The sequence below is a fragment of the Pinus tabuliformis genome, chromosome 9 (genome assembly GCF_031772625.1).
Source record: "Pinus tabuliformis cultivar Carrire ecotype Pingquan chromosome 9, CPIR1, whole genome shotgun sequence".
NCBI lineage: Eukaryota > Viridiplantae > Streptophyta > Pinopsida > Pinales > Pinaceae > Pinus > Pinus tabuliformis.
The window spans coordinates 1,889,846,299-1,889,918,387 of NC_142307.1; the positions used below are offsets into that span (position 1 = coordinate 1,889,846,299).

Below are 72,089 nucleotides of genomic sequence, written 5' to 3' on the forward strand. Positions count from 1 at the left end.
CGGGAGTTCCAGACTCATCAAGCATAGCACGAGCCATTTGTTGAACCGTTCTGTTCATCCGTTCCACTACTCCATTTTGCTGAGGAGTCCTAGCTGTAGAGAATTCCCTTCTTGTTCCATGTTCTTCACGGAAGTCAAAAAATTCATTTGAGGTATACTCCCCACCTCTATCAGACCTGAGGCATTTGATTTTGTGATCTGATTCATTCTCCACCAAGGCTTTGAATGAGTTGAACTTTTCAAAGGCTTCATCTTTGTGCTTCATAAGTCCTATCCAACACATCCTGGAAAAGTCATCAATGAATAATATGAAATATTCTTCTCCTCGAGGTGACCTTTTCCTAGATGGGCCACATACATCAGTATGGACAATTTCAAGAGGCCTGCTAGCTGATCCTTCCTTCTCGGGGAAGTTAGTTCTGGTTTGCTTACCAAACTGACATGATTTTCATATTGTGTTGTCTGGAATTCTGATGTCTGGAAGACCACGAACTACTTGGTACTTGCATGCTTTCCTTATCTGTGAAAATCTTAGATGCCCCAACCTCCGGTGCCATAACCTGTGCTCATCATTTTTTCTCAAATAGCATTGTTGTTGTCCTTCTTCAAATATGTATAAATTATTTGGAGTTCTTATGCCTTTGATCATTGTTTTTCCTGTATCAAGATCACGAACACTACATCCATTTGATCGAAATATTACCTCAGTTCCTTGATCACACATCTAACTGACACTCAGTAGATTATGCTTCAAGCCATCAACATACAAAACATTTCCAGCTTTGACTTTTTCTTTCAACTGAACAGTACCTTTTCCTTTTATGACTGCAGGGGTATCATTTCCAAAAGAAACTTTCTTTCCCTTTTCTAAGGCATTATATGATTGAAGTTTTTCTTTATCACCTATCATACGCTTTGAACATCCACTGTCGATGTACCATTGATTTTCTTGTCCTTCTGCATATAAAGCTATCCCACATCTTTCTGGTTGCGGTTCCTTCATTCTCCATGTTCTGGCATTTGAGGTTTGTTCCTTCTAAGTTGTCTTCCGAAACCTGCTCCTGCATTCAGAATCTTCATGACCGAAGTTATTACAAATAGAGAATTCAATTTCACTTTCAAGGGCGGAAAAGTTGTTATAGGTCATTTTCGTGATTCCAGTCATACTTCTTTGTTTTTGAGCTTCTCTAGTCATGATTGTCTTATAAGCAACACATTGAGCTGCTTTGTGACCAAAGTTATGGCAGGAGAAACAATGGCCATTGAAAAAACTCCTACGATTATCAAATCTATCAACCAACCAATTGTAGTTTCTACTGACATCCATTCTTGAGGCAAATTGGGAAGCTTTTACATGTGGCTGGTTGTGGCTTCTGTTTGTCCTTAAGGTAGATTGCCCCTAATTTTCTTGATAGTCTTTGTTCATTCTTGAGGTAAACTGTCCTTGATGATTTCTATTAGGCCTTTGCTCGCTCCTTCTTGCTGCATCAAGATAGCTTTTGGAGGTGGATGCTTGAGATGCTTCTCCATTATATCCCAGACCTGTCTTGATTAGTGGAGAACGCTGCACATTGATAATCTCATCCAGAGTTTCAGATCCTTTAACAAATTTAAGATTAAGAGCTTTTGTTTTCTCAATCTCTTTTCTAAGACCAACAATTTTACATTCCAATTTTTCATGATGTTTTTCCCTTTCAGCCAGTTGACATTGTAGAGAATCAATAATCACATTTTTCTCTTCTAAACAAATTTTGAGTTTAGAAATCTCTTCATAAAGACCTTCTTCATCTATAGCATCCATGTAATCATCATCTTCAAAAGCCATTAAAAGTTTATAATTATTACCTCGTTCATCTTCGTCACTATTTGAAAGTCCATCACTATCTTCATGAGTGTAATAGCTTTTCTTATTTGCATTCTGTTTCTTGTTCCATCTAACAGGTTCCTTCCCCTTGTCAATCTTATCCTTATGAGGACATTTGGCAGCATAGTGACCGACTCTTCCACAAGCAAAGCATTTGAAAGGTAACTTACCTCGGAATCGTCCAGCACCCCGTTGAAGGTTTTTGACAAAATTTGATTCTTCTTCTTCTTCTGACACGTATCCTGACTCATAGTAATCTCCTTTGCCTGAAGCCTTGAAGGTAGCTTCTCTCCTGTCTGATGGTCCTCCTTTCCTCATTTCATAAGCAGTCAGAATTCCGTGCAGCTGTGACATGGTAAGGTTTCGTAGATTCTCTTTCTCTTCTATTGCAGAAACTTTAGATTCAAACCTAGGGGACAAAGATCTTAGAACCTTTTCAACCACAACAGCCTCTTTTATTTCTTCACCCAAATTTTTCATACAATTAACAATCTCATCTACACGAAGGAAATAGTTAGCCACACTTTCATCATTGTGCATTCTGAGATTTTCATATTGAATTCTGAGGGTTTGAAGTTTTGCCCGTTTTACCTGTTCATCTCCTTCATAGCTCAGAACAATCTTGTCCCATATCTCTTTTGCGGATTTATACTGCATAACCTTCACGAATTCTGATTGAGATAGACATCCTAATAGAGTATTGACAGCCTTTGCATTTGTTTCATATTTCTTCTTCTCAGCCGGATCTGTAGGAGTTTGTTGGGTCCCTATAATACTAGTGATTACCCCATTACTATTGTAGTTATACCCCTTATTTATATTGTTTTGCCCCTATTACCCCCATGTTGTTATTTCTGTGCCCCATAGAATCCCTCTATTGTTATTTTTGTGGCTTTATATTATTATTTTTAGGTCGGCTAGATTATATTGTGACCCCTTACACTCCTATATATAGAAAGGAGGTTTTTTCATTTGTATCATCCAAGAATTGTTCATTTATGTAATGTAAAGGAGGTTGCCCCCTCGAAGAGGCTGAATTCTAAGGCGTTGATCTATCTTTTCTATCTTTTCTTGAGTTGGTTTCATAACATTTGGTATCAGAGCTTTGGATTCTAGGGTTTCGCTGCTCCAAACAGGTCATCGTGGCGTTTTTGCTATAACTTTTGTTCTGTGACGTTTCAGAAGTCGCAAAAAAACCCATTTGAGAAGAAATCACACTGAACCTTGGGTCCAAATTTCAGAGCTTTTCGCGCGATATTTGCGGAGATATGATCTGAGGAAGTTGGTCTTTTTGCAGACTCCTGAATTACATTCAAAACATGTGACCTGGGGAAAATCGTTATAACTTTCTCTATGGGGATTGGATTGAAATTTCGTAAGAAGGTACAGAAAGAGTACGGACTGTATTTTCTTGTGTGCGAGTTTTAGATCCAAAGGTTGAAACAGTGACTCGTGGCACGTCGTACAAGTTCGCTCTACTGAACTAGTCTAAAAGCAAGTCACTGTGGGAGATTTCACATAACTCTTCCTTGGAGAATCCAATTTGGGTCAGACTTGTGGCATTGGAAAGAGGAAACGGAAGACTACTACAGGTTGCAACTTCAGAATTGGATGATCCGAAATTACAGAGATACATCAGATTCAATATCAGGCTTCTATAAAGTGAAAAAAGGTGTGTAGTTTTTTTTTTTTTAATTTTTGTGTAAGCTTGGTTTAACGGAATTCAAAGGGCATAGTAAAGCATTATTATCGGTAACTGATGCCCCGAGGAAAGAAAATGCAAACACCTAGTAAGGAACCTGAAAGCTCTAGCATGACTCATGAAGAAGAGGAAGAAATGCTACATGATATATCAAAATTACAAGAACAAGTGCAACAAATGTCACGCTCACAAAAGCTAACAAAAGCTAAGATAAATGGCATGGAATCTAAGATAAATGGCATGGAGTCTAAGATAAAGGGCATGGAAGCTAAGATGGATGATTTGAAGACAAACATGGCAGATTTGAAGACAGATTTGAAGACAAATTTGAAGACAGACATGGCAGATTTGAAGACAGATTTGACAAATTTTCTACAAGAAATACTTACTAATGGTGAAAAGGTTGTAAAGGAAACTCATGATGTGAACAAAAGTAATGTTAATCATGATTCCATAGACTCTAATGTTGGATCGAAGACCCACCATATTCCAAAAATCGATATGAGGAAGTTTGATGGCAAGGATCCCGCCACATGGATATTACAGATGGAGCAGTTCTTCGATCTCAATAATGTGCAAAACACAAAAAAGGTACGTATGGCAACTATATATTTGGAACCAAATCAGTTTGTATGGTATCAATGGCTTTTCTCTCGTAAAAAATTTATCACTTGGGCAATTTTTACGGAAGAATTGATAGCACATTATGAAGATACAAAAAGCAACACTTTTTTTAGCCAATTGATAAGTCTCAAACAAAAGGGTTCAGTAATGGAGCACATTGAGGAGTTCCAAAAATTGAACATAAGGGTAAAAGATATTCCAGAGGAGCATAGGATTGATGTGTTCATAGGGTCTTTAAAGGATAATATCCAACATGATGTTCACCTTTGGGAACCTGATTCATTAGAGAAGGCATTCAGGTTAGCAAGAAAAATGGAAAGCAAAATTATGGCAACTAGGAAGCATACCACTCACAACTATAAAGACGGAAGTGTTATTGCCCCTAGTCTTCCACAACCTATAAGGTTGACACCACAACAATTGGAAGAAAAAAGAGCAAAAGGGCTTTGTTACAGTTGTGATAGCAAATACACTAAAGGTCATAAGTGTGCTGAGAAGAAATTATTCTACATAGATTGTGAAGAGGAAGAAGAAAAGGAGCAAGAAAGGTCAAAAGAAGAAGATATACTCCAGAAACAAAGCCTAGATGAAGAACAAATAAATCCAACCATATCTTGTAATGCATTGGCGGGAATTACCACTCCTCAAACCATCAAGATAGAAGGACAAATCAAGAAGAAAAAGGTAATAGTGTTGATTGATTCAGGAAGCACCCACAATTTTATTCATTGTAGGGTAGCAAAAGAATTGAATTGCTTCCTATATCCAGCACCAGAGTGTCAAGTGATGATTGCAAATGGAGGAACAATAAATTGCTCTAGAAGGTGCCATAATATCAAGCTATCCATGGGAGAATATGTATTGACTAGCCCAATGCTTTCCATTCCAATGGGAGGTGCTGATGTTGTACTAGGAGTCCAATGGCTACAATCCTTGGGTACAATAGCTTTTAATTTTCAAGAACTTTTCATCAAATTTTCTACAGAAGGAAAGGAAGTTGAATTAAGGGGTATTGCAGGGAAACCAGGAAAGATAATCAGCTCTAATGGTATGACAAAGCTTCTAAAAAAGGAGCAAAGAGGTGTAATTGCACAATTATGTTCGCTAGATGTTTCCACATTGGAATCATCTATTTTTCCAGATCTCCAAAAAGTCCTGGACAATCATTCCAAGGTATTTGAGACTCCCAAAGGTCTCCCACCTATGCGTGATCATGATCATGCTATTCATCTGATTCCAGGAAGTGTTCCTCCAAACATCTGGCCGTACAGATATCCCTATGTCCAAAAAAGTGAAATTGAACGTATGGTTGCAGAAATGCTAGAGGCGGGTATAATTCAACCAAGTCAAAGTTCTTTCTCTGCTCCAGTAGTATTGGTGCACAAGAAGGATGGATCATGGCACATGTGTCCGGATTATAGGGAGCTCAACAAGCTCACTATTAAAGATAAGTTCCCCATTCCTGTCATTGATGAATTACTGGATGAATTGCATGGATCAATTTACTTCACCAAGTTGGATCTTCGTTCGGGATATCATCAAATCAGAATGAAGATTGAAGACATTCCGAAAACGGAATTTAGAACTCATGAGGGTCATTATGAATTTTTGGTCATGCCTTTTGGCCTTACTAATGCACCTTCAACATTTCAAGGTTTGATGAATTCAATTTTCAAACCATTCCTTAGAAAATTTGTGTTAGTATTTTTTGATGATATACTAATCTATAGCAAGTCTTGGAAGGATCATGTTGAACATGTTGACAGGGTGCTACAACTATTGGAGGAGAAACAATTATATGAAAAAAGATCCAAATGTTTCTTTGGAGTCCAGGAGGTGGAATATTTGGGTCATATTGTATCTCATGAAGGAGTTAAGGTAGACCCTAGCAAAATTAAAGCCATTAAGGAATGGAAAATCCCCACATCCATAAAGCATCTGCGAGGATTTCTTGGGTTGACAGGGTATTATCGCAAGTTTGTTAAGAATTATGGGAGAATAGCAGCACCACTAACAACATTATTGAAGAAAGATGCATTTTCATGGACTCTGCAAGCAACAAAGGCCTTTGAACATCTTAAAGAGGCAATGTGCCAAGCACCGGTCTTAGCTACACCGGACTTCACAAAAACCTTTATTGTGGAATGTGATGCTTCAGGAAATGGAATTGGTGTTGTTCTAATGCAAAATGAAAGACCCATTGCTTTTGAAAGTCGTCCAATCAAGGGAATGTTTTTAAGCAACGCTATTTATGAGAAGGAAATGTTGGCAATACTCCATGCACTTAAGAAATGGCGACCCTACCTAATGGGAAGACACTTCAGAAGGACTTGCTCTGATACCAATTGTTGGAAATAATATTGAGAGTAGTATTATCAAATTCTTTTCAATATATCTTCCAGATTTATATTTTAATTTATTCTTTAGATATTGATTATTAATTTTTATGTCAGTACCATATAATAATGAGCAAGAACAAGAAAAACAGATAGTCACACCAAAGAACACCAGATATAAGGTGGAAACCCAATGTGGGTGAAAACCACCTGCTGCAATATGTCTCTATCTTCTTTCAATTAGAAACTTCTTTTACAATGATTTTGTATTGGTGCAGTCCTTTACCAGTACGCAGGCTGCAACCTGCTGAGAGCTACAACCCTCTCTTGTTTTCCAGTCTCTCCTGGAAGGGAGCTACAACCCCCTTAGCTCTTTTACTAGCTGATCTACTAGTACGTAGGTGCTGACCTACTTCTTTTCTTCCAAGGACCACTTTTCATAAATTTTCAAACTGGATCCATAAACATCAAATAATCATCAAGTACATGTGAATCAACCAATCTCCTTTTACAATCACCCAATGAATCAACCAATAAGTTCTCAGAATGCAGTAACTAGAAAAGCTATACCAGTAATCTAAACCCAGAACTCTGCAGCAATAGATAAAAGGCAGCCAACAAATATTTTAAGAAAAGTTCGCAACTTCACCAATAGAAACCTGCGAATATCCGCAGTTTTTCTGTGTCTGGACTGTGCAGCTCCGCACCTGCACTGTCTACCCGATAGCGTACCTCCACACCTGTGCCTTCTGCTGCTCTACGTACCTCCACACCTGTGCCTTCTGCTGCGCTGCAGACCCCTGCAACTGCGCCTTCTGCTGCGTTGCAGACCCCCGCACCTGCGCCTTCTGCTGGCTGCGGACCCCCGCACCTGCGCCTTCTGCTAGGTTGCGGACCCCCGCACCTGCGCCTTCTGCTGGGCTGCGGACCCCCGCACCTGCGCCTTCTGCTGCACTGCGTACCCCCGCACCTGCGTTGTGGATCGCCTGCGGACCTCCGAATAGAGCCAAATTAACAGTCCTCCAATGTGCCACAGACAGTCAGATCCACAGATCTGATCATGCGCCAGAGAGATCACGACTTATCAATAGATCCACCTTACAATTTATAGATTACACCTTGATTTAGATCTAGCATTTCAAACCGATCACCCAAAATTTCAGATCTTAAGATATTCAAATTTCACAAGTGACTAGCCAAATGATCTCCTTTCCTTTTTATAGGCAACCCCTTACTCAAACCATGGAACAAAATCATCGAAAATCAATACAAGGGATCCAAAAACCGGGGTTCAATAATTTAGATCCTATACCACGGACCAAAACCATAGGATCATGTACGTCGGACTAAATACCATGGACCAAACATAAAAATTCCCACGTGTGCGCTTCTCTGCATTGAAGTGAGTGAACTGGAGTCCCACACCTTCTGTTCGGATAACCTGCGGATATGACCGCACTTTGTGAATGGTGTGCCTGCGGGCCCGCACCTTTTGAACGGTGTACCTGCGAACCCCTTATTTTATATCATTTTGAGAGCCTGGACAGAGATTTGCCACTAGAGTGGGTTTCCATCAAGTACAACACATGTGCCATAGCGCCAAACCTGAATCATAATGCCAACACATTCCACCTATACCTTGAATGGATTATCCTCTGTTTCTTGCATCTGCAAGTTTTGCTACACATCACCTCTGTGTGCCTACATTCTATCAGATTAGAATCTGATCCTTCCTTGCCTACATAAACATCTTAAAACATAACTTTGTTCTCAATTATTTCACATAGAATTTCTTTGTTCTATTTTAACAGCAGTTGTTTCAATTACAATTCCGCTCTGATACCAAATGATGTAGTGTTACCCCCGCTTACACCCATAATATGCATGTAAAATGCATAGTCACATTTGCCTTGCACCAGGAATTCCATTTCCCCGCCTAGTCAAACCTTCATAAATTAAGGTTTAAGGCTTTTTAATTAATACTTCATTGCAGAAACATTCATTTGACTCTACATATAGTCTGACCCTCTTTAACCTTTAATTAGGACTTAATTCAACCTACTTTAACTGGTGATTAATCCTTACCCGTGCATATTAACCATACCCACTCTTAATTTTGGTTATGCGTAAAATTAACCCATAAACCTTTATCCCCTTTAATTCCATTATAACCCTCGTATAATGGGAATATACACAAACACACGGAAACTTACATTTTCCACTTTTCCATAGCCTTGGTGCATTTATCGATGCTTACCTTTATCAGGCTCATTCTCCATTGTAGATTTCCCACCATCAGATTTGATGGTTGATGGCTTTTCCCGATCAATCAAACTTGCTCGATAGTCCTCCGTCGTTGATCTACACTCAATGGATCTGATGATTCACAACGATATCGGGTGAGTCACAAGCACAGAGAATGCCCAACTGATAAAGCAGTTTTCTCTCTCCACCCTCATGCTACGTGTCAATCGATAAGTGGAATTGGATGACTACCCTTTAATACCACTTACCACTTTTTCTCCACCCAATAATCCACTTATAATTTTAAATCTGCCTTCCTTTGTTAACTAACACCCGAGCTTGTTAGCACTCAATGACCATAGATCTGCTACCATCGACGGCTACGACGGCTCCTCCAGATTCCTCTTCCGCTAGCTCTTAAGTTAATCTCTGTCGTTCATTTCTTGATTCCCTTCTGCACGATTTAATCATGATCATTCATTTCCTTCGACCTCACCCATTGATCTCCAAGATCCAATGACTCCTATGCACCGACAACTCGCCTCTTCTTCGTCCCTTTGCTTTGACTTTAATTCATTTTTTCAGTGTTTTTCCCGTGGTTTTGGGTTTTCTTTAGGGTTTCACCTTTCTCTCATCTGCTACTCAATTCACTCCCGAGTTTGACTTCTGCAAATTCATATATCGTCGTCTCTCTCAAAGCTTCACTCTGATCTTTCAATTGGATTCAATGATCCATTATGATTCCTCTTAATCATTCTCCTCCTTTGTGTATTTCTACAAAACTCTGTCTGCAACCTTTGTTACAAAATACACAACTTACACTTAATTCAATCATTCAATATTCATTTCACACATTTATACAATTATGGAATAAACCTCTGTATATATAAATATAAACAACTGATTACATATCGAGACTCTCTGTCTCTCAGGCCTGATCTTCAATATCAGTGGCCTCTCTTCTCTTGCCTGTAGGCTTATAGTCAAACCTATCTAACCCCTGTTTATTCCTTTTAGGCTTACATTTATACCAGAAAGGTTCTGTTGAACTAATTATGGTTCAGATCCTTAATATACTGAACCGATCCCTAAATGTCCTCTAATTCCACTTCTAACTCCAGCTAATCCCGAAGAATCCTCTCTAGTTCCTCGAATCGTGAAACTACCTTAAGAGTTATAATTGACTTCTAACTCTCTCATCATTATTAACCACTCATGTTCTCCTTCATTCGAGAGCATTTACAAACATCCTCACAACATCTAATTAACTCCTATTCTAATCACTTAAACATTAATGATTACATACATAGGAATCCAACTTCCTTGAAAATACAAGACCCCCTATGTCTACTAGAATACAATTAAATTGTTGAGCTGAATTCTCTTGCATCACTTTGGAAAATGAGAATATAGTCCTTCGAGTTTCAAAGGCAAATCTTTATTTATGATTTAGCTTTGTTTTACTGAAACTATTAGGCTATCTATTAAGTTCAGGTTTGGTTTTTTTGTGTTGTTGGGTTGAAACTGGGAAGAAAGAAAATTGGGAAAATGGAGTCACAGGTTTGTGGTGATCAAATACAGTGTTTTCACGCTAAACTGACATAGAAGGTTAGGAAAATTCACTAGATCCTTTATGATATATGGTGTGAATGAACGGAAAAGATTTAGAGATCTAACTAAAAACAGAGCAATTAAGGATTCTGATTTTAATCTTCAGGGGATAACATAAAAATTATTCTTAAGCTAGAGACAGAGTGTACATTCAAAAAAATTATGTTCTTTATCTTCTTAGAACAATTTAGATTTTAGAATCATATATGAGAATAAAAGGAAAACAAATTGACAAAGAAAGATGCACTTCACCAATAAAAGTGACACAAGAATCCTGTAATGATTGCACTATATTACTAAAAATATGATCAATGGTGGCTCTGTGAACTGCTTTACAATACAAGTCATTTTCTTCAAAAAATTTCCAACACCTATTAATTTAATTGATGAAGTATTGATACAAATTCTCCACAAAATATATTGATAAAAAATACCAATATTTATTACAAATATCTTAAAACTATGTCACAAAAATATGACTAAAATATAGGACATTCGAAACTAATGAATCTTCTTGGCACCATCTTTGAGGATTGTTGGTGATAAGGAACAACAATTTAAATTTGATAGAAAGTCTTATTTGATGAGGAGACATCCAAGTCACTAACTACCCATGAGCTTTTTCCACACGAAATACTAAAAAATAGGGTCCAGGGATCGCTTTGAATATCTCAACCCATGAGAGCGGCACAAAAACTGAGAGAGGTTTTCGTAGACGATGATGTTATCAACAAAAAAATATTTCGGTTGTTGCTTTATCTCTCTATATCAAATCTAAACATATACAAATTCTCTCCATCTCTCCCACATCACTCCATCTCTCTCTCTCTACTTTTCTCTCTCTATGTCTTTCTTCTTCTCTCCCCCACTCCCCTTCCAACTCAAACTCTTTGTCCCTCCCTCTCTCCTCCTCTCTCTACACCCCTCTCTCCTCCCTCTCTCCTCCTCTCTCTAAAGTCCTCTCTCTCCCTTTCTCTCCTACCTCCTTCTCTTGCCCCCCATCTCTCTCTCTCTCTCTCTCTTTGTTAGGTCCCTATAATACTATTGATTCCCCCATTACTGTTGTCGTATCCCTTATTATTATTGTTGTTCCCCTAATTTCCCCATATTGTTATTATTGTTCCCATAGAATCCCACTGTTGTTATTTTTGTGCCTTTATATTATTATTGTTAGGTTGGCTTTGGTTATATTGTGACCCCTTAGACTCCTATATATAGAAAGGAGGTTTTGTCATTTGAATCATCCAAGAATTGTTCATTTGTGTAATGTAAAGGATGTTTCCCCCTCGAAGAGGCTTATTTCTAAGGCATTCATCTATCTTTTCTATCTTTTTGTGAGCTAGTTTCATAACACTTGGTATCAGAGCTCTGGATTCTAGGGTTTCGCTGCTCCAAACAAGTCATCGTGGAATTGTCGCTATAACTTCTTTTCTTTGACATTTCAGAGGCTAAAAAAAAAACCATTTGAGATGAAATATCGCTGCACCTCGGGCCCGAATTGTAGATCTTGTATTGCTATATTTTCGGGGATATAATTTGGGGAACTTAGGTTTTTACAAACCCCCAAATTACATTCCAAACAGGTGACCATGGGAAAACCGTCATAACTTTCGCTCTGAGCATCAGATTGAATTTTCGTAAGAAGTTACAGAAAGAGGACGGATTGTGGTTGTTTTGGGTATAAATTTTAGAACGTAAGGTTGAAATAGTGACCCACGGCATGCCATACAAGTTCTATCTACTGAACCAGTATATACTCAGGTCATCGTGGGCAATTTGGCATAACTCTTCATTGGAGAAACCAATCTTCATTAGACTTGTGAGGTTAGAAAGATTACTTAGAGAGTTACCGGAGGAAGAAATTTCAGACCTTGGAGATCCAAAATCATAGAGACACATCAAATTCAATATTGAGCTCCTACAAAGTGAAAAAAGGTGTGTAGTTTTTTAAAATGTTTGCATAGGATTGGTTTGAAAAATTAGTTTGAAGGAATTCAAAGGGCATAGTGAAGCATTATTATCGGTAATTATACCCCAAAGAAATAAAATGGAAACACCTAGTAAGCAACATGAAATCTCTAGCATGACTCATGAAGAAGAGGCAGAAATTCAACATGATATATCAAAATTAGGAGACCAAGTGAAACAAATTTCACTAGCACAAAAAGTAACAGAAGCTAAGATGGATGGTTTAAAGAAAGACGTAGAAGCTAAGATGTATGGTGTGGAAGCTAAGATGGATGGTTTAAAAAAAGGCGTAGAAGCTAAGATGAATGATGTGGAAGCTAAGATGGAAGCTAAGATGGATGGCGTGGAAGCTAAGATGGATGATTTAAAGAAAGGCATGGAAGATTTGAAGACAGATTTGAAGACAAATTTGACAAAGTTTCTACAAGAAATTCTTACTAATGGCAAAAGGGTGGTAAAGGAAACACATGATGAGAACAAAATAAATGTTAATCATGATTTCATAGACTCTAACGTTGGATTGAAGAACCACCATGTTCCAAAGATCGATATGAGGAAGTTTTATGGCAAGGATCCCGGAACATGGATACTACAGATGGAGCAATTTTTCGATCTACATAATGTGAAAACCACACAAAAGGTACGCATTGCAACTTTATATTTGGAACCAAATCAGTTTTTATGGTATCGATGGCTTTGCTCTCGTAAAAAAATTGTCACTTGGGCTATTTTTATGGATGAAATGATAGCACATTATGAGGATACAAAAAGAAACACTTTTTTAGCCAATTGATAAATCTGAAACAAAAGGGTTCCATGATGGAGCACATTGAGGACTTCCAAAAATTGAATATAAGGGTAAAAGATATTCGAAAGGAGCATATGATTGATGTGTTTAGAGGGACTTTAAAAGATAACATCAAACATGAGGTTTGCCTTTGGGAACCATATTCATTAGAGAAGACATTCAGGTTGGCAAGAGAAATGGAAAGAAAAATTATAGCAAGAAGGAAGCCTACCAGTCACGATCATAAAGATGGATGTGTTGTTGCCCCTAGTCATCCACAACCTACAAGGTTGACACCACAACAATTGGAAGAAAAAAGAGTAAAAGGGCTTTGTTACAGTTATGATAACAAATACACTAAAGGTCATAAGTGTGCCAAGAAGAAATTATTTTACATAGATTGTGAAGAAGAGGGAGAAAAAGAACAAGAAATGTCAAAAGAAGAGGATATACACCATGTAAAATCCCTAGAAAAAAAAGAAATGAATTCGACCATATCTTGTATTGCATTGGCTGGAATTACCACTCCTCAAACTATCAAGATAGAAGGGCATATCAAGAAGAAAAAGGTAATAGTGTTGATTGATTCGGGAACTACCTATAATTTTATTCATTGTAAGATAGCTAAGGAATTGAATTGCTTCCTATATCCAGCACCAAAGTGTCAAGTGATGGTTGCAAGTGGAGGAACCATAAATTGCTCAAGAAAGTGCCATAATATCAAGCTATCCATGGGCGAATATGTATTTGCTAGCCCAATGCTTTCCATTCCAATGGGTGGTGTTGATGTTGTACTAGGAGTCCAATGGCTACAATCCTTGGGTACAATAGATTTTACCTTTCAAGAACATTTCATGAAATTATCTTCAGAAGGAAAGGAAGTTGAATTAATGGGTGTCGCAAGGAAACCGGGAAAGATAATTAGCTCTAACGGAATGACAAAGCTTCTAAAGAAAGAACAATGAGGCATAATTGCACAATTATGTTCACTAGAGGTTCCCACATTGAAATAATCCATTTCTCTAAATCTCCAAAAATTCTTGGACAATCATCCAAGGTATTTGAGACTCCCAAAGGCCTCCCACCTATTCGTGATCATGATCATGCTATTAATTTGATTCCAGGAAGTGTTCCTCCAAACATGAGGCCTTACAGATATCCCTATGTCCAAAAGAGTGAAATTGAATGTATGGTTGCATAAATGTTAGAGGCTGGTATAATTCAACCTAGTCAAAGTCCTTTCTCTGCTCCATGAAATTAATTTTGGCAACAGCTAAATCTTACCCCTTTATGGAGCACTAATAAGTTATTTTAAGTGGCGTTGTTTTTCTTGAATAATGCTGATGACTTGATATAAATTCACTTATAGTAGCTAATAATAATTGTCCTTGCTATTGATTTGACAAGTAAATTATGATAATAATAATAAAAAATTATACAACAAAACCATTATCTTATTATCTACTTTAATTAATCTATTTTTATTGCTTTTAAATTATTTTAGCATTTCTTCAATTTAATTATTTTTTAGAATAAATTAAAATAAAATCAATAATACATTTACATTTATAAAATTAATGATATATGACAATAAAATTATATAAGTAAATCTACTTATTTCTTTTAACATTTTATTAATGGTTTTCAAGCATGGGAGGGAGAACATGAAACAAGTGAAAGACCTTTAAGATATTCATTATATCCCTATCAAGTTCCTTTCTCTATTTAGTTTGTTTATCCATGACGTTCCTTTTGGGGATTGGTTTGTTGAGTATTGGAATGATTGTCGCTACTTTTAGAAATTATTGATGTTAAAATAGTTTAAATGACGTTTAGATGTGAAAAATTACAATGAGATTCAATTATTGATTAATTGAGCCATATTTTTATAAAACATGGGTGTTACTGCTTGAAAGTGGAGATATGCACCATGAAATATATTTATTTTGAATAACAAACAAATCTTAAATTTCATAAAATTATTATAATATTATTGAGCAAATTTTATATTTTAATTTATTAATAAGTAAAAATGAATATGTTTATGATAAAGCCTACTTTTTTTTCCAAAGAAAAAAATCGAACTTTTTATTAAAATAAAAAGTTACATAGTATATGCATTAAGCATTCAAATTGACTATATGAAAGTAGATCATACAGCCCGCAGGATACAGTCCTGCCTAAAAGCAGAAAAAGAAAGTGTCGCTCCTATTATCCGGAGTGCAGCCCACAAAAAAACCAGCTGGCCTAAGTCTTCCTGCCCTTCTTCTTCTCCACTTTTCGCCAACCATCCATGTTGGGAGTGGGGTCAATAATGGCAAGCTGGTTTTCCATTGTGCTCATTGGTTGCTCCTTATCTGAATCCGATCCTTCGGGACTGTGACTTCGTTTATTACCACTTATTTCCAGCTGGAGCTCTTGATCCTTTTCCTCATTAATCTCCTTATCCTTATTGTCCTGATCTTTTTCCTTTACTGAATTTTGTTCTTTCTTTGCTGTAGTTGTCTTCTTGTATGCTACATCTATGTTCTGCCATCCTTTCGACTTCCTTTGTTGTTGCTTGCTCTTGTTGAGGTTTGGACATGCATTGTACAGATGACCTGTTTGTTGACATCCCCGGCATCTGAAAGTTGTATTCTCATAGTCCAAAGGTTGTTTCCACTGTGTATTATTGAAGTTCAGGATGATGCTTTCAGGTAGTCCTCGGCTGAGATCTACCTCGACACATATTCTGGCAAAAGTAAATATTCCTTTTATGTGTCTCTCTCCGTCTATCTTTAACATTCTCCCCAAGGTATTTCCAATTGCTATTAGAGCCTTTGAATGCCAAAAATGTAAAGGAAGATTATGCATCCTAACCCATACTAGCATCCTTGATACCACCATGGTGTTGGCATCAAAATCAGGAAACCAAGGGGTAATAAAAAGTCCAACACTACCCCAGAACCATGGCCCTTGGTTGAGAACTGTTTCCTTTTCTTCTTCTGTGTGAAAACATACTATAAAGAACCCCTTAGGGTATAGGTAGATTTGGCAATTTTTTGTCCAAACCGAGTGGATCCATTGATACAATGCATCAGTTCTAGGCCAAAAGCCATTAAATCTACAAATGACTGCATTTTTTTGTAGCTCTGAATATATATCATTTACCTCTGGTATTTCGATGGCGATAGATGGGCTCTCTGGCATTTGATCTACAATGTACTGCCCCGGAGGTTCAGTGACAGCTGTGGGGTTTTTCCCTTTGCCCTTCACTGCTTCCTTAAAAGACCCTTTGCTTTGCGAGCTAGGTCCAGCGCTTTCGGCTCCTCCTCGTAATCTCATATTGAGAATGATTGTAGAGCCTGGCTTGATGTTGTATTCTTGCATGGTTCTGCATTCCTGCAGCGATCTGCCCTCATTTAACAGGTGTTGTTTCTCAGCCGGGTAGCCAATCTGATTGGCAATATTGTTCTTCAAATCTGAAACCCTGTCGCTGTCATAAGTCCAGATCACGATTGTGTTTCCTTTTGGCGTCTTTACAAAGATTTGGAAACCGGACCTGGCAATCTGGGGTGGCTCGATTCGTGTCAGATCTGATCCATCCAACTCCGTATCCGATCTGTTTAAAAACTTCATTTCCTGAGCATAACTTTGGATCTCACTTGCCTTGCAGAGATCCTCTGCGCTTGAAAAGGGATTCGTGGTAAAATTATTTGATTTGTTCCCAGATCCATACTTTGGTTCTGCACGAGTCCCAAAATAAACCTGCAGTAGCTTCTGATAATCCAAAATACCGGCGGCTTCATCTTCGTTTGCTGTTGCCGCTGAGCAGACAGTCAATCGCCCGATCCGCAGATCCTTCTTTTGCCGAACCGCTTCATTTACTCCAATCGATGCTCGTCCATTGCAGGGTTCCAATTTTGGAAGATCGGCATGCAGAGGACATTTTTGCAGCTCCAAATTCATCAATCGGTTCGGCAACCCCGCTCTTGACTGTGCTTCTGGGCTTCGTGCGAGATTAGGCATGGATTCACCGAGGTTTCGAGAGACGCAGAGGGCCATCGCGTCTGGTTAGGGTTCCAGCCGCAGAGCTTCGTCTCTCACAATCATCTATGATAAAGCCTATTTATGAATCATATGTTTTATATACTCAAAATATTAATAAAAGTAAGGTATTTCTATTAGATATATTTTCTAAGTTTTATAAAAATATTCTAAATATAATGTTTTATGGTATTTATATTTTGGAATCACTTTCTATTGGTATCTTTTATTTTTAAATAGATACACTAAATAAAGGTATTTTAAATATTATATGTTATGGTTTTTATATTTTCTAATAAATGGGTACATATTTTCGAAATGGTTAAAATTATATATTTAATTATAATAATAGAATTGAAGAATTTAATAAAAACTTATTAATTTACATAAATGTTATATTGTAAGTAGATCTATTAATTTCCGCAGCCCCAAATTTCAGAACTTCAGAATGTCGAAGAGTTAGAATTTTGGGACCTTGGAGGGTCAAAATATCGGGATGTATAAAGGCTGAAATATCAGAGGTTCATTTAAAAGAAACTTGAGATAGCATGGAACTAGGGAAGCAAGACAAATTTCAAAACTTCAGAACTTGAGAACCTCATAACTTCTTATCTCGGGACGTCGAAAGGCCAATTTTGTAACTTATTATTAATGAATCCTTTTTAAAAGCTACGAGGGTTGCGGTGAGCACGCATTTACAAAGGAATTTGTTGGCAAAACCAAAGTATTATGACACCCTTTCTCTATCCCCGTACATGACACATGGTAGCAGTTGACCGACCCTCAGGAGCTTACGGTGGCAAATAACATCAGCATGACATTGTTGTATGGAGGACACATGGCAGTCAATTTTAGCATTATTGAGTGGCCTAATGGAGAAAATGCAGGTGACATGTGTCACTACTAAGGAGATGCCACGTGGGGTTGATGACACAAGTTTGATGTCACCCTAGAAGTATATTTCAGAGGTCAGAGATTTTGTAACTCGTCTCTAATTGAAATTTGAGAAAGCTCTGGTACAGGGAGCATCTGATGTTGTTAGAACTTGGTTGTGGAGCCCAAAGAACCAAGGGCATAGAGAAAGAACACAAGGAGATAGGCCCCAAGCAAGATATGCAGGGGCTTAGCATCTACGTGCTATGGAGGCACCACATAGGTATTTTGAAGGTCAGAGATTTTGTAACTCCTCCCTAATTGAAATTTTAGAAAGGTATGATACAAGGAGCTTTTGATGTTGTTGGAACTTGGTTGTGGAGCCCAAAGAACCAAGGGCATAGAGAAAAAACACAAGGAGATAGGCCCCCAACAGGATCCTGAAGGGCTTAGTACCTAGGTACTATTTCACCGGTTAGAGCACCCAGTCCTATGGTGGAAAAACTATAAGAGGCGAAGAAAAAGGGCTAAAGCCTAGGCTTGGAATTTCATGATCTCGTAATATTCTGGAAGCTAAGAGTAAATGAATTGGCAGCTAAGATTAAATGCTCACAAAAGAGTTGTTCATTGGAATAAATATCCACTGTCAATATCGTTGAGTCATGGACGACGAGGACCACAATTGCACAAATGATTTAATGGAGTCAATGGTGACTTTCGTAGGCAGGAGACAAAGACAAAGAGGACCATGATTTGCAGAAGTAGCAGTTGACTCCATAAAAACCATGCTTGAGATTTCTTGCACACTACAAGGAATCAATTGAAAATATGGCTGGGTGTAGAAGAGCTTATTGATGAGACAACATTTCATGAGCATTGTATTCCAAATTAGCCATCGTCGTAGTAGGAATAAGCAAGGCTAGTGTAGCTAAGTAAATGTGCATAGTACGGTTGGTGTCACATGAGTAATGACAACTGTAGAGATCATTGATTCAAGGCCGCAAGGACCATGATTGCGCAGCATAATTTAAAGGATTTTGTCATGAGCTGAGACAAGCCATCCCTGATCTTGCTTCTGTGCTATGAGAAATTGAATGAAGATCAGAGCCTCAGGTATAGGATATTTTTTCATAGAAATAACAAGAGCCTTATTGGAGTGTGCAGGATTGACTGAGGGTTTATGTCTCAGCGTGGGAACACTCACATGCCCAACCTCATGTTTCAAGCAGAAACAATGGGTGAGAGAAAGAAGCCCATTCTTAGTGGTTAATGAAGCTGCAATGCTTATGAATTCGATGAAACAACAGGATGGAGAAGTTATGCAAAGGTACACTCGAGCAGAGTGAATCTAGGAGAAATGATGGTTGATAGAGACAACATTGATCGCAGTGTAGGAGAGGAACAAAACCTGTGATTGGAAAAGATCAAATTGGGGAAACAACATTATGGCTAGTGATATGTGTGGAGAGCTCTATGTGTGAGTGAATACGTAAGGAGAGGACAATTGTGCATTTTCAATAGAAAGAGGTTGTGTGTGCCCACGTTGCAGAGAGAAGGGGCTAAGAGATCATGTGATGTTGCATGAGAGGCCGAGAGAGACAGTGTTGTTGTGTGAGGGAAAGAGGGCCTATGGAATAGAAGATGGACAAGATCAGAGTATATGATATTGAGTGTGAGCTGTTTGGATAACTCTGAGTGTGAGTGCACTACTAAGATGAGTCCATGTGTGCATAAGCAGAATGAGAAGGTCAAGAGAAAGGATCTTGGGTGAGTATGTTGCTGCAGAGTTGTGTGTTAGTGTAGACTGTAGAGAAGAACAATGGGTTGCTACAGATTTTGTAGAGGACAAAGTGCTTCATGGGCCAAAAGGTTTCTTAGGAAAACATAGATGAAAACAGGCAGAGAGGCTGCTAATTACAGTGTGCATCAAGTTTTCTTTTGAGTGTGGCTTGGAGCCTGCATACAGGAAGTTGGTGCTTCCATCTCTAGTGGGTGTCTGAGAAGGCTTGGGGGTTGGTGCCTCCTGCAAGTTGGTGCTTGCATAAATCCAAGGAGATGCAAGTTGGTTGTTGCAACAAATCCATGAATTTGGTTCTTTAGAGGGTGGTTCTAGTAGGATGATTAGGTGTGTGAAAAAGGAGGGAGTTGGTTCTTCCTACTAGTGGGTACTAGCAAACAATCAAAGGGAGTTGGTGCTTCTTGTGAGTGATGGCTCACTAACAGATTGATGTAATAGAGTAGGTGCTCTCATTTTTACTCCAATAACAACAAAAATCTTTGGTGGTTTTTTCCCGGAAGGGTTTCCACGTTAAACATTCGTGTCTCATTTTTTCGCTTCTCGTGATGTGCATGCTTGTATTCATTGACATAGTCGTTTTTATGGTTTGTTAATAGTTTATCTCTTATAATGGATGCCAAGTTTCAATGAGTAAAGATAAATTGGCATAAAATTTTAAATTAGTCTTAATATTGATTCACCCCCCTAGTATTAACATTGTTTCTAGCAATTGGTATTAGAGCCAAGTTCCTTCATTGATAACTTAATCACTAGAAGGTATACCAAATGGAAGTAATGGCTAATCAAGTTTGGCTAACATCAGAAGTAGTTCCATTTTTAAATGGATCAGACGATGAGTCTCGGAAGATTAGAATGCAGCTTATTTAATGGTAATCAATGAATACATTTAGTTGTCTGTGATATATGGAGAGAGGAATTAGTTCAATACATAAGCCAAGGAAATCATCATGAAAGGGTCTTCTAAGCCAAATGCTGATAAAGTGAGGCATACTGAGTCAGGAAGGAAAATACTAGACAAATTGCAATGTCTATATGGAGGAGAAACTTATGCAGCAACTGAGGAGGTCGGTGAACCCTTTTGCTCAAGCAATGAACTTGAATCTATGAAGGCTGCTGATAATGAGAAAAGAACAAAGAAAAAGGCAAAGGCATCTCAAAGGAAAGATACTCAAATTATTGAAAATCCTTCTTCTAATAAGGAAGTTTCTTCCCATCACTCTTGAGTTGATGAGGATGAATAATCAGATGAATGGCCATGTTGCTCAGGAGGTAAGTTATTGCTTTGAGATAAATGTAAGGAAATAGGTCACTCATTATGTAGATGTTCATGTGAATAACTTGGATATAGAGATAGTCATGCATCTAGTAGTAGTAATGAAGATAGACCCACTTTAGTAGCAATAGAATATGAGGGATCCTCTAAAGAAGAAGAGAGTATATCTTGTGGAGAGAATTTGGATATTAGTAGAGGTGATGACAATGTAATACTCCTAAGGCCTGTGGAATATTCCTTGGAGACAAGATGGGTTTAGATCTTTGTGGTGGCTCAGCTAGCACCTCTAGTTTTTTTAACAAGAATAAAATAAAATTTCTTCACATGGTTGATTAATGAATCGCGCACCGTGCATGAATGAAGAAGAAACTGAAACTTACATATTCGCTTGAACCTATCCTTGAGCTCTGTGTTATGCTCATTACCGGTGAATCGAAAGTAGTAATCTGGATATGTGCTTTGATCCACTACATTGGGTGGATTGGCAGTGCCAATAGCAAGAATTGAAGCGAAGCCATCTTCCCTCTTCCACTTCCTGAAAGATTCCAAATCAACGCCCATATTTTCTATGCTATGAGGGAAATATTCCACTCCCATCTCTTCTATTCTATGCTATGCTATGAGGAGGTTAAGCGTAGTACCAAACCCTCAACAACAAATCTCAATATTTGCTTTGTTGGTGGAATAGCTATAAGAATCTCTAAATCTATAGCTATCTTATACACTTTGATATGAAATAAATATGACTATAACTCATTATTATGTTGTTATAATATAATGCATCAATATAATACAATAGACCATTATTAGTCTAGTTCCATGGATTCTATAGTTTAATACCATGGTTTATTAATATCATAGTCTAATATGATGGCTTATCGTAACAATGCTTTGTTTGAATTTCTTGGGTCAACACCAACCATACCATTTAAAATGGATCTCTCTCATGTTTTCTCTTATTTTCACTTGAGACACTTCACTTATTCCTTTATCTATAAATTATTTCACAATAGAATTGTTATAAATCAAAATGTTCAATTTCAAGAGGATATAAATTACTTTTATTTTTTGAAACAAAAATCATTTTTGCAAGAGCTAAATCCTACCCCTTTATGGAGTACTAATAAGTTATCCTAAGTGGCATTGTTTTACTTGAATAATGGTCATTCCTTGATATGAATTTACTTATAGTAGCCAATGATAATTGTCTTGGCTATTGATTTGACAAGTAACTTATTATAAAACTTTTCATTGTTTTAAGAAATACAATAAAACAATTATCTTATTATCTATTTTAATTAATTTATCTTTATTGTTTTTAAATTATTTTATCATTTCTTAAATTTAATTATTTTTTAAATCAATTATATAAAATAGATCATACAGTTAAATCTATAAAATTAATGATATATGACAATAAAATTATATAATTAAATCTACTTATTTCTTTTAACATTCTATTAATGGTTTTCAGGCATGGGTGGGAGAACATGAAACATGTGAAAAAGCCTTTAGGATATTCATTATACCTTTATGAAGTTCTTTTCTTTTCTGTATTTAGTTTGTTTATCCACGAAGTTCATTTTGGGCATTGGTCTCTTGAGTATTGGAATGGTTGAACCTCCTTTTAGAAATTGTTGACATTAAAATAGTTTAAATGATGTTTATATGTGAAAAATTACAATGCTATTCAATTATTGACTAGTTGAGTGACAATTTTAAAAAACATGTCAAACTACTCATTCAAAGCGGAAATATGCACCATGATATATATTTATTATGAACAATAAAATAATCGTAAATTTTATAAAAAATTATAATATTATTGAACAATATTTATATTTTAATTTATTGATAAGTAAAAATGAAAGTAGGCTTGGGGGTTGGTGCCTCCTGCAAGTTGGTGTTTTCATAAATCCAAGGAGATGCAAGTTGGTTGTTGCAACAAATCCATGAATCTGGTTTTTTATAGGGTGGCTCTTGTAGGATGATTAGGTGTGTGAAAAAGGAGGGAGTTGGTTCTTCCCACTAGTGGGTACTAGCAAACAGTCAAAGGGATTTGGAGCTTCTTGTGAGTGAGTAGGTGCTCTCATTTTTACTCCAATAACAACAACAAGCTTTGGTGGTTTTTTCCCACAAGGGTTTCCATGTTAAATCTTCGTGTCTCATTTGTTTGCTTCTCGTGATGTGCATGCTTGTATTCATTGACTTAGTTTTGTTATGGTTTGTTAATAGTTTCTCTCTTATAATGGATGCCAAGTTTCAATGAGTAAAGATAAATTGGCATAAAATTATAATTAGCCTTAATATTGATTCATCGCCCCCTAGTATTAACATTGTTTCTAACAATTGGTATTAGAGCCAAGTTCCTTCACGGATAACCTAATCGCTAGAAGGTATATCAAATGAAAACAATGGCTAATCAAGTTTGGCCAACATCAGAAGTAGTTCCATTTGTAAATGGATCAAACTATGAGTATTGGAAGATTAGAATGAAGCTTATTTAATGGTAATCAATGAATACATTTAGTTGTCTGTGATATATGGAGAGAGGAATTAGTTCAATACATAAGCCAAGGAAATCATCATGAAAGGGTTATCTAAGCCAGATGCTGATAAAGTGAGGCGTTGTGAGTCAGGAAGGGAAATGCTAGACAAATTGCAATGTCTATATGGAGGAGAAATTTATGCAGCAACTGAGGAGGTCGATGAACCTTGTTGCTCAAGCAATGAACTTGAATCTATGAAGGCTACTGATAATGAGAAAAGAATAAAGAAAAATACAAAGGCATCTCAAAGGAAAGATGCTCAAAATATTGAAAATCCTTCTTCCAATAAGGAAGTTTCTTCCCATCACTCTCGAGTTGATGATGATGAATAATCAGATGAAAGGCCATGTTCCTCAGGAGGTAAGCTATTGCTTTGAGATAAATGTAAAGAAATAGGTCATTCATTATGTATATGTTCATGTGAATCACTTGAATATAGAGATAGTCATGCATCTAGTAGTAGTAATGAAGATAGACCCACTTTAGTAGCAATATAAAAGACTGCTTTCACCACTCCTTGGGGCACTTTTATGTACTCTAAGATGCCCTTTGGGCTGATGAATTCTGGGGCTACCTTTCAGAGAGCCATGGATATAGCATTTGTAAGAGAGAAGGATAAGTTCATCCTTGTCTACCTGGATGATATAATAGTATTTTCCAGTAGCCATCAAGATCATTTGCAGCATTTGAAGAAGGTGTTTCTGAAGTGCAGAAGGTTTGGGATATCAGTAAACCCTAAAAAGTCATAGTTTGCTTTAGAAGAGGGCAAACTTCTAGGACACATTGTTTCTGCTGCAGGTGTCAAGATTGACCCAGAAAGAGTGAAAGCAATACAGGCCTTGTCTGTCCCAAGATCAAAAAAGGACATCCAATCCTTTCTGGGCAAAATAAATTTTGTAAGGAGGTTTATTCTTAATTTTGCAGAACTTGTAAAGCACATCACCTCTATGCCGAAAAAGGGATCGGAGATCAAATGGACTGATGCAGCAAGAAGATCTTTTAAAGAAATCAAAAAAGCTATTATGGAAGCTCCCACGTTGATCATCCCAGATTATAGCAAGGAGTTCCATATCTTCTCCTTTGATTTCGGTGACACCCTTGCAGCAGTCTTACTGCAAAAAGATGATGAGGATCCAGAACATCCAGTGGCATTTTTCAGCAAAACCTTAAGGGATGCTAAACTAAGGTATGATATTATCGAAAAACAGGCATATGCTCTTATCAAATCTTTAAAGGCTTTCCGAATATGCATTCTGCACTCCAAGATAATCGCATATGTGCCCTCTGCTTCAGTAAAGGAGGTCCTAACGCAACCAGATGTTGATGGAAGAAGGGCTAAATGGATTGCAAAGCTTATTGAATTCAACATAGAATTGAAGCCCACCAAGCTTGTCAAGGGCCAAGGCCTTGCTCAGCTGATGGCTGAAGAAAACTGCAAAATGCTTGACATAAACTGCATGGGTACAAATTCAGAGGATGTGCAGACAGAAGAAGTAATAGTTGAACAAGGACAAAATCAGTCTTTGGTCGAAAATCTGGCCTCTTGTAAATGGTATGATAAAATAGCTCACTTTCTGTTGAAGCTAGAAGTTCCTTCATGCCTTAGTTCAAGCCAAGCTAGAACTATTAAACTCAGAGCAACAAAGTTCTGTATTCTTGAAAACTTGTTGTATTGGAGGGATCCATCTGGAATCCTTTTAAGATGTCTGGACAAAAAGCAATCTGTGGAGGTCATGCATCAGTTTCATTCCAGCATCTGTGGAGGACATCACTATTGGAAAACCACAGCCCACAAGATCCTCAGAGCTGGGTATTATTGGCCCACCCTATTTTCTAACGTATTTTCATTTGTAAGATCCTGTGACAGATGCCAGAGGTTTGAAGGAAAACAGTAGTTGAAGTCCTTACCCTTGAAGCCAATACATGCTAGTGGCCCTTTCCAGCAGTGGGGCTTGGATATCATAGGGGAAATTAATCCACATTTTAGTGGCCAACACAGATGGATCTTAGTAGCCACCGACTATTTCACTAAATGGATTGAGGCCATCCCTACTAGGAAAGCTGATCACCATGTTGTTATGAAGTTTTTGACAGAAAACATTTTCACCAGGTTTGGTTGTCCACACAAATTGGTTGCAGACAATGCAGTAGCCTTCAGGGCAAAAGAGTTGGTGGACATGTGTGACTCAATGGGCATTAAGCTAGTACATTCCACCTCATATTACCCTCAAGGTAATGGTCTAGCAGAATCATCCAATAAGAGCCTGATAAGGATAACCAAAAAGCTGTTGGAAGACAACAAAAGGAACTGAGATTCCAAACTGAAGTTTGCATTGTGGGCTGATAGGGTGACCACCAAGAAATCCACAGGGAATTCTTCGTTGAAACTGGTATATGGCACTGAGGTTGTTTTCCCAATCCAGTTGACCCTTCCTGTGGCGAAGTTCTTGCAGGAAGGATAGAATGAGGAAAATGACATGGCAAAGAGGATTAGTGACTTGGCTGAGGTACATCAAATTAGAGATCAATTGATTGAAAAGTCTGCAGCACATCAAAAGAGAAGCAAGGAAGCCATTGACAGAAAGGCAAAGATGGACAACTTTCAAATTGGAGACTTGGTTCTTAAGTGGGATGCACTAAAGGAAAAGAAAGGCAATCATGGGAAGTTCGATGATCTGTGGATTAGACCTTTTGTCATTACTTGGGTTCAGGGGAACAACACTTTCATGCTGCAAAGTATAGAACGAGAAGCAGTTTTTGATGGCCCAGTTAATGGGAAGTTTTTGAAAGTTTATGTTAATTAAGGCCTTCAAGCCTCAGCATTGTAAATATGTTCTTTTTACAAGTTTTACTGTAGGCTTAATTAGAATCCATGCCCAATGGAACACTAGGGAATACTGCTGATCTTGTTTTTTGAATGAAAGGCAACGGTCTATGGTTCTTGAAACCTCACAGGGAGGATTTCATCCCCAGAAGGAGCCAGTGTTAGCTCTGCTATGTAGCACTGACATTTTAAGTGCAAAAAGGAGCATGGTATGTTTGGTCGTGTCCAAAAGAGGGCTTACATTGGTCATTTTCCCTTCCCCGCCTACCCCGCTTACTCTCCACCACCTCTGTTTCCCTATTTGCCTCCTAAACCCGACAAAGTAACCCTCCTTAACCTCAGCCCCAAGCGCCAAACCCCAAACCAACCATAAAAACCTACCAAATGCCATTGCACATTCGTAACTCGCCATGCCGTTGACCACCCCCAACGATCCAATGGCTCCCGTCACTCCCGATAAAGGTAACCCGCTCTACCCTTTTCCATCGTCAAATGCAACTCCGCCCGATCCAACGGTCTTTGCATTCATCGTGCTGGCAACTTGATCGAGCGATAGCGCATGATGAGAGCGGTTTTTCTCTCTCATCCGCCGCTACGTGTCGATCATTGAGCGGAATCGCACGGCCTCGAGTATTTACCGCTTAGCGCCTGAAAGCGGTGCAATGAAAACCATTACCACCCGACCAAACTGGTCTCGCCCGTTAAATGCCCGCACAGTTCCGTCGCCCGATGACCATCCAATCTGTCTACTGAAGATCTAACAGCCCTAACACACCCCGCTCTCACCTCGACCGATAGCCTCCGCCAAGCCATCTCCGCTGTTCATTTCCCCGATTCGATAATCATCCTCCTCTCTCGTCCCAACTGTCTGTGTGCCCATGCATCCCATGTCCTTGACCATCATGTTGCCCGAAGAAGGAGATGATCAGCTCTGCTAGCATCAGTTACAGTAATATCCCCAACAACCACATTAAACCAAAAGCATGGCCAAAGGGGAAAAGGACGTAGCACGACCCCGTAACTGAATTTATCAGTCATGGACTCCACCAGTACGAGCACTCCAACTGCTTAAAGGACACCACAGCACTTGAACAGATCGGATTCACCCCCTGAAATAAGCCACCTCGTTCAGAGACTCCATCAGGCGATTAAATGCAGTTGGTGGTCGCTTATGACCCCTCCATACCTAAACGACCAAGTGCCATAGTATTGTAAACTTATAAATATCCAGAAGTAAGATGTAATCAAGGTTGGAATTTGATGTAAGGTTCAACTTCTGGAGACTGTAGACACTTTGTCACTTGCAGCATCTCATCTTGATTTTCAGCAAATACAAGCTTCTTTTGCTGTTAACTGCTCACTGTCCATCTTCCTCTGTTCTAAGCTTGTGCCTGATATGTTGTGTTCTCGATCTCTTGATGTTTAGCACTAGATAACTGTCATCTTATCTCTGTGTTAGAATCTTGAATGCATCACTGAATAGGTTGCTCAAGTTTCTTTCTATCTAATGTAGGAGAGTTGTCATCCTGTCTTTGCATTAATAGATTAGATTTGCAGGCTTCTGTACTAGTTGCAGCTGGCCATCACATGGTCTTGTGTATCTGTTGGTGTGGTTAGTATTCTCCATATTCACTTAATATCTAAACTGTCAGCATTGGTGGTCTAAAGCCTTGTAGTCTGAGGGTGTTCATGCATGTCTGGAGTGAAACAAGGTAGAAGTGGTTATCTAGCTTGAACCAAGCCATCATTACTTCCATTAAACCTTGGAACAATAGTTGAATTTATATGTTACCAAGCATCTCCGAGCTACAACCTAGGAGAGCTTCTTGGAATCCTAAAACCTACCACAGATGAATTGTTGGATGAATTACATGGAGGAATTTACTTCACCAAGTTGGATCTTCATTCAGGATATCATCAAATTAGAATGAAGATTGAAGACATTCTGAAAACAACATTCATAACTCATGGCGGTCATTATGAATTTTTAGTCATGCCTTTTGGCCTTAATAATGCACCTTCCACATTTCAAGGTTTGACGAATTCCATTTTCAAACCCTTCGTTAGAAAATTTGTGTTAGTATTTTTTGATGATATACTAATCTAAAACAAGTCTTGGAAGGATCGTGTTCAACATGTTCACAAGGTGCTCAAACTATTGGAGGATAAACAATTATATACAAAAACCTCCAAATGTTTCTTTAGAGTACAGGAGGTGGAATATTTGGGTCATATTTTATCTCATGAGGGTGTTAAGGTAGACCCTAACAAAATTAAAGCCATTAAGGAATGGAAAATACCCACAACCATAAAGAATCTTCGAGGATTTCTTGGGTTGACAAGGTATTATCGCAAGTTTGTTAAGAATTATGGGAGAATAGTGGCACCTCTAAGATCATTACTGAATAAAGATGCATTTTCTTGGACTCCTGAAGCAACGAAGGCCTTTGAACATCTTAAAGAAGAAATGTGCCAAGCACCGGTCTTACCTATGCGAGACTTCACAATTTTTTTTTATTATGGAATGTGAAATGGAATTGGTGTTTTTTAATTCAGGAAGGAAGACCCATTTCTTTTGAAAGTCATCCAATCAAAAGAAAGTATTTACACAAACCTATTTATGAAAAGGAAATGTTGGAAATACTACATGCACTAAATAAATGACAACCTCGCCTAATGGGAATACACTTCAAGCTAAAAATGGATCGTGGTAGTCTTAAATACTTCTTAGAACAAAGGTTATCTTTCAAAAGAGAAACAAAAATGGGTGATAAAGATGTTGGGTTATGACTTTAAAATCATCTACAAAAAGGGAAGAAAAATGTTGTTTCATATGCACTCTCAAGAAAGGATGAGGATGTGGAAGAATTTCTCTGTGCCATTTCTATTATCCAACCTGAGTGGTTAACCGAAGCAAGGGATGAATGAAAGAATGATGAAGAGGTTTGGTCACTCATTCAAAATTTGTAGCAAAATCCCAGTACATCTGATACATTTAGCTGGAAAAATGATTCATTATGGTACAAATATCGCTTATATCTTTGTAAGAATTCCCAACTTAGACAAAATATTCTTTTGGAATTGCACACATCTCCCTTAGGAGGGCACTCAGGATTTTTTAAAAATTACTATAGGGTCAAGAAGGATTTTTTTAGGATGGCCTTGAATCTGATATTCAGACGTTTGTGGCAGAATGTTTTGTTTTCCAAAAAAATAAAGTCGAGACAATTAAGACCCCAGGTCTGTTACAAACTTTAGCCATTCCAAGTTAGTGTTGGGAGGAGGTCTCAATGGATTTTATCACAGGTTTACCCAAGTCTACAGGAAAGAGTGTCATCATGGTGGTAGTTGATAGACTTATCAAGTATGCACACTTTTGTGCATTATCTCATCCTTTTAAATCTAGTGCAATTGCTACTACATTTATGGAAACAATTAAAAAGCTTTAGGAAACCCAAGGATTATAGTAAGTGACAGAGATCCCATTTTCACTGGAAATTTTTGGACAGAATTATTTTCTTTTCTTGGTACTCAATTAGCTCATAGCTCATCTTATCGTCCTCAATATGATGGACAAAATGAGATAGTGAACAAATGTTTGGAAGGATATCTTCGTTGCTTTGTATCTGATAAACAAACACAATGGATCAAGTGGTTACCTCTAGCTGAATGGTGGTATAACACTTCTTTCCATACTATAGTAAAAATGACCCCATTTATGGAACTTTATGGATATCATCAACCATCTATCACACCATATTTAATAAAAAATAATAAAGTTCAAGTAGTGGAATATCACATCAAGCATCAAAAACATGTTCTCCAACTCTTAAAGGATAACCTCACTATGGCACAAAATCGAATGAAACAACAGGAAGATCAAAATCGCAGTGAAAGAAGTTTTGATGTAGGTGACTGGGTATTTTTATGGCTACAACCATACAAACAAATGTCTCTCAAGCAAGCTAAGAAGGATAATAAATTATCAGCCAAGGACTACAGTCCTTACAAGATGTTGCAAAAGATTGGTACTATGGCCTTCAAATTAGAGTTGCCTTCATCTTCCCAAGTACACCCTGTTTTCCATGTTTCATGCTTAAATAAGGTTATTAGTGACAAGCTTCCCATTCAAACAGTGTTTCCAGAACTTGAAAAATAAGGAAAAATCATATTTGAACCTTAAGAACACATGGAAACAAGAACCCGACAGCAACAAAATCGATCAATTTCAGAGTATCTCATTAAGTGGAAGAACTTACCTGTTGAGGATTCCACATGGGAGGATGATAATTTTATATAGAAGCATATAGAACTACTCAAGCGTTGAGGACAACACGTTTTTTAAGGAGAGGGGCATGTTAGGTCCCTTTAATACTAGTCTAGCCCCCTTATTCTTATTTTTGTGCCCATGTAGCCCAATTATTATTATTGTTGTGTGCCATAGAAGCCCACTATTATTATTATTGTGCCCTTATATTATTATTGTTATGTAGGCTCTAATTATATTGAGATCCCTTACACTCCTATATTTACAAGTGAGGTCTTGTCATTTGTATCATCCAAGAATTGTTCATTTATCTAATGTAAAGGAGGTTTCCACCTTGAAGAGGATACTTTTTAAGTCATTGATCTATCTTTATGTGACTTGGTTGCATAATACTTTTTCAGGGTCAGGGCTTAGGCCACTACCCAGAACTTCATGAAACTTTGAGAAATGATAAATAAAAATGGAATAAGGTTACTAATGCAGTCATTGGTACAAGTACTTGATCTGATCCCTACTAGCCATGATAAGCATTTCACCAAACATGTCACAAATATGCTATCTACAGTTCATAACAACATATCTGAGCGTAAGGGTCTCTTACTTATCTGATATTCGTAAGGAATCATTGATGCCTCATCACAATAGCTACATTATCGTCTATTAGGTCATATATTCATTGACATTTCATATACTAGCCAAAACATGATGAGAGCAATACATCATAACTTTTATAAAACATATTCATAATCAACATATAACTAAAAGAAATAACAACGATATAACAACCATAAGAATCATATATGAACAAACAAATTTACAAATGAAATACCAAGGAGAAGGATCCCTTATTAATGAATGCATATGCAAACCAGGTTTGGGACTTCCATGAACCACACGACCATAGATTTGCTTAACCAAATATCTCTTTCAGCCAATCACCAATGTGCCATATTCCAAGCATGAATGTGGGATCTCATGAAACAAATCAAACAAAACCAAAACCAGGGCTTCCAGAGGCCAAACCACCTCAACCCTCAACAAGTGATTCGACCTCATAATCGGACATAACTAACCATCATCATATTGGTCTCTACCCAAGTTGTCCAAAGCTCTAGAGCGTTTGTTCCAACCAGGGCTTCCAGGACTGGTAACTCAACCCATAGTTGTTGTCGAGCTTCCAGAGTGTTTGTCCAACCAGGGCTCCCACGACTAGTAACTCAACCCACCAGGGGATTCCAGAGTTTTTTTTCTAACCAAGGCTTCCAGAACTAGTAACTCTACCCAAGTTGTTACAAGGCTTCCAGAGCATTTGTCCATCCAAGGCTTCCAAGAACTAGTAACTCAACCCACAACCAAAGGCAAATGGAAACCAACCAGAAAACAAAAGGAAAGACACCCACAATACCATGGCTATACAAGAAATGGAAAGGCTAGGAAAATCCACTATCAATCGAGGAAATCCTCCATGTTAATGACATATCATAACCAAGAAACCACATGAATGTTCCATGCATGCCGAAACTAGCAATGAAATCATGCATGTGACTCGGTACCTGCAAGAAAAGCATGTTCTAGTTGCTAATACTGATGTACACTTACGCTTTTCTACTCTTCCTTTGCCTTCTTTCTCCAAATATATAAAACATTATGTAAAAAAGCAATTAACATTTTTTTGTTTTTTAATTATTATGATATATAAAAAAATTACTGATAAAATATATAATAACGAATAAAATATATTATTAAAAATTTCATTGCTTTGCATTTGAAAACTCAAAAGCCATAAAAACTATTTTTATTTTTAATTTGACAAATAATTTTTTTATTTTAATTTTAAATAATTTTATGTTATTTTATAACAAGAAATAATGATTTCATCACCTCAATTTTAAACTTTGATTGACCCTACCTAATTTCCACGACATCAAAAGGATAATTTACTTTTTTAATTTGATGTACATTAATGAATAATAAATAGAGCAGTTTACCCAGGGAATAAATATGTTTGGAAAATAGTGGAAATTCTCGCACGATTTTTGCTAAAATTTAACAAATTTTTTGGGAAATCTGAATTAAAAAAGTTAAACTTCAGGATTTTGGGTGCCCGGGAAATTTTTGATGATGTTGAATCTATTAACACCATAAAAAAATAATAATTCAAACACCCTTATAATCATACTTTTGAAAAAAAAAATTTAAATTTCGACAAAAAAAAATACTTTTATAGATAAATTTGTACCTTCAGTAGACAACACCATAGCGATAATAAATATCGAGCGCTTTCTATTGTAATGTAACAAAGCACCATGAATTCATATAAAATTTTACAAAATGTTGGAAGGGAAAATTAGTTTGAACTCAACATTATTCTTTTAAAAGAAGTCTAATCCAATGTCATGTTTCAACACTAGCCATTTCATGATTTTTGGAAAATGGTTTCATTATTTCCAATTTAAACCTCGAAACGAAAGGCACAAAGCCACAAAATTTCGAAAAAATTACATCTTGGAAAGCTCGAGTAGGGATGGAAATTAAGATCACTATATATATATATATATGTATATATTTTATGTCAGTGTATGTGACATGTAGTACCGGGTTGAACTTATTAGTCTCGTCTGTACAAAGGAAATTTTTCCAATTTACAAAATGGACTTTTAGTTTTATTATAAATTTTTAAGCTGGCACCATCTCGTCGTTGGATGCCCAACTCCAATGGCCGAAAGATAACGCTGATACAGTGAAGAATCATGTACGTTCTTTATAATTTGAAAATCTTGACATTAAATTCATGCAGGGTCGGACGAAATCTGAATGTGATGTTTGAATATTCAGATTATCCATCAAGTCGGTCCAAATCGAGTGACGCAACTGTGAAGCCGGCAGTGACGTATCGAACACAGTCACATACATGCATAACTGCATCAAGAGCATATACATTAATCTCTTCCTTCTGGTGCACTGGGAGGTAATTACCACAAATCCAACCAATATACTTAGTCTGAGTCTTTGAGACAAATTATTCATACTTGGGTTTCCAATGCGGGTTTGCTAGGCATGCAGTGTCATTATCAAATTGCGACCCGCAAGCGAAAACGGTATGACGTACTCGTGAACAGGAAATCCATGGATGGTTTGGAGAAATTTCCAAGGCCTGCATTATCAAATCGCGACGCGACCCGCAAGCGAAAACGGTGGTATGACGTAGTTCAAGAGACTGTAAATCAGATTCTCCGGCATCAAGTGGGTCTCAATTAGAGGTCCCAATCAAGCTAAGAGATGTTGTCGATTATTTAGTAAAATTATTGGAACTTCAAATATTATTTCGCCTAAAAATTGGAACTATAGCAAACGGAGGAATGTAAAAAAGTTATGTTGTACGAGAAAGTACGTTTCAGAATATTTTCAAACATTCAGTCGTCTCTTAATTTGAAGGAAGGATTCCAATAGGAGAGAATAAGAACCTATTTTTCAATAGGGAGGAAGGAAGGAGTGGTGACAGTGGCATTATTGCTTTGTAGTCAATTTGGTACGAAGCTAAGAGTCGTTAATTTGATATTTGATTATTTTTGTTTATTTATAAAAGGGAGTTGTTTGCTGATTGCTAAAATTTATAAAGATGTATTTTTGGGAATTTGAATATTTTTGTTTATTTATAGAAGGGAGTTGTTGGCTGATTGCTAAAATTTATAAAGATGTATCTTTGGGAATTTGAATTTAAAATTATATTTCTCTTGGAATTTGAATTTAAAACTATAACTTTTTATTAACAAAGATACAGTGAAGCTCATGCACCTGTTGGAATTTGAAACTATTATTAGAAACACTCTATCTTTTATTCTCTTGGAGTAAAGAGTAAAAATGGATAGTTGCAGAAACTGCTCACATTTATTTATTCTAAACGACTATGTCTGAAAGTTTAGTTGTTAAATTTTTATTGAAGGGGAACGCTCTTGAGAACCACTGTTTCGATGGTGAGGCCCGGCCCGAATCCAAACAGGACTCCCATTTCCAATCCCTCTCCGGTGGTTGAACAACCGTTTCGTAGAGACGCCTTCCTCGTCTCATCCAATATGAAGTGGACGCACGCACTGGACATGTTTCCGTACTCGCTCATAACGTGCCTAGTGGGTATCAGTTTTGTGGGATCCAGATTGAGCTTGGCCTCCACCCGATCAAGGATGGCACGTCCTCCGGGATGAACAACCCAGAACAACTTGTTCCAGTCAGATATTTTGAACTGGCTGAACGCCTCCACGAGACAGTTTTCAATGTTGGCAGAGATAAGATCCGGAACCGCGCCTTTGAGTTGGAAGGTCAGTCCGACCTCTCTCACCTTCCCACCGATGGCTCCCTCGCTATTAGGAACAACTGTCTGGGCTGTCCAAACGATTTCGAAACAGGCCTTCTCCACTTGAGGGATGGGATCAGCTCCTACGATGAGGGCAGACGCACCGTCGCCGAACAGAGCTTGCCCCACCATGCTGTCCAGGTGAGTCTCGGAGGGTCCACGGAAGGTAACAGCGGTGGTTTCACTGCAGATGACCAACACCCGAGCTCCTCGATTGTTTTCGGCAAGGTCTTTCGCCATTCGAAGAACGGTGCCTCCAGCGAAGCAGCCCTGTTGGAATATGCCCACTCTCTTCACACTCGGGTGCAACCCCAGCAACTTGGCTACCTCAAAGTCTGCTCCGGGTAGATCCGGAGTCGTTGTGCTGCAAAATATGAGATGAGTGATCCCAGACTTGGACTGCCCCCACTCCTGAATGGCCTTTTCAGCAGCCTCTTTTGCCAGCCGGGGCACCTCCATAGCCAACATCGCCTGCCGTGCGTCCAACGATGGCACCTCCACGAACGCACACACATCGGGATTCTTCTTGAGAATCTCCTCCGTCAGGTACATGTATCTCTGTTTTATTGCCGACCTTTCACCTGCATGGAGCCATATGTATGATGATTAGAAAAACTAACATCATTTTTGTATCCAAAATCTTGGATGATTCATGATTCATCACATGAACCTCTTTTTCCCACACAATTCTCTAATTTGCTAATATATACACCAAAGAGAAAGAAAAAGAAAAAGAAAAAAAGAAATGAAAAAAATAACTTAAATTCATTTTAATATTATAAAAAATAAATTGCTACCCATTTTAATGTCTCTCATTTGAATAATAAGGATTTTATACAATTTCTTTTAAAATTATTAACATAAACATCTAAACACATATTTGTAATTAAATAAATAGAAGTTTTAATATAAAATCAACTTTATCACTTTTAATATAAAATGAATATTAAAATCTCCGCTACTTTATTATAATAACATTATTTTTTACCAACTTAAAAATGATAATAGATTTATTTAAAATGAATCCAAATTTATGAAATAATTATTTATATGAAATTATATTTTACTGGAAATTGCAATAATAGTTTTAAATTGTAATCAATCAACTTCATATATGAAAAATATTACAGCCACTAAATTGCAATAATATCTGTATCTAAAAGTATAATCAATCAACTTAATATCTGAAAAATGTACAGCCACTAAATTGCAATAATATCTGAAAAAGATGCAGCCACTAAATATTACAATAATATCTGAAAAAGTTACAGCCACTAAATTTGAAAAGTAAGCGGTGCAGATTTCGGAATCTCTCACTTGTTGGACTAGCTGGCTGGCTAATGTAATGACATAATAATAATAATAGAAACTGAAACTGAAACTGAATCGCGCCTTATTATAATAATAGAAACTGAAACTGAAACTGAATCGCGCCTGAATGAAGAAACTGAAACTTACATATTCGCTTGAACTTATCCTTGAGCTCTGTGTTATGCTCGTTACCGGTGATTCGAAAGTAGTAATCTGGATATGTGCTCTGATCCACAGCATTGGGTGGATTGGCAGTGCCGATAGCAAGGATCGAAGCGAAGCCATCTGCCCTCTGCAACTTCCTGAAACCTTCAAAATCAACGCCCCCCATCTCTGCTATGCTATGAGGAGGTTAAGCCTAGTACCAAACCCTGGACAACAAATCTCAATATTTACTTTACTTTACTTTACTTTGTTGTTCTGGTCGAATAGCTATAAGAATCTCTAAATCTATAGCAGCTATTTTATACACTTTGATATGAAATAAATATGATTATTATATAATGCATCAATAGACCAATTAGTCCAATTCCATGGCTTCTATAGTCTAATACCATAATCTAATTGTGGATGAATGGGTTTTGAATATTCAACACCAACCAACCATACAGCTGCTGTATCTTATTGTGGATGAATGGGTTTTGAATATTCATACATACTCCAGGAGAGGAGCGGAGCGGAGCGGAGAGGAGACTGTAAATCAGAAACGTGTGGATGATGAATGGGTTTTGAATATTCAGATTATCCATCAAGTCGGTCCAAATCGAGTGATGCAAGTGTGAAGCCGCCAATATATATGAGTAAGCCGGCAATGAGGAAAAGGAAGAAAATATAGTGAGTGACGTGACGTATCGAACACAGACACATACATACACAGCTGCATCAAGAGCATATACCTATGGAAAACGGTATGACTTACTCCTCAACAGGAATGGGTTTTGAATAGGTTTTGAATAGGAGTTGTCTATAATGCGATTTTTTGGAGATTCCGGTGACGGAATCCGGGGGAAGAAATTGAGTTTAAATCTTGATTTGTTGCAGTTAAAATGGTTTTTTAACTGTATATTTGGATTCAGCAGCCTGGAAAACCCTAAAACGCTTTCATTGTGCAGAAACTAGCTATCAAACTTGTGATTCCAATAAATTCCTGCCGGATTTCGACCGAAAAACCCGCCAGAAAAACTTTCAAAAAGTCGCGTTATAGACAACTGCTTTTGAATATTCATACTTCAAGAGACTGTAACTGTAAATCAGATTCTCCGGCATCAAGTGGGTCCCAATCGAGCTAAGAGATATGTTACGTATCGAACCGAGGGAGGGAAAAGCAGTGACGCATCGAACACAGTGGACGTATATCCCTCATCTAATTAAGCTGTCGATTATTTAGTGAAATTATTGGAACTTCAAATCTTATGGGAGGGATTGAAATTATTAATATATTTTTTAAAATAATTTAAATATAAAAAATTTTAAATCCATGAAATATGTGGACGAATGGGTTTTGAATATTCATACATACTCTACTCCAGGAGGAGACTGTACTAAATGAGAAACGTGTGAATGATGAATGGGTTTTGAATATTCATACATACTCGAGGAGAGGAGAGTGTTGTGAATGGGCTTTGAATATTCATACTCCAGGACAGGAGACTGTAAATGAGAAACGTGTGGATGATGAGGTGGAAATGGAGGTAGGAGAGTGAGTGTGAAGCCGCGAATGAGGAGAGGAAAAGGCGTCAGTGGCGTACGTACGGAACCTATTAAACACGTGGAATATTAAAATAATTACCTGTCCAGCCAATGTGCTTAGTCTTAGTCTTTGAAACAAATTATTCGGGAGAGGGGAGGGATTGGGTTGGGTTGTTCGCTAGTGGTATTCCGGAGAGGGGAGGGATTGGGTTGGGTTGTTCGCTAGTGGTTTTGTATGGCATGTGTCAACATGAGGCGGCGGTTTTCAACTATGACCTACTCCCTCCCATCCTCTTGTCAAATTTGGAGGCACTCGACGGTTAACATGCGGTGGTTTTCAACAATCACGTCCTCCCTCCCCTCCTCTTGTCAAATTTGGAGTTTCTCGACAGAGATCGCTTAAGATGACTGATTTGGGGTTTTCAATGCGGGTTTGCTAGCCATGTGGCTGAGGCGGTTTTCCACTATGACGCCCTCCCTCCTCTCTCTTGTCAAATTTCCAAGATCGCTTAAGATCTCCTCATCTAACCTATCCACTATTTAGTCACAGTGCAAAATGAGTAAATATATTCCAACATTGAATTATATTAATTAAGAACCAAAAAAAAATACTTAAAATTTGGAACTATGGCAAACGGAAGACTTTACTTTTTCCCTCTTATATGTTGTGGTGTATGTTGTTATGTTGTTGATATTTATCAAGTAAGTTTTAAGGGTGCTTAATATTGACTCATTTAGCATGGAGATGGTATCATACATGATTTAGGACAGCTAACAAAAGGAAGAGTGTTCAACAAAGAAGAAGAGGTGTAAAGCCCATTTAACTAAACTGAAAATGAATATATATAATTTTATTAATATAAATGTCTAAAATTATTAATATTATATAATTTTTAAAATTAATGTAAATCTGTAAAATTTCAAATCTATGAAACGTTTTAGAAAAACGTTTTAAAGGCTCACCACCGTTGATTTTCCATTGCCACAAGGCGTTGTCCACATAATTTCAGTGTCAAGCTAAATGTTGGAAATGATGAATTCAAGATAATGCAGACTAGTGCGCAAACCATTTCCACAACGAATTTGTAACTATTTTTTTGTAACCATTCTGATTGAACGGCTGAAACTTTTGCAATCGTCTAACATATAATCCTATGATGTACAAGGATGAGAGGTGGGAAAAGAGGGGAGTTGATTTCAGAGGGGAACGCCTTACGGGGTAATTATATATTTAATTATAATAATAGAATTGAAGAATTTAATAAAAAAATATTAATTTACATAAATGTTATATTGTAAGTAGATATATTAATTTGAAATTATAATTATATATATTAAAAATAAGAAAAACACATTTTCTTAACCATTAAATCTATTTAAATTATAATATATAACTTATTTGTTAAATAAATAAGATATTATTAATATTATTTAATTTTTAAAATTAATGTAAATATCTGAATGAAACGTTTTAGAAAAATACCAATGAATGGGTTTTGAATATTCATACTTCAGGAGAGATTCTTCATCACATGTAACATGTTCTCACATACACCATAAAAAAAAATTTATACACAACAATTACATGGTAACATAGCAGTGATATTTTATAGTTTATTTTATGCAGCCGAAGGCTTTTAATAGCTTAGAGTCTATTACAATCTTTCATTTCTCCCATTCATACTGTTAAGATATAATTGGGAAGTATGAAAACATTGTTAATCTTTAGTGGTAGATGTTTGTATCGTTAATATTTCTCCGATCCTAAGGTTAAGATAGGGGTTTTCCCCACACCCTAGGTCATATGTTACGATGCTTCTGGATGGTCCACGGAAGTCATTCGATGTGACTTGATACCTCCATTCTGGATGACACTTCAGTTACAAGAGACCATGGATTTACCAGTGCCTCATCCAACTGTGGATATAATATTGTAGATGACATTGCAGAGTGCAATGGGTGTAAAACCCTGTGGATCTTCCGATTTGGAAGATTTAGGAATTAAAGCAATGAAAGTGGAATTTAAGATTGGACATACCTTTTGGTTGCGGCGTGATTCTTCAACGACTACCAGGATATCGTGCCCTATAAACCTCCATGCAGCCTATAAAAATTTCATCGTAAAGTCCTCTAGTCCCAGCGCGTTGTTTTCGCTATTCCTTTGACCACCTCCTCAACTTCTTCCAACGTTACTGCTCTCATGAGGGCAAGGTTCAGGTCCCTTAAGATAAGATGAGGAATGTTTCTTGTAATCCTTTGGATGGCCTCTATTCGGTCGTGGGATGGTTCCAAAAGGAGGGATTTGCAGTGATTCACAACCAGGTCCTCCACTTCCTCATGTTGGACCACTCAATTCCCAGCTTCCTCCTTTAAAGAGTAGATTCAATTATGTCATCGATGTTGAATCATGGCTTTATGGAAGAACCAAGTGATTCGTTCTCCTTCACACAACCATTTGACCCTCGATTGTTGCTTCCATAACATCTCTTCTTTCTTTTTTTGTTCTACTAATTGATAGATTAATCGCCCCTCCTCTTCCAGAATATTATCAGATATGCCTGCTAGATGATTTTTTGTTGGAGATCTTTCATTTTATTGGTTAGTTGGTGTTGGTCTTTCATGATGTGGCCAAACTCTTCCTAGTTCCATTTCTTGATATTTTATTTGAGCTCCTTTAACTTTAGCTAACATGTATGCATATGGTTCCTTCCTTGCTCTTCACTGTTGTTCCACCACTCTTTTATTTTCTCCATAAAGTTGGGGTTCCTTAGACAGAAGGCTTCAAATATGAAGGGGCATTTCTTACGACCTATTTTTAAAGTGATCCCCATGTGGATTGGCCAGTGATCATATCCCATGAAAGGTAGGATCGAGGCATCAAAGAATATATACCTAGTGATCACATGCTTTGAGGTCAAGAACAGGTCCAAATGTCATGTGTTTTGGTGGACTCCTCCCCTACTATTGTTCCAGGTGTAGACTCCATTATTGTTTGACAGATCCATAATGAGGTCCCCAAATGCTTCCATGTCTTCCATTGTTTGACAGATTCCTCCTTTCTTCTCTTCCAATGATGATATCATGTTGAAGCCACCCCTCCTCTCTAGAGATCATCTAGATACACTTGTCATAGTTTTGTGAGTTTCTAGAGGAAAACCCCTTTTTCTCCCCAAATTTGAGGCCCATAACCTGCTGTTAATAGTACCCAATCTCTTGATCCAATATGGCGAAATTTTCCTATGAGTATTCTCAGGAGGCTAAACCAATCCTCAAATAATATTTTAGCAGGGCTCCGTTGGATAACTAGGCCTCCAGCACTACCTCTGGCATCTTGAGCCAGTGCTTCATAATGGGGTTTGTAACTCTTCAGAATTTTGTTTAGATTTTTTTATGCAATCTTGGTTTCTTGAATCACCATAATACTTAGCTTATCCCTTTTGAGCCTATCCTTCAAATACCTTTGTTTTCCCCTGTTGTTGAGGCCTATTACATTCCAGGATGTAATTATCATTTCAGGGGTTTTCTAAGTTGGTGGAAGACCGCCGACAGTGGCACCACCCTTCCAGAGTTTACTAGCATTTCTCCTACCATCTGTATGGATTCATTTAGATTTTTCCTTCCTCGCTTTTTCCCTCCGTTCCCTTGAGATCCTTGTTCCAGAACTTGGCTTGCTTGGGATCCAAAATGCTCCGGTTGGTCTATAGTTGTCATTCTCTACTTGGCCTTGTATTGTTGAAAGGTGTATTTGTCTCTCGTCTGGCTGCTCCCACTCATTCAATAATATTCTCATTACTTCATCTTCTATGCTGGTATCCTCCTTTTGGTTGTCGATCTGCATGTTGGCCTGATCAAATGTTTGTGTGTTGCCTTCTTTGTCTTGGGGTTCCTCTTTGACTTTTATCTTTGTAGTGTTCCCTCTCTTTTTTGGGGTTGGTTGGTTTTCCAAGCCCATATTTTCGTTTTGGACTTCCATACGCCCCTCCTCCTCCTGTGAGATGTCATATCGATTTTTGTTTCACAGGCCTTTACTACTTGGAGGTTTGTTGGGAGTTTGTTGATTCCTCTAGTTTAGTTTCTTCCTATGAACTTCCTGAAAACCCTCCATGTCCTTTTCTGTTTTTGCCTAGCTGTTTGCGTTGGGTGCTTCTTGAGGTTCATACTAGTTGAGAGGGCATTCACGAAACATGTGCGCATACTCATGGCATCTAAGACATGTGAAGGGTATATGCTCGTAGTCCAGGGGTTTCTTCCAAATGTCATCATGGTATTCAAGCTCAATGAATTCAGGGAGTCTTAGTTATATTCATGTAGACACAGATCTTGGCATAAGAGGTATATCTTCCCCACCATGTGGAATCTGCAACCTTAACAAAGTTTCCAATGGAGTTTCTAATCCTTGCTAAGATCTCTGGATCCCAAAATTATACCAGTAAAGAAAATAATCTGACCCAGACTCGTGTTGCTAAGAGTTTGTCCTAATTAGGATTATAACATTCTTTCCAATGCCTCATAAAGAGACCTCCATTGTTAAAAAAGTATGGTCCATTTTTTAAAACCCTTTTTTTGTCCTCCATATTGGTCAAAATCATGGTAAAGAAGCCTTTAGCCCCCAAATTGAGCTCAATGTGACCTTTTGGATGCCATTTTTGTTGGACCATTTCACCAAGTCCCTTTCTGTGGGCCAAGCCCCTATAAATTTACATATTAGTCGATGGTATTTCATGTACTTCCTGTATGTGTCCAGCTTGTTGTTGGGTATGACAAATCACAGTTTTTTTGGCAACCCATCGAAGACACTGCCCACACAAGCGTGCTTGCCACTGGACACTGAGGATAGGAAGGCCTTTGTCATTTCATCCATGATTTCCTGGCACCACTTCTCCTTGACTTCTTGTTTCACCAGCTGCTATGTTTTAGTAGGAGGGGATCTGTCCGAACCCCCCCCAGCAAGTGTACTCATGCCTCTATCAAAAGTCTAGAGTGAGGTAGGTGCAGATGAAGGGATCGCCGCAACCGTAGGTCTGTTGCAAGGGAGTGAGTGTTTTCATATTGAAACCCTAGCTGAGATCACATGTCCAACGATATCTAAAACAATTTTAAATATATTTATTTTGAATAATAAACTAGTTTTAAATTTTATAAAATATTAAAATTATGGGGGGGAAATATTTATATTTTAATCTATTTATAAATAAAAATGAATATGTTTATCATAAAACATATTTATTAATATTAGAAAATGATTATGAATATTATGATTATAGATATGTTTTGTATAGTTAAATATCAAAATATTAATAAAAAGTGGATATTCATATCATATTTATGAAAAATGTATATGTATGGGGATCAATTCTAAGCTTTATAAAATTTTTTGAATATCATGTTTTATGGTATTTATATTTTTGAATCAATCAATATTAATGCATTTTCTTAAACTATTGGATAAATTTTAGATTAAATAAAAATATTTTAAATATTTTATTTTATGGTATTTATATTTTGTAGCTATTTATTATTCATACATATTTTCCAAATAGTTAAAATTATATATTTAATTAGGAGATGTGTACTTTGTCTGTCTCTCCACAAACTTTAATTTTTAGTTAATGTCGGCCAAATAAATATCTAAATAACGATACAAAACATATAAATAATGTCTCAAATACAATTAACTCATTTTTTTTTATATATATGTTGAATATGAAAATTTACCTTCAACAAAAGAGTTAACCACATTAAAATTATAAATTAGGTAAAACTTTAAACATCTTTACTCTTTACTAAAGTCAATATGATTTCTTAAATCAAAGTAAAAAGGTAAATTCAAGACAAGGAATATAAAATCTTGCTCCAAAATCTTTTAATATTTCTTTTAATTAAATATTTTTAAAATGAATCTTTAAAAGGAAAACCATATCTTATTTATATATTAAAATATATAAAGCCATAAATATTTGCACGTCAAAGTTTTAATCTTTGAAAACATTAATTTGATGTAGTTTTAATATAAATTTGTTATCATGCCATGTACAAAATATCATTAAATCTAATATTAATATTGAAAGATTAATATTCATATCAATATTATTACTAAATCTAATATTAGTATTAATATATTATAATACTAATATTATTAAATTTAATATAATCTAAAATTTATTATATTACAATATATATTAATATATCATGATATATATTAACTCTAGATATATATGGGAGGGAAGAACAAAGACATAGAGCAATGGAGGTTTAGAGATAGAGGGAGCGAGAGAAAGGGAGAGAGAGGGAGGTAGGAGAGAAAGGGAGAGAGAGGAAGGAAGAGAGAGAGGACTTGAGAGGAAGTGAAAGGAAGAAGCAAAGAAGGAGGGATAGAGAGATCGAGAGATGTAATTTTTCTTGAATCATCCAAATGTGACAATGTTGTTGAGCGGCAACTTGATCGCTTGGATAGATTCGCTAAAACAAAATCATTTCAAGAATTTGATAATAAGATTCCACATCTTGAAGGGGGGGTTCCTATTCTAGATCAACATGTGGAATCTTCTTCTGAAGAACACTCTCCCCCGAATGAAACTCCAACAACGGATGATGCTTTAAGTGATGTAATTGATAGAATTGGGAGACTCAATCTTGATTCAGTCCCAACTCAATCAACAGAGCAGCCTGGACCATCTCAGAAAGGTCCCCCAAAGTGGCTGACAAAGACACTTGAAAGTGTTCATCTGGATGAAATTTGAAAAACAGGAACCAGAAATTCAAAGCGACAAAATGGAGGTGATGTAGATGACTCTAATTCACCTGTTGATATGGATGTTTCTTATGATTGTGAATTGAACTTGTCTACAGATTTTGAAACAACTTCCTTCAAAGAAGCTACTTCTCATGATGAATGGAAAGAAGCGATGCAAAAGGAGTATGATGCCCTCATAAAGAACGACACTTGGAAGCTGGTTGACTCCCCATTTGGAACCAAACCCATTGGTTGCAAGTGGGTCTACAAGAACAAGCACAAAGCTGATGGCTCACTTGACAAGCACAAAGCTAGGCTTGTGACAAAAGGTTTTGCACAGAAGGAAGGGGTCGATTATGAGGAAACTTTTGCCCCCACAGCAAAATGGGCCACCATCCGGACACTCTTTGCACTAGCAGCTCAGAACGGTTGGAAAGTCCATCAAATGGATGTAAAAACTGCCTTCTTGAATGGAGATCTAAAAGAGAATGTTTTTATGTCCCAGCCTGAAGGATTTGCTGTGAAAGGACATGAACATAAAGTATGCAAACTTGTGAAGTCCTTGTATGGCCTGAAACAAGCACCGCGAGCCTGGTATGAAAAACTAACTGAGCATCTTCTGAAACTCAATTTCAATCATTTTGATCTTGATGATGGAACTTTATTTGTCAAGAAATTTGGCAAAACAGCTGTATATCTTGTGGTATATATAGATGATCTTTTAATGACAGGGAACAATGAAAGCTACATTGCATCCATAAAGAAGGAATTGGGAAAAAGTTTTGAAATGACTGGTTTGGGCTATGTTCATTACTATCTTGGCATTGAAGTAACCCAACATCCAAAGTCCATATTTCTTTCTCAAAAGAAATACATTGGAGATTTGTTGAACAGGTTTGGTATGACAGAATGCAATCCTCTTACTACTCCAATGGAACAAAACTTGAAGCTCACATCTATTGAAGGAAAGGAATTTGAGGATGCAACAAAGTATAGACAGCTTGTAGGAAGTCTCAACTACCTAACTACCACCAGACCAGACATTTCATTTGATGTTGGAATCCTCTCCAGGTTTATGCAAAATCCTTGTGAGGGACATTGGTCTACTGCAAAAAGAGTTCTAAAGTACTTGAAGGGTACTCAAGACTTTGGAATCAAGTACACACAGGTGGATGACTTCAGTTTGATCGGATACTCTGATTCAGACTTCGATGGAGACAAAGAAACTGGGGTATCTACTTCAGGATATGCTATGAGTCTTGGATCAGGAGCTGTCTCCTGGAGATCACGCAAATAATCAGTTCCAGTAGATTCCACAACAGAAGCAGAATACGTGGCAGCAGCTGAAGCAACAAAAGAAATTGTGTGGCTCAGGAAAATTCTTAAAGATTTGCAGGTAAAACAAGTACAATCAACTCCACTCATGATTGACAACACCTCTGCAATAAAGTTGGCCAAGAACCCAAAATTCCATGATCGAACAAAGCACATTAATACTAAATATCATCTGATCCGACATCATGTTGAGGCCAAAACAATCCATCTCTGTCATTGTTCCACAAATGAGCAAATTGCAGACATCTTCACCAAATCTCTTGGAAGGGAAAAGCTTGAAAGATTTAGAATGATGCTTGGACTCACCAAAATCCCTTCAGATTAAGGGGGGGAATGTTGACACCTAATCCTCACGATTGGGTGAATTCATGTAAATAATTAAATCAGGAATGTGGACAGTCATCAGAAGATGAACTGAACTGTCACATCCTTTTGTATATAACAATAACATGCCTGATGGAATAAGATGAATCCGTTTTCTGCCAAAATGGAGTTACTCCTGGCCTGACAATGGATATAGAGGTACAGATGGAAGGTGAAGAGAGGGAAGAAGAGAGAGATAGATAGATATGGAGGAAGAGAACATGTGTGTTTTGGTGGAGATGAGATAAAGAGATAAAGAAGTAGAGATAGAGGAAGATATAGATATAGATGGGGAGGGGGAGAAGGAATAATATTTCTTGCACTAGATGCATTGATTTCAGTGCAGATGGTGATTTCTAATCCTATTTGATGGCTTGCATTGAAGGAGTTAAACTAAACGAGAGGGGAGAGGAATGAAGAGAGGAAGTAGGAGAGGAGTGAGAGTGGGAGAGAAAGGTAATATATAAAAGGTGAGACAAAAATATGGAGGGATGAGAGAGGGGGAGAGAGAAAATTAGAGAGGCAGGGAGATAATGACATGGTTGGATCTGTCAACTACCACCATGATAACACTCTTTCCTTCGGACTCGGATAAACCTCTGATAAAATCCATTGAAACTTCCCCCAAACGTTGGCTTCGAATGGATAAAGGTTGTAATAGTCCTCGGGTCTTAATTGTTTCAACTTTATTTTGTTGGTAAACCAAACATTCTGCCATAAACTTTTGAATATCTGATTTAACGCCATCCCAAAAAAATTCCTTCTTAACCCTGTGGTAGTTTTTTAGAAATCCTGAGTGCCCTCCTAAGGGAGAGGTGTGAAATTCCCTAAGAATCTTTTGTTTGAGTTGTGAATTCTTACATAGGTATAACCGATCCTTGTACCATAACGAATCATTTTTCCAGCTAAATGTATCAGATGTACTGGGATCTTGTTATATATTTTGAATGAGTGCACACTTCCTCGTCATTCTTCCATTCATCCCTTGCTTTGTTTATCCAATCTGGTTGGATAATAGAAATGGTGTAAATAAATGCTTCTACATTCATCCTTTCTTGAAAGGGCATCTACCACAACATTTTGCTTCCCTTTTTTGTAGATGATTTCAAAGTCATAACCCAACATCTTTTTGACCCAATTTTTTTGCTCTTCTGAAGATAATATTTGTTCTAAAAAGTATTTAAGACTATCATGATATGTTTTTACCTTGAAGTTTCTTCCCATTAGGTAGGGCCGCCATTTCTTAAGTGCAAGTAGTATTGCCAACATTTCCTTCTCATAAATAGCTGTGTAAATGCATTCATTTGATTGGACAAATTTCGAAAGAAATGGGTCTTTCTTATTGCATTAAAATAGCACCAATTCCATTTCCTGAGGAATCACATTCCACAATAAAGGTTTTTGTGAAATCCAGTGTAGTTAAGACTAGTGCTTGGCACATCGTCTCTTTAAGATGTTCAAAGGCCTTCATTGCTTCTGAAGTCCATGAAAATGCATATTTCTTCAATAATGTTGTTAGAGGTGCTGCTATTCTCCGATAATTCTTAACAAACTTATGATAATACCCTGTCAACCCGAGAAATACTCGTAGATGCTTTATAGATGTGGAGATTTTCCATTCCTTAATGGTTTTAATTTGCTAGGGTCTACTTGAACACCTTCATGAGATACAATATGACCCATATATTCCACCTCTTGTACTCCAAAGAAGCATTTGGAGATTTTTGCATATAATTGTTTCTCCTCCAATAGTTTGTCCACCATGTCAACATGTTGGAAATGATTCTTCCAAGACCTGCTGTAGATTATTATATCATCAAAAAATACTAACAAAAATTTTCTAAGGAAGGGTTTGAAAATGGAATTCATCAAACCTTGAAATGTAGAAGGTGCATTAGTAAGGCCAAAAGGCATGACCAAAAATTCATAATGTCCCTCATGAGTTCTAAATGTTGTTTTTGGAATGTATTTAGTCTTCATTCTGATTTGATGATATCCTGAATGAAGATCCAACTTGGTGAAGTAAATTGATCCATGCAATTCATCCAATAATTCATCAATGACAGGAATGGGAAATTTATGTTTAATAGTGAGCTTGTTGAGCTCCCTATAATCTGGACACATGCACCATGATCCATCCTTCTTATGAACCAATACTACTGGAGCAGAGAAAGAACTTTGACTAGGTTGAATTATACCAGCCTCTAACATTTATGCAACCATACGTTCAATTTCACTCTTTTGGACATAGGGATATTTGTAAGGCCTGATGTTTGGAGGAACACTTCTTGGAATCAAATTAATAGCATGATCATGATCGCGAATAGGCGAGAGGCCTTTGGGAGTCTCAAATACCTTGGAATGATTGTCCAAGACTTTTTGGAGATCTAGAGAAATGGATGATTTCAATGTGGGAACCTCTAGTGAACATAATTGTGCAATTATGCCTCGTTGTTCTTTCTTTAGAAGCTTTGTCATTCTGTTAGAGCTTATTATCTTTCCTGGTTTCCCTGCGATACCCCTTAATTCAACTTCCTTTCCTTCTGAAGAGAATTTCATGAAAAGTTCTTGAAAATTAAAAGCTATTGTACCCAAGGATTGTAGCCATTGGACTCCTAGTACAACATCAACACCACCCATTGGAATGGAAAGCATTGGGCTAGCAAATACATATTCGCCCATGGATAGCTTGATATTATGGCACTTTCTTGAGCAATTTATGGTTCCTCCACTTGCAACCATCACTTGACACTCTAGTGTTCGATATAGGAAGAAATTCAATTCCTTAGCTATCTTACAATGAATAAAATTATGGGTACTTCCCGAATCAATCAACACTATTACCTTTTTCTTCTTGATATGCCCTTCTATCTTGATAGTTTGAGAGTGGTAATTCCAGCCAATGCAATACAAGATATGGTCGGATTCATTTCTTCTTTTTCTAGGGTTTTTACATGGTGTATATCCTCTTCTTTTGACATTTCTTGTTCTTTTTCTTCCTTCTCTTCACAATCTATTTAAAATAATTTCTTCTTGACACACTTATGACCTTTAGTGTATTTGTTATCATAACTGTAACAAAGCCCTTTTACTCTTTTTTCTTCCAATTTTTGTGGTGTCAACCTTGTAGGTTGTGGACGGCTAGGGGCAACAACACATCCATCCTTATGATTGTGAGTGGTAGGCTTCCTTCTTGCCATAATTTTTCTTTCCATGTTTCTTGCCAACCTGAATGTCTTCTCCAATGAATCTGGTTCCCAAAGGCAAACCTCATGTTTGATGTTATCTTTTAAAGTCCTTATGAACACATCAATCCTATGCTCCTCTGGAATATCTTTAAAAATTATATTCAATTTTTGGAAGTCCTCAATGTGCTCCATCATTGAACCCTTTTGTTTCAGATTTATCAATTGGCTAAAAAAATGTTTCTTTTTGTATCCTCATAATGTGCTATCATTTCATTCGTAAAAATAGCCCAAGTGACAATTTTTTTACGAGAGAAAAGCCATCGATACCATAAAAACTGATTTGGTTCCAAATATAAAGTTGCAATGCATACCTTTTGTGTGGTTTGCACATTATGGAGATTGAAAAATTGCTCCATCTGTAGTATCCATGTTCCGGGATCCTTGCCATCAAACTTCCTCATATCGATCTTTCGAACATGGTGGTTCTTCAATCCAATGTTAGAGTCTATGAAATTATGATTAACATTTATTTTGTTCTCATCTTGTGTTTCCTTTACTACACTTTTGCCATTAGTAAGAATTTCTTGTAGAAACTTTGTCAAATTTGTCTTCAAATATGTCTTCAAATCTTCCATGCCTTTCTTTAAATCATCCATCTTAGCTTCCACACCATCCATCTTAGCTTCCACGTCATTCATCTTAGCTTCTATGCCTTTTTTTAAACCATCCATCTTAGCTTCCATGTCATACATATTAGCTTCTACATCTTTCTTTAAACCATCCATCTTAGCTTCTGTTACTTTTTGTGCTAGTGAAATTTGTTGCACTTGGTCTCGTAATTTTGATATATCATGTTGAATTTCTTCCTCTTCTTCATGAGTCATGCTAGAGATTTCAGGTTGCTTACTAGTTGTTTCCATTTTATTTCTTTGGGGTATTAATTACCCATAATAATGCTTCACTATGCCCTTTGAATTCCTTCAAACTAATTTTTCAAACCAAGCCTATGCAAAAATTAAAAAAAAACTACACACCTTTTTTCACTTTGTAGGAGCTCGATATTGAATCTGACGTGTCTCTATAATTTTTGATCTCCAAGGTCTGAAATTGCTTCCTGCGGTAACTCTCTAAGTAATCTTTCTAACCTCACAAGTCTGATCAAGATTGGTTTCCCCAATGAAGAGTTATGCCAAATCGCCCACGATGACTTGAGTATATACTGGTTCAGTAGATAGAACTTGTATGACGTGCCGTGGGTCACCATTTCAACCTTAGGTTCTGAGATTTATACCCAAAACAACCACAATCCGTCCTCTTTCTGTAACTTCTTACGAAAGTTCAATCTGATGCTCAGAGCGAAAGTTATTGTGGTTTTCCCAAGGTCACCTGTTTGGAATGTAATTCGGGGGTTTGTAAAAACCCTAAATTCCTCAAATTATATATAGCAATACAAGATCTACAATTCGGGCCCGAGGTGCAGCGATATTTCATCTCAAATGGTTTTTTTTTTAGCCTCTGAAATGTCAAAGAAAAGAAGTTATAACGACAATTCCACGATTACTTGTTTGGAGCAGCGAAACCATAGAATCCAGAGCTCCAATACCAAGTGTTATGAAACCAGCTCACAAAAAGATAGAAAAGATAGATGAATGCCTTAGAAATAAGCCTCTTCGAGGGGGAAACCTCCTTTACATTACAAAAATGAACAATTCTTGGATGATTCAAATGACAAAACCTCCTTTCTATATATAGGAGTCTAAGGGGTCACAATATAACCAAAGCCAACCCAACAATAATAATATAAAGGCACAAAAATAACAATAGTGGGATTCTATGGGGAACAATAATAACAATATGGGGAAATTAGGGGAACAACAATAATAATAAGGGATACAACAACAATAGTAATGGGGGAATCAATAGTATTATAGGGACCTAAGAAAGAGAGAGAGAGAGAGAGAGAGAGAGAGAGAGAGAGAGATGGGGGGCGAGAGAGGGAGGTAAGAGAGAAAGGGAGGGAGAGGACTTTAGAGAGAGGAGGATAGAGGGAGAAGAGAGGGGGGTAGAGAGAGGAGGAGAGAGGGAGGGACAAAGAGTTTGAGTTGGAAGGGGAGCGGGGGAGAGAAGAAGAAAGACATAGAGAGAGAAAAGTAGAGAGAGAGAGAGATGGAGAGAATGTGTATATGTTTGGATTTGAGATAGAGAGATAAAGCAACAAACTAAAAGATTTTTTTGTTGATAACATCATCGTCTACAAAAACCTCTCTCAGTTTTTGTACCACTCTCATGGGTTGAGATATTCAAAGGGATCACTGGACCCTATTTTTCAGTATTTCGTGTGGAAAAAGCTCATGGGTATGGGTAGTTAGTGACTTGGATGTCACCTCATCAAATAAGAATTTCTATCAAATTTAAATTGTTGTTCCTTATCACCAACAATCCTCAAAGATGGTGGCAAAAAGATTCATTAGTTTCGAATGTCCTATATTTTAGTCATATTTTTGTGACATAGTTTTAAGATATTTGTAATAAATATTGATACTTTTTTATCAAGATATTTTTTTAAGAATTTGTATCAATACTTCATCAATTGAAGTAATAGGTGTTGGGACTTTTTTGAAGAAAATGAGTTGTATTGTAAAGCAGCTCACAGCGCCACCATTGATCATAATTTTAGTAATACAATGCAATCATTATAGGATTCTTGTGTCACTTTTATTGGTGAAGTGCATCTTTCTTTGTCAATTTGTTTTCCTTTTATTCTCATATATGATTCTAAAATCTGAATTGTTCTAAGAAGATAAAGAACATAATTTGTTTGAATGTACACTCTGTCTCTAGCTTAAGAATAATTTTTATGTTTTCCCCTGAATATTAAAATCAGAATCCTTAACTACTTTGTTTTTAGTTATATCTTTAAATCTTTTCCTCTCATTCACACCATATATCATAAAGGATCTAGTGAATTTTCCTAACCTTCTATGTAAGTTTAGCGTAAAAACACTGTGTTTGATCACCATAAACCTGTGACTCCATTTGCCCAATGCTCTTTCTTCCCAGTTTCAACCCAACAACACAAAAAAACCAAATATGAACTTAATAGATAACCTAATAGCTTCAGTAAAACAATGTTAAATCGTAAAGAGCATTTAGCTCAACAATTTAATTATATTCTAGTAGACATAGGGGGTCTTGTATTTCAAGGAAGTTGGATTCCTATGTATGTAATCATTAATGTTTAAGTGATTAGAATAGGAATTAGTTAGATGTTGTGAGGATGTTTGTAAATGCTATTGAACGAAGGAGAACATGAGTGGTTAATAATGATGAGAGAGTTAGAAGTCAATCATAACTCTTAAGGTAGTTTCACGATTCGAGGAACTAGAGAGGATTCTTCAGGATTAACTAGAGTTAGAAGTGGACTTAGAGGACATTTAGGGATCGGTTCAGTATATTAAGGATATGAACCAGAATTAGTTCAACAAAACCTTTTTGGTATAAATGTAAGCCTAAAAGGCATAAACAAGGGTTAGATAGGTTTGACTATAAGCCTACAGGCAAGAGAAGAGAGGCCATTGATTTCGAAGATCAAGCCTGAGAGACAGAGAGTCTCGATATGTAATCAGTTGTTTATATTTATATCTACAGAGGTTTATTCCATAATTGTATAAATGTATGAAATGAATATTGAATGATTGAATTAAGTGTAAGTTGTGTATTCTGTAACAAACGTTGCAGACAGAGTTCTGTAGAAATACACAAAGGAGGAGAATGATTAAGAGGAATCATAATGGATCATTGAATCCAATTGAAAGATCAGAGTGAAGCTTTGAGAGAGACAACGATGTATGAATTCGTAGAAGTCAAACTCCGGAGTGAATTGAACAACAGATGACCGAAAGGCGAAACCCTGAAGAAAACCCAAAACCACGGTAAAAACACTAAAAAATGAATTAAAGTCAAAGCAAAGGGACAAAGAAGGGCGAGTCGTCGGTGCATAGGATTCGTTGGATCTTGGAGATCAATGGGCGAGGTCGAAGGAAATGAACGATCAGGATTAAATCACGCAGAAGGGAATCAAGAAATGAACGACGAAGATTAACTTAAGAGCTAGCGGAAGAGGAATTCGGAGGAGCCGTCGCAGCCGTCGATGGTAGCATATCTATGGTCATCGGGCACTAACAAGCTTGGGTGTTAGTTAACAAAGGAAGGCAGATTTAAAATTATAAGCGGATTATCGGGTGGAGAAAAAGTGGTAAGTGGTATTAGAGGGTAGTCACCCAATTCCACTTATCGATTGACACATAGCATGAGGGTGGAGAGAGAAAACCGCTTTATCAGGCGGGCATTCTCCATTCTTGTGACTCACCCGATATTGTTGTGAATCGTCAGATCCATTGAGTGCAGATCAACGACAGAGGATTGTCGAGCAAGTTTGACTGATTGGGAAAAGCAATCAACCGTCAGATCTAATGGAGGGAAATCTACAATGGAGAATGAGCCTGATAAAGGTAAACATCGATAAACGCACCAAGGCTATGGAAAAGTGGAAAATGTAAGTTTCCATGTGTTTGTGTATATTTCCATGATATGAGGGTTATAATAAAATTAAAGGGGATACAGGTTTATGGGTTAAGTTTACGCATAACCAAAATTAAGAGTGGGTATGGTTAATATGCACGGGTAAGGATTAATCACCAATTAAAGTGGGTTGAATTAAGTCCTAATTAAAGGTTAAAGAGGGTTAGACTATATGTAGAGTCAAATGAATGTTTCTGCAATGAAGTATTAATTAAAAAGCCTTAAACCTTAATTTATGAAGGTTTGACTAGGCGGGGAAATGGCATTCCTGGGGCAAGGAAAATGTGACTATGCATTTTACATGCATACTATGGGTGTAAGCGGGGGTAACCCTGCATCATTTGGTATCAGAGTGGAATTTTAATTGAAACAATTTGTGTTAAAATAGAACAAAGAAATTCTATGTGAAATAATTGAGAATACAGTTATGTTTTAAGATGTTTATGCAGGCAAGGAAGGATCAGATTCTAATTTGATAGAAGGTAGTGTTATCAGGAAATCTAGTGTCTATGCAGAGCTTCTAGTCCCACTAAGGCTGGTAGCTACCTTAGAAACAAACAAACTAAAACGACTTTCATTTTCCTTTATGAGAAATAGATAAGAGGGGAATAAAGGAGACCAACCTCTGTCTTGCGCTTGGTTCCTTGCTTGATTCCTCTCCCTTCTGATAGATCTTTGCCACTCGCTTCCTCGTCTACTCAACTTCAAAGAGCACCTGTAGAATCAAAGAAGCATAACACTATCCAAGAACATAGATATATTATCATAAACAATATAGGACCAGATATATATTGACCACACAAATGCATATATCATCAATCATACAAGAATGTGGAGGAAAACTTGAATAGCTTTATTGATAATCAAGAAATAACAAAGAGGATTACAACCAATTGTTCTGACCTAGCATCATCCTCTCAGCAAGAAAGCCCTTCTTCACCTCATGAAAAGCTTAGATCACCCAACACTATGATATTGCACCAAGAAACCAGCAGCACTTCTTTACAAGATACAAAATTCCAGCCTCTGGATCTCTGGGATGAGGGATCCATATATTGATGTTTGGAAGGGGGGTGAGTCAGCTTTTGAGATTTGACTAGTGTCCTCTCTCTGATATTTCTTGATTCCACTTGGAGATTGATGATCTCTTACTCATCCCTGGGCGAATGCAGAGAGGCAAGTGTCACAGGATAAGTTTCTGGAAGATTCCATGATCCTCCACCTTGCAGATTGACCCTGCCATTTGTCCACTCTCGCCTATCGCACCCCATAGAAGGGCTTTTCAAGATGCATCGCACCTCCCGAGTGTATTTAGGCGGGATGCAGCGCACTTTGACCATGGAGCAGGTGAGATGGTCCATTTTTGACCAGTTCTGAGCAGTTTTTCATGGAGAACTTCTGGGAGAAGATGTAATCAGTTGACCTTGTTCTTTTAGAGGTTGGAACAACACTTTTAGGGACTTAAGAACCCTTGGTTTATGGACATTTATGATTGGGGTTGCAGTGCCCAAAAATTTCTATAACATTTGCCCCCTAAAGCATGAGGTCGTTAATCTGTTGATCTCGGGTGAAATACTTTATCATGAGGATCTGAAGTTCTTTCAAGCCGGAAGGCGACCTGTAATAAGATACAATACAATACATTATCTTCATAATATTTTCATGATCTAGCAGAGGTGGGCATTCCCATGATCAGCTTTATAAATTCATTTTCATGTACATAAGACAAACAATCGTCTGAGTGTAGACTGATGATTTTGGTAGAGCCATCATCCCTTAGGTTGGATGATTATCTGTGCAGTAATGATGTACATTTGATGTCTTTATTTTCCTGAATATATATCGCAGCCCGGATGGATGAAACTAGATCCGGGGTCTTCAATCTCGTTCGATCTTCACTCAAAGTACAAGTCGATCCATGTGAGAGATGTTCTAGAGTCGAACATGGAAAGACATCACCTGATTACCAGCCAATGATGTAAGATGTTAACAGGCATGAGAGGAATCACTGATAATGATGATGACCCTCAAGGTACTACAGTACAATTCACGTGGTGTGAATAAGGGACTTGGCGTCTAACACCACGCAAAATCTTTCGGTTAAAGGCCATTGATGTAAACCTATCGCCGGAAGTGAGAAACTTGCCATTGAGGCATGCAAGCTTCAAAGTACTGAAAGGGTTGTTCCTAGATCGACTTATTGGATAATGAGCTGATGTCGACAAGAAGCGATCCGTCATAGGAGGGCCTTAGTGAATCCCACATTAATGACATGGAACAGAGCAAATGATTTTAATGGAGGTGAAAACGATCTGGTGATATAAGGTTCAGGGTGGCGGTCATGAAAGAATGGAGCGTAAATGTATTGCAGTGGGAGAGACACAGATGAATTCTCTGAGTGACTTCTCTTGAACATATCGGCGACACTAACATGATGGATCGGTAGCATTAACCCCAAATATGGATGGTGTGGCGGAACCATGGTGATGTGACCAGTGAATGGAACAACCCAACCTGACTGGGATGCAGAGTGAAGGTGTTATGTTCAAGAGCGACTTGCTACCAATAAAGTTTCTTCAAGTTTTCTTCCCAATTTTTTCCCAGTCATTGCTGACCAATACCTCTTTATTTTTGTCAAGCTTGAGGAGGATAACGTATGCTTGTTCTATAATTTTCCCTTTGGGCAAACCCATCGCTATGTTTTAACGAGCCTAGCGATAGTTAAACTCATTCTTGTGTGTATGGACAAGTTTGTCGCTATTCGGTTTTAACGAGTTTAACGACAAGGATAACTTGGTCCTTTTCAATTTTAGAGAGTCTGAAAAAGGGACGTAAAGAAAACTCCATTAATCCTTTTTTGTCATATAATCCCTTGAGTCCGAAAAAGTATAAAACAATACAAGAGGGATGAATTTTCGGTACTTTTAACGAGCCGAACAAGACAAACGCTCGATCTTTTTGTGTAATAATCCCTCAAGTCCAAAAAAGATTAAAATCTAAAGGAGGGATAGCACTTCCGGTCCCTTTAACGAGCTGGAGAGGCCAATTGCTCGGCAATCTTTTCATATTTTACGAGTCAGTTGAAAAGAGCTTAAAGGAGACTCGTCTTTTGAGGAATGAGTGATAAATGCGAGTAGCAGCTGATTCCAGGTAAGGTTTGGAATTTTCCAATCACGGCAGTGTCACAAGGATGGCTAACAGGATCACTCTTCGCAGCTGTTCCTAAAAAAGGGAAAACAACCAAATGGAGGTAAATGATTGGCCAATACAGAGTGGAGGTGATGATGAGAACACGACCAAGGCTTCAAAGGCTGATGATAATACATTCACGATGGTTATTTACAGGAAATTAGTTCATTTTTTAATGAGCTTAAACTCTGGGGGAACATTTGCTCACTGCTTATGTTTATTTTTTAACGAGATTGAGTTCTGCGTTAAAACTGCTCGATTAATCCAGTCGTATAATAAGGATGTCTCATATATAAACGACATCTTTTCAAAGCTTTTCCCCGCATCCTTTCTTTATGCAAGTTAGGAAACGACCAATCCTATGAGTTTAAAGGGTTAGAGGACCTATAAATTTAAAAAAATAAATGGTTGCACTTCGTTTGCATGCGCCCAAGTATAGTGAAGCAGAGTTTCGAGGTTACCCCTCAATTTGCAGACAAAACATTTGTTTTATCAGGAAAGGCCTACCTTTTCCAGGTTACCCTTTAATTTGCAGAAAAAGCATTCGTTCTATCGAGAAAGGCCTAACTTCTAACGGAGGTATCTTATTTCGGTCTAATACCATTTTCTAAAATGGACGGGTGTGTCAGCCAGTCATATATCTTTCGCAGAAACCTGCCCTATACCCAAGGTTTTCCTGTCGAAACAGGCCAGGGTGCATGCCCCCTAGGTTTCAGTCATATCCTCCGAATCACTCACACTCATCAGGAGGACGGACAGGGGATTGATGAGACATTCCTTGCTTGAAAAGACCATTCAGGGTTGGTATATGACTATTTGCTATGTGTGAATCGGGGAATGAAAGCTGGTCTACGAGCTTGACCACTCTTCCTTCATGCGGAAAACACATTACTCTAAAGAGTGAGGAGACAATGGCTCCCATGCAATAAATATAGTCTCGTCCAAGGAGTAGATTATAATCCAGGGGTCCTTGGACTACCATTACGTTCATGTGAACGGTTTTCCTTATCAATGTTATCGACACATTGGGAAGGATCCCTAATGGTCGACTGGTTCCTTTGTCAAAGCCTGTTAGATTTCTCATCTCAGGCAAAAGCGATGGCGAACCAAGCGATTTCCAAGCAATTGAGGAAAGGATACTCACAGAAGCCCCTTCATCTATGATGGTACCGGCCATGACCATTCTGTATATTTGAGCAATGATTCGAAATGGTACACTAGCCGGTAAGCGGGGTCTGCCTAGTAGATTCCAATCGAAGGAAACAACTAGGTTGCTTGTAGGTGGGACCGAATAGATGGCCGGATACGACTCTAATGAACTTCCTTCCTGTAGTAAAGGAACGGGTAGACTACCCCCATGTTCATCGGAGTCTATGCTTACAAAGAGAATCTAGACGGTGTCATTCTTGTTCTCTTCGGTGATTGTATCGTCTGAAGATGGATCCTCTGAAGGCAAGACCGGGTCAACTGCCGCCTCGACCTTTTGAATTTCGTCTGGTGTGGATTCAGATGGTTTATCTTCAATGATAGACGCTTCGGCCGACCACAAGGGTGTGTCAGCCGGATTTTCAACTAGTGACGGACTCGGCAAGAGCTTCTTATATCCAAGAGGAAGCCGTAACGGTGAAACCGGACGGTCGTCCAAAACTCTTTTAGCCTCGTCTAAGAAGGGACAACGGTGGATAGCGTGATCGCCTTCACACAATTTACAAGGAAATCTACATCTTCCTTTTTGTCCAGGGGCTTCACTTTCACTAGTTGACGGTGTACTTTCAACATGACCATCAGAGGTTGATGACACCAGATTGTGCAAACGAGGAGACCAGTACCATAAGATCCGAGGGATGCAAGCACAATCTTGATGATAGTGGTCTCCTTTGCAAATGACACATGGCGATTTAGGCCTGGATGGTGTAGTGTGTGGATTTTCGCTAGACGATACCTGGTTTCCCCTTTTCTCCTCTCGCTCCTTCTTCTTCTTCTCTTTCTTCTTCTTCTCCTTCTTCTTCTTAGTTACTTGATTTTTGGCTTTACCAGCTTCATCAAGCGAAGAGGAAGGAGGAGAGGGAGAATTGGACGAAGTAGAGGGTTGGGGGGTAACTTTGGTATTGTTTAGTTGCTGACTTGATTGTTCAAGAATCACGGTGTTCTGAACGACAGAAGTTGAGAAGAGCCATACGGGAAAGCCGATTTTCAATCTTGGAAGCGACAATGTGGCCATATAGGGCGCACCAACATCTCCCGAAGAGGAGAAAGGACTAGGATTTCCCCCAAGGGGAACCCCTTGGTTGGTGGACTCCATTTTTCTCAACCTAAGACCAACGTAGGAAAGGTGATATTTATTCCGATTAAAATAAATTTTAGATGCTTTGACACAACTTTCTTTTTCATTTTTTAAGAGTCGAGAAAAAACAAAAGATGACTCTAGTCGCCTTCGATTTTTAATGAGCCTGAAGTGACAAGTGCTTAGATGGACCTTTTCCTTTAAGGAGTCTAAAAAGGAATGAAAGAGACTGCTCTGGAAATCTAGACAGAGGGATTACCAAACCAATCGCAAAACTGCAGAATACTTTTTACGGTACGGCAGTCAATCTTCTCGAATGCTGTGTTTAGTGCATTGCGATCGATAGGGCGGCAGACATGGCTTCCTATGGATAAAGGATAAAGCCTATTGTGGTATCCCAATATATAGTCGATGGTACGTGGGAGCACAAGTTCGTATTGGCACTTATCGTCTCAAAGTGGAGGAATCACCCAACCAATAATGAAAACAATAGTTACCAGGCTTTACGACGCCGGAATACGTCTCTAGCCTAGACTTCTAAATGTTGTGCGTTAGGTTCCAAAGCATTTTTAGATTCATTAAATTTATTTTACAGTTGATCTTGCTTAAGAAATTTGCCTTTCAGGTTCACCACGTGATGTAGATGTACAATTCCTAAAAATGCAATCTAAGATGATAAACAGTCGTTTAATCTTCTTTTTGCAATGAAAATCCTAGCTACTAAGGAAAGAGAGATGACGTTCTTTCAACATAGAGCAGGGAGCACACACTATATGCACTGTCCTAAATCAAACCAACAAACAGTCTAAATGCAAATGCACGTGCATGTATTTTTTTTCAACGTTCTTAATGTGTGAATGATAAAAAGAAAGCTAAGCGCAAATCTGAATTATTTTTCAAAGCGACATTACTAGCAAGTTTCTTTTCAAGACAAAATGAGGACAATGACGACACTTTGCGATTTGCAATTGAAAACTTGCTTTCGACACTTGAAAAACTAATAATTCAAATCAAATACAAGAGTAACAGTGTAATCGACTATCAAGAACAATCGGATTCTCTTCTATGACTGAAAACGACACTTGCGACACTTTCAAATCAAGAAACGACAATTCAATTACGCTACTTCTTTGTAAAAGAGAACTGAAAATGGCTCAAAATACATAAAAACATTTACAGTTCTTTGCACAATGGAGGCAGAATAATGGCAAGGAAGGGGGTTTCAATAGAGGTGTACTGACTACAGGCAGCAAAACTCTTGAATAGAGCTGAAAAGAGTGAACACAGAAACCAAAATCTAGGAGCAGGAAAGGCCTTGTCTGATCAGCGCACCTGTAACACAATGAAAAAGAGATGCAACACAACTACTACACTTGGGAAGTGCGATGCATCCAGAATTCACAAAAGAGACAGTGCGCTGGACCAAGGACGAGACTTTAACTAGGTTCCGGGTCACAGTTTGCAGTTCAATTCAGGGATTTAGGCCGAGCAAGTGGTAATCAGTAAACCAATCACGAGGGCAGATCTAAAGAGGTTACTAGAGCCACCACAAGGGCAATTAGAGAGCTTGTAAATCAATTGTTCAGTTCATAAACAAAACCTGGAGATAGACTGAAGCAGCATTGATCTACTTTGCACTTGCATAGCAAATGCAGTTCGAAGGCTAGCTGGCTTAACTTCAAGCTCCGTCTGTAAGTTTATAAAGTAAACAAATGTAGATAAACAAACAATCTATTCGCTCCCCAGCGGAGTCGCCATTTTGTTATCGGTAAATCTACTGTCTATGCAGAGCTTCTAGTCCCACTAAGGCTGGTAGCTACCTTAGAAACAAACAAACTAAAACCGCTTTCGTTTTCCTTTATGAGAAATAGATAAGAGGGGAATAAAGGAGACCAACCTCTGTCTTGCGCTTGGTTCCTTGCTTGATTCCTCTCCCTTCTGATAGATCTTTGCCACTCGCTTCCTCGTCTACTCAGCTTCAAAGAGCACCTGTAGAATCAAAGCAGCATAACACTATCCAAGAACATAGATCTATTATCATAAACAATATAGGACCAGATATATATTGACCACACAAATGCATATATCATCAATCATACAAGAATGTGGAGGAAAACTTGAATAGCTTTATTGATAATCAAGAAATAGCAAAAAGGATTACAACCAATTGTTCTGACCCAGCATCATCCTCTCAGTAAGAAAGCCCTTCTTCACCTCATGAAAAGCTTAGATCACCCAACACTATGATATTGCACCAAGAAACCAGCAGCACTTCCTTACAAGATACAAAATTCCAGCCTTTGGATCTCTGGGATGAGGGATCCATATATAGATGTTTGCAAGGGAGGTGAGTCAGCTTTTGAGATTTGACTAGTGTCCTCTCTCTGATAGTTCTTGATTCCACTTGGAGATTGATGATCTCTTACTCATCCCTGGGCGAATGCAGAGAGGCAAGTGTCACAGGAGAAGTTTCTGGAAGATTCCATGATCCTCCACCTTGCAGATTGACCCTGCCATTTGTCCACTCTCGCCCATCGCACCCCATAGAAGAGCTTTTCAAGATGCATCGCACCTCCCGAGTGTATTTAGGTGGGATGCAGTGCGCTTTGACCATGGAGCAGGTGAGATGGTCCATTTTTGACCAGTTCTGAGCAGTTTTTCATGGAGAACTTCTGGGAGAAGATGTAATCAGTTGACCTTATTCTTTTAGAGGTTGGAAAAACAATTTTAGGGACTTAAGAGCCCTTGGTTTATGGACACTTATGATTGGGGTTGCAGTGCCTAAAAATGTCTATAACAGGTAGGCACACAGAGGTGATGTGTAGCAGAACTTGCAGATGCAAGAAACAGAGGATAATCCATTCAAGGTATAGGTGGAATGGTGGAACAAGATCATGCAGAGATCTTGAAGGTGAGGTGATATGTTCTGTTTGATTTGATTGGAGAATGTGTGTTTGTACATTGATGCACAGATAACAGCAAATGAAGGTGAGAAGGTTGCAACATCTAGAGCAAGGAGTGCCTGAATTGGTTCCAGAGGAAAGAACCAAAGAAATGCTAAGAGACTGAGCTCAAAAGAGGAGAGAAGCTTAGTAAAGCATATGTAGCAAGAAGGAGACTTGTTACTGCAGAGGTATTGTTGCAGATCACAAAGGCGATTCCACAGAGGATGTGGGTAGAATTTCTAAGGGATGAAAGAAGTTGGTAAGACTTTCTAAGTGAAAGAAGAGGTGGTCAGAACCAAGTATTTTATGGTGATTGAAATACAAGAGGACAATTGTGTTCCTAGGAGATGAAGATGAGTTGAAGCCTAGAAGGAGCAGAGAGAAGTGCTCAAAGGAGGTTCTAGAGATAGAGAACCAAGTGCTTTCCAAAAGAGCAAGTACAGAGGAAAGCTTGGTGAGGTAAGTTGCAACAAGGAGGACTTGTTTTTGTAGAGGATTTAATGCAACTCATAGTGGGTGAGTGAGGAGCTCATGAAGAGAGAGGAGAAGAAGATGGCTACTAATAGTCATAGCAGAGGTTTTGAGGAAGACCACAGTAGAAGAAAGATGAAGAAAGAGGATGCCAAGGGAAATGGAAAGAGGATGAGTCAAGAGGAAATTGACAAAGAAATTGCAGAGATGAAAGAAAAACTCGATGTATTGATGATGATACTAGAGGAAAGCCAGAGACAAGGTTGGGTATTGATGAAGAAGCCAGTGAAGTGGCATAATTCGCAGAGAAGGCTACAACAGAGGTAAGTAAGGTGGCTGATGGAAAAATTCATAGAAGTTGAGTTGGAAATGAAAATGGAAGTGTCCATTTGTGAAGCAGAGCAGGGTGAAGTTCTGGAAGGAAACGAAAACTTGAAGACTGAAACTTCAAGTGAGACCAAAAGGTTACATGATTTTAAATATGATAATTTGTGCATATTTGCAGGTGAAACATGTAAAGAAGGACAATTTGTTGATATTGTCATAAAGGAGGAAGAAGACAAGCAGAATCTAAATTATATTCTGGAAGAAGATGAGATAGATAGGTCTCATATATAGTTGGGGAAAGATATCAAGCAACCAAGTGAAGGGCTTGAGGAGATTGAAGAGAAGACCATCGAAAAATTTCTGAGGCATAAAGAGAACTTGGAACAACAAGGAGATATGATGGTTGGAACATCAAGTGGGACCACAGGGTCTTATGTTTTTAAAATTAATATTTTGTCTGTGGATGCAGAACAAATGCAAGAGAATATTAATGTAGATGGTGAGACAAGGATAGCTCTTCGAGAAGGTAAACAAAAAGAGATTAAAGGAAAACATGAAGAAGAGACTATGTTAGGTAAAAACATAGTAAAGGATCATTAGTTCACCATGATGATAGGCATAGCAGAAATAACCATGGAAGCTGTTGAGATAGTCAGTAAAAAAGAAGGACATCTACTGAAAGATGTTAAGAAGGAAGAAACCTATTCAAAGGATTTAACCTTGGGAGAAAGGACATCTGATGATTGGTCACTAACAAAGGAGGGTTTTGCAGAGGATGAGCAATCTTTTGAAGCCGTCAAAAGCATGGAAAAGTATCTTTCAGAAGATGAATACTCTTGAGTAAAGGATAAGGGAGCATATCTCTTGAATGAGGAAGGTAGTGACTTATTGCACCAGAAAGAACTTAGTAATGAAACTGTTACAACACAGGGAAAATTTCTTGTGGGAGAAAGAGATGAAGTTCAGTTTGAAGAACTGATATGTGAAACAATAGTTGAAACTATTGAGCCTTGTAATTTTCAAATTGGCAATTCGTTTATAAATGCAGGGATTATAAGTGATGATGAAGTACTTGCGCAGTGTCATAGAGAAATTGCATTGCTAGAATATTTGCTGGGAAATTCAGAGTATGACAACGTGATTGCAGAGGAAGGAGTTCACTATAGTGGACAAGAGAAAGCAGACATCATTAGAGCATATGACATGGAAGAGAGATTAGCTGAAAGTCTTAAGAGTTTTTTAGAGAATTCTTTAAAGTGGTTGAATCAGCATACTGATGTGCTAATAGAGGAGGAAAAATCAAAAAACATACTGAAATGTTGTCAAAGGAAGAAGAGGCACCGAGGGCTTATGTTTTTTATTTTAACAATTGTTTTGTGAGTGCAGGTTTTGTAAAAAATGTTGGAGAAAATTTGGCACAAATGAGCAGCCAACTAAAGATGAAAGAAGAAGGATCTATGGAAAAGTTTGATCCATGGAACAAAGATATTATGATGCTGGGAAAATATGTTGGGATTGATGAACATCATAGTGTTGTGTTTGAAAGGAGACAAGTACAAAGGAAATTGGAGGACTATTTACTTTTTGAAAGTAGATTTACAAGCTGGAATAGAGGTTGTTTGGAACACAACAAGAGGGTAAGGATAAAAGGGTGGTAGTAAGAATCCAACAACTTCAAAGAGAAGACAGAAATTATCAGTCCGAAGATATACTGGATAGAGATATCAAACCGATAAGAAGGATAATGATAAAGGTGTCTCAGAAGAAGACAACAACAAGAAAGCAAAGGAGCAATAGAAAAAGAAAGACAACAACAGACTGTGAGAGCATAACCAGTGGGGCAATGCAACATAAAGTATGGAAACCTGGAAAATAGCAACAAACAACGAGAACAACCAAAGATAAATTACAGAACAAAGTATGGGATCCAGGAAGACAAAGATCAAAAACACATGATCAGGACATCATGATTATTTTAACCTTGGGATTCTGATGCAGGAGCATTCAGCTCAACAATTTAATTGTATTCTAGTAGACATAGGGGGTCTTGTATTTTCAAGGAAGTTGGATTCCTATGTATGTAATCATTAATGTTTAAGTGATTAGAATAGGAATTAATTAGATGTTGTGAGGATGTTTGTAAATGCTCTTGAATGAAGGAGAACATGAGTAATAATGACGAGAGAGTTGGAACTCAATTATAACTCTTAAGGTAGTTTCATGATTCAAGGAACTAGAGAGGAATCTTAGGGCTTAACTAGAGTTAGAAGTGGACTTAGAGGACATTTAGGAATCAGTTCAGTAGATTAAGGATTTGAACCAGAATTAGTTCAACAGAACCTTTCTGGTATAAATGTAAGCCTAAAAGGCATACACAGGGGTTAGATAGGTTTGACTGTAAGCCTATGAGCAAGAGAAGAGAAGCCACTGATATTGAAGATTAGGCCTGAGAGACAGAGAGTCTCGATATGTAATCAATTGTTTATATTTATATATACAGAGGTTTATTCCATAACTGTATAAATGTGTGAAATGAATATTGAATGATTGAATTACGTGTAAGTTGTGTATTCTATAACAAAGGTTGCAGACAGAGTTCTGTAGAAATACATAGAGGAGGAGAATGATTCAGAGGAATCATAATGGATCATTGGATCCAATTGAAAGATCAGAGTGAAGCTCTGAGAGAGACAACGATGTATGAATTCACAGAAGAGAATATTGGGAGTGAATTGAGCAGTGGAAGAGTGAAAGGCGAAACCCTGAAGAAAATCCAAAACCATGGGGAAAACACTGAAAAAAAAAAGAATTAAAGTGAAAGCAAAGGGACGAAGAAGAGGCATGTCGTCGGTGCATAGGAGTTGTTGGATCTTGGAGATCAACGAGCGAGGTCGAAGGAAATGAACGATTAGGATTAAATCGCGCAGAAGGGAATAAAGAAATGAATGGTGAAGATTAACTTAAGAGTTGGCAGAAGAGGAATCCGGAGGATCTGTCGCAACCGTTGATGGTAGAAGATCTACGGTCATTGGGTGCTAACAAGCTCGGGCATTAGTTAACGAAGGAAGGCGTATTTAAAATTATAAGCAGATTATCGGGCAGAGAAAAAGTGGTAGGAGGTATTAGAGGGTAGTCACCCGATTCCACTTCTCGATTGACACGTAGCACGAGGGTGGAGAGAGAAAACTGCTTTATAGGGCGGGTATTCTCCGTGCTTGTGACTCACTCGATATCGTTGTGAACCGTCAGATCCATTGAGTGCAGATCAACGACAGAGGACTATCGAGCAAGTTTGATTGATCGGGAAAAGCCATCAACCGTCAGATCTGATGGAGGGAAATATATGGTGGAGAATGAGCCTGATAAAGGTAAGCATCGATAAACGCACCAAGGCTATGGAAAAGAAGAAAATGTAAGTTTCCATGTGTTTGTGTATATTCCCATTATATGAGGGTTATAATAGAATTAAAGGGGATAAAGGTTTATGGGTGAAGTTTACGCATAACCAAAGTTAAGAGTGGGTATGGTTAATGTGCGTGGGTAAGGATTAATCATCGGTTAAAGTGGGTTGAATTAAGTCCTAATTAAAGGTTAAAGAGGGTCAGACTATATGTAGAGTCAAATGAATGTTTCCGCAATGAAGTATTAATTAAAAAGCCTTAAACCTTAATTTATGGAGGTGTGACTAGGCGGGGAAATGACATTCCTAGGGCAAGGCAAATGTGATTATGCATTTTACATGCACACTGTGGGTGTAAGCGGGGGTAAACCTACATCATAAAGTGGTTCTATGGTTACCTCTCTGATTTTTTCTGCAAACCTTGAAAATTGTGAAGTACTAATAGGATCCAAATTGGGTTTTGCCTCCACCTGATGCCCTCTTAAACTCGAAGGGCTAGATTCCAAGTTTCCAAAGTGGTTTTGTGGTTACGTCTGTGATTTTTTCTGCAACCTCAAAAACTACGAAGTACTAATAGGATCCAGATTGGGTTTTGCCTCCACCTGATTGCATTAAGAGGAAAGAATGTAAAAAATTATGTGCTACAAGAAAGCACAATCCAAAATATTTTTTAACATTCATTCATCTTTTCATATATGCATTCCAAACATTAATTCATATTTTAATTTGATATATGCAAGGCATAAGGGAGAGAATAAGAACATAACTCTGAATATAGGAGGAAGGAGTGGAGTGGTCACAGTGGCATTGAGATTATTAAGGCAGTCAATTTGATTTCTAGCTAGTTTTAGTAATATGACATTATTTGCTTTTTAGAATTTAAAATGGGTACCTTTTATCAAGAAAGAAAGACAATTTGATTTCTAGCTAGTTTTAGTAATATGACATACTCTTCTTTTTAGAATTTAAAATGGTAACCTTTTATCAAGAAAGAAAGACACAGTGAAAGTGTACCTTGTTGGAATTTGAAACGGTGGCTTATAATTCTCAAGATAGAAACTGTGACCTATAATTAACATAGGTGTTGCGTGTGACGTATAATTAACATAGGTGTTGTGTGTGAAATCACTTCGGAAAGTTGGGATTATCAATATGATTATTGCTTGTTAATAGCTGGAATACCTTTTTGTTAATTTACATAAAATATCATTTCGATACATAATTTATAAGATTGATATTCATAAGAACTATTTCATAAAGATTTTTTTAGGAGAGGGAGTTAAAGGTACTACTGACATAAGTAACATTTAATTATAACATAGGTGTTGCATGTGAAATCACCATTTAATTATAACATAGGTGTTGCATGTGAAATCACTTCTAAAAATTGGGATTATCTATAGACTTCTTTTGTTAATTTACATAAAATATCATTTTGATACATAATTTATAAGATTGATATTCATAAAGCTTTTTTTTTTTGCTTTTGTTGTTGTTGTTGTTGTTTTTTTTATTTTTCTCTCTCTAAAAGGGAATCAGAAGTACCACTGACATAAATAACATTTAATTGTAACTTAAGTTATATTAGGAAAGTAATTTTGAAATGGTATATATTTTATGTGTTATAGAGTAGGGATCTATTAATTTGAAATTATAATTATATATATTAAAAATAAAATAAAATAAAACACATTTTATTAACCATTAATATATAATTGATTTGCTAAATAAATAAGATGCCATTAATATTAATATATTTTTAAAAATAATTACATGTCCAGCCAATGTGGTTAGTCTTAGTCTTTGAAACAAATTATTCGGGAGAGGGGAGGGATTGGGTTGGGTTGTTGGCTAGTGGTATTCCGGAGAGGGGAGGGATTGGGTTGGGTTGTTCGCTAGTGGTTTTGAATGGCATGTGTCAACATGAGGCGGCGATGTTCAACTATGACGTACTCCCTCCCATCCTCTTGTCAAATTTGGAGGTACTTGACAGTTAATATGCGGTGGTTTTCAACAATCACGTCCTCCCTCCCCTCCTCTTGTCAAATTTGGAGTTTCTCGACATAGATCGCTTAAGATGACGTACTCGTGAAAACGAAATCCATGGATGGTTTGGAGAAATTTCGAAGGCCCGCATTATCAAATCGCGAACCGCAAGCGAAAATGGTGTGACGTACTTCAAGAGACTGTAAATCAGAGGTCCCAATCAAGCTAAGAGATGTTACGCATCGAACTGAGGGAGGGAAGAGTAGTGACGCATCGAACACAGTGGACGTATGAGGGATCGCCACTTAAGATCCCTCATCTAATCAAGAGCATATACATTAATCTCTTCCTTCTGGTGCACTGCGAGGTAATTAACACAAATCCACCCAATATACTTAGTCTTAGTCTGTGAAACAAATTATTTCCCCAACCATCTTAGTCTTTGAGACGAGTTATTCATATTTGGGTTTTCAATGCGGGTTTGCTAGCCATGTGGCTGAGGCGGTTTTCCACTATGACGTCCTCCCTCCTCTCTCTTGTCAAATTTCCAAGATCGCTTAAGATCTCCTCATCTAACCTATCCACTATTTAGTCAGAGTGAAAAATGAGTAAATAAATATATTCCAACATTGAATTCTATTAATTAAGAACCAAAAAAAATTACTTAAAATTTGGAACTATGGCAAATGGAAGACTGTACTTTTTTTCTCTTATATGTTGCGGTGCATGTTGTTGATATTTATCAAGTTTTAAGGGTGCTTAATATTGACATTTAGCATGGAGATGGTATCATACATGATTTAGGACAGCTAACAAAAGGAAGAGTGTTCCACAAAGAAGAAGAGGTGTAAAGCCCATTTAACTAAACTGGTATGACGTACTTCAAGAGACAGTAAATCAGATTCCCCGGCATCAAGTGGGTCTCAATTAGAGGTCCCAATCAAGCTAAGAGATGTTACGTATCGAACCGAGGGAGGGAAGAGCAGTGACGCATCGAACACAGTGGACGTATGAGGGATTGCCACTTAAGATCCCTCATCTTGTCGATTATTTAGTAAAATTATTGGAACTTCAAATATTATTTAACTCAAAATTCTCGCCTAAAAATTGGAACTATAGCAAACAGAGGAATGTAAAAAGGTTATGTTTTACGAGAAAGTACGTTTCAGAATATTTTCAAACATTCAGTCGTCTCTTAATTTGAAGGAAGGATTCCAATAGGAGAGAATAAGAACCTATTTTTCAATAGGGAGGAAGGAAGGAGTGGTCACAGTGGCATTAGGCAGTTTTCAATGTTGGCAGAGATAAGATCTGGAACCGTGCCTTTGAGTTGGAAGGTCAGTCCGACCTCTCTCACCTTCCCACTGATGGCTCCCTCACTATCAGGAACAACTGTTTGGGCTGTCCAAACGATTTCAAAACAGGCCTTCTCCACTTGAGGGATGGGATCAGCTCCCACAATGACGGCAGACGCACCGTCGCCGAATAGAGCTTGCCCCACCAGGCTATCTAGGTGAGTCTCGAAGGGTCCACGGAAGGTAACGGCGGTGGTTTCACTGCAGATGACCAACACCCGAGCTCCTCGATTGTTTTCGGCAAGGTCTTTTTCCATTCGAAGAACGGTGCCTCCGGTGAAGCAACCATGTTGGAAGATGCCCACTCTCTTCACACTCGGGTGCAACCCCAGCAACTTGGCTACCTCAAAGTCTGCTCCGGGTAGATCCGGAGTTGTTGTGCTACAAAATATGAGATGAGTGATTCGAGACTTGGACTGCCCCCACTCCTGAATGGCTTTTTCAGCTGCCTCTTTTGCCAGCGGGGGCACCTCCATAGCCAACATTGCCTGCCGTGTGTCCAATGATCGCACCTGCACGAACGCGCACGCATCAGGATTCTTCTTGAGAATCTCCTCCATAAGGTACATGTATCTCTATTTTATTGCCGACCTTTCACCTGCATGGAGCCATATGTATGATGATTAAAAAAAATAACATCATTTTTGTATCCAAAATCTAGGATGATTCATGATTCATCACATGAACCTGTTTTTCCCACACAATTCTCTAATTTGTTAATATATATACCAAAGAGAAAGAGAAAGAGAAAAGGAAATGAAAAATATAACTTAAATTCATTTTAATATTATAAAAAATAAATTGCTACCAATTTTAATGTCTCTCATTTGAATAATAAGGATTTTATACAATTTCTTTTAAAATTATTAACATAAACATCTAAAAACATATTTTTAATTAAATAAATAAAAGTTTTAATATAAAATCAACTTTATCACTTTTAATATAAAATGAATATTAAAATCTCCACTATTTTATTATAATAATACTATATAACATTATTTTTTTCCCAACTTAAAAATGATAATAGATTTATTTAAAATGAATCCAAGTTTATGAAATTATTATTTATATGAAATTATATTTTACTGAAAATTGCAATAATAGTTTTAAATTATAATCAATCAACTTAATATATGAAAAATATTACAGCCACTAAATTGCAATAATATTTTTATCTAAAAGTATAATCAATCAACTTAATATCTGAAAAATATTACAGCCACTAAATTGCAATAATATCTGGAAAAGATACAGCCACTAAATATTACAATAATCTCTAAAAAAGTTACAGCCACTAAATTTGAAAAGTAAGCAGTGCAGATTTCAGAATCTCTCACTTGCTGGACTAGCTGGCTGGCTAATGTAATGACATAATAATAATAATAGAAACTGAAACAGAAACTGAATCGCGCCTTATTATAACAATAGAAACTGAAACTGAAACTGAATCGTGCCTAAATGAAGAAACTGAAACTTACATATTCGCTTGAACTTATCCTTGAGCTCTGTGTTATGCTCGTTACCAATGATTCGAAAGTAGTAATCTGGATATGTGCTCTGATCCATAGCATTGGGTGGATTGGCAGTGCTGATAGCAAGGATCGAAGCGAAGCCATCTGCCCTCTGCAACTTCCTGAATCCTTCAAAATCAATGCCCCCCATATTTGCTATGCTATGAGGAGGTTAATCCTAGTACCAAACCCTGGACAACAAATCTCAATATTTACTTTACTTTACTTTGTTGGTCTGGTCGAATAGCTATAAGAATTTCTAAATCTATGGCTATATAATGGATCAATTAGTCCAATACCATGGCTTCTATAGTCTAATAC

The 72,089-nt window shown here is 37.6% G+C and overlaps 1 protein-coding gene and 1 pseudogene across 1 annotated transcript; both read right to left on the reverse strand.

The window, feature by feature from the left end:
* Positions 1–34,665: 34,665 nt before the first annotated feature.
* On the reverse strand, positions 34,666–36,851 carry LOC149156487 (pinosylvin synthase-like). The gene is made up of 2 exons (XM_089444244.1): positions 36,556–36,851; positions 34,666–35,678 (listed from the first exon to the last, which is right to left on the reverse strand). The coding sequence occupies exons 1-2, from the start codon at positions 36,737–36,739 to the stop codon at positions 34,681–34,683; spliced, it is 1,182 nt and encodes a 393-aa protein (XP_089300370.1). The 5' UTR covers positions 36,740–36,851; the 3' UTR covers positions 34,666–34,680.
* A 33,315-nt stretch (positions 36,852–70,166) lies between these two features.
* Positions 70,167–71,919, reverse strand: LOC149156488 (pinosylvin synthase pseudogene; annotated as a pseudogene).
* Between the last annotated feature and the right edge of the window lie 170 nt (positions 71,920–72,089).

Bases quoted from the DNA above. Each gene is read 5' to 3' on its own strand.
- LOC149156487 (XM_089444244.1), bottom strand. From the start codon at position 36,739: ATGGGGGGCGTTGATTTTGAAGGTTTCAGGAAGTTGCAGAGGGCAGAT. The intron at 35,679-36,555 runs GTAAGTTTCAGT...GGCTCCATGCAG, and splicing joins GGATAAGTTCAAGCGAATAT to GTGAAAGGTCGGCAATAAAA.